General features: G+C 44.1%; 2 protein-coding genes across 2 annotated transcripts; both read left to right on the top strand.

Moving 5' to 3' along the window:
* The first annotated feature begins 11,239 nt into the window (after positions 1–11,239).
* On the top strand, positions 11,240–41,846 carry LOC309524080 (sodium/hydrogen exchanger 2-like). The gene is made up of 12 exons (XM_082208470.1): positions 11,240–11,311; positions 15,460–15,923; positions 18,342–18,592; positions 21,718–21,935; positions 23,180–23,376; positions 27,699–27,788; positions 28,925–28,995; positions 30,116–30,280; positions 31,681–31,792; positions 32,645–32,779; positions 40,421–40,493; positions 41,195–41,846. Exons 1-12 carry the CDS (start codon positions 11,287–11,289, stop codon positions 41,332–41,334), a joined length of 1,941 nt encoding a protein of 646 aa, XP_082064596.1. The 5' UTR covers positions 11,240–11,286; the 3' UTR covers positions 41,335–41,846.
* A 4,249-nt stretch (positions 41,847–46,095) lies between these two features.
* LOC309523855 (transmembrane protein 182-like) lies at positions 46,096–62,068 on the top strand. Its single transcript, XM_082208023.1, has 5 exons — positions 46,096–46,368; positions 47,723–47,837; positions 51,137–51,235; positions 53,141–53,278; positions 61,679–62,068. Exons 1-5 carry the CDS (start codon positions 46,216–46,218, stop codon positions 61,906–61,908), a joined length of 735 nt encoding a protein of 244 aa, XP_082064149.1. The 5' UTR covers positions 46,096–46,215; the 3' UTR covers positions 61,909–62,068.
* Positions 62,069–62,601: the final 533 nt, after the last annotated feature.

Genomic DNA, 62,601 nt, shown 5'->3' with positions numbered 1-62,601 from the left:
GGGCACAGTCCTTCAATGGCTGCTCTTTCTCTCTGGTTGGGGACAGAGGGTGGTGCTTGGGGGGAACTGTCGCCACACCACTCCTTGGTGTGTGGAGTGCCGCAGGGTGCGATACTCTTCCTGATGCTTTTTAACATCTTTATGCGCCCCCTCGCCCAGCTTGTCTGGAGTTTTGAGTTGGGCTGCCATCAGTACGCTGATGACACCCAACTCTATCTGTTGATGGATGGCCATTCTGACTCGGCCCCAGACACACTGATCAGATGTTTGGAAGCTGTGGCTGGATGGTTACATGGGAGCTGGTTGAAGTTAAATCCTTCGAAGACAGAGGTCCTTTGGCTGGGTCGGGACGATATGGGATTGGGGGGGCAACTCCCATCTCTTGCGGAGGTGCAATTAGTGCCAGCACCGTCCGTCAAGAGTTTGGGTGTAATCTTCGACACCTCTCTTTCCATGGGGGCATAGATTGCAGCTATAACAAAGGTGGCATTTTTTCATCACCACCAAGCTAAGTAGTTGGCTCCTTACCTCTCTCACCCTGACCTAGCCACTGTGATCCACATGACAGTCACCTCCAGACTGGATGATTGTAACTCACTCTACGTGGGGCTGACCTTGAGACTGACCCAGAAGCTCCAGCAGGTGCAGAATGCCGCGGTGAGACTCCTTACGGGGTCCTCGCTGTGGGATCACATTTACCCAGTGCTATACCAGCTGCAATGGCTCCCAGTGGAGCACAGAATCAGGTTTAAGGTGCTGGTTTTAACCTTTAAAGCCCTATACGGCCTAGGACCCTCATACCTACGGGACCTTCTCTCCTGGTATGTCCCACGGAGGACCTTATGGTCTTCAAACAAAGACATCTTGGGGGTCCTGGGCCACAGGGAGGTTAGGCTGGCCTCAACCAGAGCCAGGGCTTTTTCGGCTGTGGCTCCTATCTGGTGGAATGCTCTGTCACAAGAGACTAGGGCCCTGTGAGCTTTGACATCTTTCCGCAGGGCCTGCAAGACAGAGCTGTTCCACCAGGCCTTGGCCAAGGCACAGCCTGACCCCCTCCTTTGGTAATCCTCACAGAACTCTTGCCCAATGGTTGCCATTAATTTTATTTGAACTGATTTTATAATGAATTGATTTTAGAATGCTAATTTACTTTACTGTTGTTACCCGCTCTGAGCCCGGGTTCGGCTGCGGAGAGTGGGATATAAATAATAATAATAATAATAATAATAATAATAATAATAATAATAATCAGTTGCTAGTTTAGCCAACCTGCTTATTCAGGTTGCCACTATTTCCCCCCTTAGCACTGAGATTTTCAGAGTATACTCCATGGAAGGGGGAAACTGTGGAACAATCAAAAATATCTATACTTGGCCCTGCCTTGTGGTCTGCAATTTAAAATAAAAATAAAAATTGGAGAACCATCATTCTAAGCACACTCTTGTGAACAACCCCAGTTCTTTTGCAGAAGCAGATGTAGATAGGTAGCCGTGTTGGTCTGCCATAGTCAAAATAAAAAAATTCCTTCCAGTGGCACCTTAAAGACCAACTAAGTTAGTTCTTGGTATGAGCTTTCGTGTGCATGCACACTTCTGCAGATGTGGTTTTGAAACACAAGAGGGCAGCCAACGACAACCCAAAATAAATTCTATCCCCTTTTATTTCAGTGTTTTTTTCTCCCAAAAGGAAGGCAATATACATACCAGCTATGATCTAAATTCCATTAGTTCCAGTCCTGCCCAGAGCTTGGAGAGTTCATTTTAAAAAGGACCTACTTCTAGTCCAAGTCCACTATGTCCAAAAAGGAATTCCGGTACACATTCAGCTATTGATCTGCCCTGAATTTTCCAATACTGTATTCAATTTCATTTGCTGGTCCTGAGTTCTGTCACAAGAGAGAAAAAACCTTCAGTTTCTCCACCACATGCACAAGCTGTTCTGCAACCTCTGAAAGATAGTTTGTGCATGTGATTGTGTGTGTCTTCTAAACAACCAGACCAGAGCACCACGTTGCTGCCAGCAATGTGATTATACAAAGACCCTTCTTCAATCAGTGCAAAGGTCCATCAAATTTCCAACAGTGGCCAGTCAGATACCTCTCTGGGAAGCTCACATACAATGGCACAACAATCTCCTCCATTGTTTGTCCCCAGGTTCTAGCAGCCAGGGTCTGCGTCTGATCCTGGAAGCTCCATTTACCTGTAAGGGCCAATCGCCAGGGTGGGGCAGTGGTTATGAGTGTTGTACAAGGACAGTGTAAGCCCAGGTTTGAAACCCTGCTCAGCCATGAAGCTTACTGGCCGACCTTGAGTCAGTTTCTCAGCCTAACCTGCCTCAAAGCGTTGTTAGAAAGGATGAAATTGTGTGAAGGAGCACAAAAACCATGCTTCAGCTTCTTGGAGCAGTAGGAGGATTTTAAGGGCCACATTCCCTTCTGGACAACCTTCTGGGGGCCACATGCCGCATGTGCTGAAGCTAAAATAGGCAAGGGTCTCTGTCTTCCATTTAGGCAAGCAAGAAGCATGGTCAAAATTCAAGGTCACATTCCAGCAGAGCAAAAGCCAGTGAAATCTGGTGCGGTATTGGACATGGGGCTGGGAGACTAGGGTTCAATCCCAACTTGACAAAGAAGCTCATAGGGTGACCTTGGGTTAGTAACACTGCCTCTCAGAATAACCTACCTCACAGTGTTGTTGTGAGGATTAAACAAGGAGAGGGAGAACCATGTACACCACCTTGAGCTCCTTGGGGAAAAGGGTGGGAAATAAATGTAATAATAAACAAACAGATAAAATTAGTAAATAAAAAGAAGGTGCAAAGCAATGAGGGCTGGGGAGGGTGCATGTGGCCTACAAACAACCCCCAAGGGCAAGATAGAGAGACTTGGTAGACCACATTCAGTGCCTAGGCCTGAGATTCCCCACCCCCCATATCAGATAACAATATTGTTGTTGTTTAGTTGTGTCCGATTCTTCGTGACCCCATGGACCAGAGCACGCCAGGCACTTCTGTCTTCGATAACAATATAGATAATGGTAATAAAAATAATAGCTGTCAATAGACTTGTGCTCCATCAATACGTCTAATTCCTTTCGAAGCTGCCTAAATCAGTGGTCATCTGGTGGCATGGCAGTGATCTCATTTAGATAATTATGTGCTGTGCAACTGACACTGGGACTCTCTTTACAGAGGAGCTCAGGCACATCCTATAAGATGCAAGTGAGGGACTTGTTTGCATACCTAATTGTATTTATATTAAACAGACCGACTGAGTGCACAAACATTGGTAAACAGTGCTGACAATGAGCTCTCTGATTAAAATTACATGGTGCAGTATGGAATGTTTACATTTTCTGTGACAGCACATAACATCCCCGAATAAGTGCCTTGAAGAACGGATGCAAATCAAGCTCTCAGTGTTGTTTGTTACCATCTTAGAGTCAGGAGTGTGTAGGCTGTGGGGAAACCAGACTCAGAGAGAGGAAGCTTGACATCACAGGGAGAAGTCCCTAACCAGAGCTACGCAGTGGGGAAGACAAGGATTTGGCAATCTTCCTTTTAATGATGTGTGTTGGTTTGATTGGCAGTAGCTGAGAATAGAGCATCTGAGCCTGGCTGAGACGAAACACTGCCACTCCAACTAACTGTGTTTACTTTAAACAGCTACGAACATTGAACTGAAGTGTTCCTTCTCCTCTCGCATGCCCGGGTTGAGCAGAGGCTTTCTGGTTTGTTAAATCAGCTTCCTGTGGCATTGATGCTGGGGAACTGTGGTTTAAGCACTGCCCCAATGCCAAGCTTTTAAAGATTAGGTGGGGTGACCTCATTCATGGGACTCTCACACCCTACAAATCTGCTACTCTCACACACGTATACTTCATCTGGGTGGGCACACCTGATCCCACTTGGGCAACAGGTAGCTAGTCAAAGCCCTTCCCCATCCCTCATGAGGCTATGTGCTTTGCAGGTGAGAAGGCCAGCAAATCTGCTTCCTGTGCTTCCTGTGCTCTGGCACCTAGATAGAAGGGAGGACTTCTCCCCTTCATCTCTGGGTGCCTGCCTCCTGGCGCCTCCTTGCATCTGTGGTTGCCAGGTACTGTCGTAGGCAAGGGGTACATGACACCCAGGTCCACCACTGGTTATCTGCTTGAACAGCGTTCTTTTTTTTTGGGGGGGGGGTGCTGTTGTTACGCTGTATGCGTTGCTCTTGATTTTTTGTTTTAGAAGTTTTCATGTTCAAGATCAGTGTTGGCTACCAGGGATGATCTTTGTGCTGGAAAGGTGAAAATGTCAGCTCCTGGTCTGCAGGGCTCGTTGACAAAGTTCCCTCTCATTGACCTCTAGCCACAGGCATCTCTGGCAGCTGTGTGGGGTGGTGGTGACTATTTTATTCACCCCACCCCACCCCAGTGCTCAGAAACGCCTGACATGGCAACACTGTGGAGTACTCTAGGAAATTTGAATAGCCTCCGATTGCTACCAAGTGAGACCACACTGAGGTGCTGAGTCGTGCAGATTTCAGGGCTGATGGCCCATGGCAGGGTGCAGTACACATCTCAATACCAGTTGCTGGGTGGAGTCACAGGTGGAGAGAATTGCTGTTGCTCTCTGATGCTGCTCACAGGTTTCCCAGAAGAGCAGCGCTAGCCCAAGACATTTTGGCACCTGAGGCAAATCACAAAATGGCGCTCCCTGCCAGGTAAAAAGGGGTGAGCAAATATCTACATCAGGAACAATGGGAGAATAAAGATCTACATCAGAAACAAGGGTGGGAAGAGACCAGCAGTGCCTCCTATTTGCCAAGAGGCCGTAGAGGTGGTATGGGGGAGGGCTGCCAAGGCAGCAGCAGATCTGGCCTCTAAGGAGCATGCTGCAGTGGTTGTTGCCACCATGGCAGCAGCAGCAGCAGAGGGTGATGCTTTCCTTGGAGGCTGGATCTCCTGCCCTATGGATCCTGCTGCTTGAGGCGGTCACCTTACTTTTTCTCTTGGCCCTGCAGAAGAGGCATCTTGGTTGGCCACTGCAAGAAGTTGAATTAGACGGGCCTTTGGGCTCTTCATGTGTTCTTATGAGGATTAGACAGATTCTCAAAGGATAAGACTATCCCTAGCAAGTAGCAGGAACGGCTATATTTCTACCTTTGCTGCTGCAGGGAGTATGCCTCTGAATATCAGTTGCTGGGGATCACAAGAGGGGAGAGTGGGGTTACATTTAGGCACTGCTTTTTGGCTTCCCACAGACATCTAGTCTGCTGTTTTGAGATGGGCCTGATCCAGCCGGCTGTTCTGGAGAAAAGGGTGCCAGGTGTGGACACTGGCCTGAAAGGCAGGAAACAAATATGCTGAATAAATAAATAAATGTTACTTGGACTAATGTACTACTTGTGGATTACAGTAGTTTTAATCTGAGCTGTAAACTGTCTCTCCTGTCTCTGTTTCAGTGAAAGGTGGGCTTTTTGCTGCCTTGCATGAGCTGCTGTTGATTTGATTCACTGCATAATGTAATTTTAACATTGTCCTGTTTGAAAGAGAATGTTATGTGGCTGCATACAAATGTCATTTAAAAACAAATAAGATTAAAAAGTGAGGGTTATTTTTGGAAAGGCATCCATATCAATCTGAATAGCAACAGGAGCAACACTAACAATGATCTGTTTGTTACTCCTCTCCTCTGTTTTTCTTTCTCTATTGATAGTATTGTTAATATGATATATTAACGCTAGTTAATATACTATTTCCTTCTCTTTTATTTGCTATTGTTGACAATACACTTTGTAGATGCATTTATAAATAATATAATTACATGTTTAATTAACAACAACACTCCAATATGATAATTCATATTTTGTCCTGGTTTACAGCTTCCCTGTTGTACCCTTTTATGCACCACATTGATCAAATGGCTATTGATTAAAAATAAATGGTTCCAGACCATTACACAGCTTTTCCTTTTAGCCCTCCTTCCTTTTGGAGAATCCAGTTCATCCTTTTGGAGGAAAGGAAAATATGGGAGGAAACATAGCTCACAAATATGTTATACTAGCAGCTGAGCCCTTTCTCACTCCACCCATAGCTGTCAAGTGACCCTTATTTGGCGGGACAGTCCCTTATCCCAGCGCCATGTCCCACTGCTGTCCCTTATTGATGAGGCTTCATTTGACTGCTCCCTGGGCTTTCTGCCTTTGGCTCAGAGGGGCTCAGAAGTCGAACATACCTGTGCCCGGAAAATCCCTTATTTTGGCTGCTGATCCCTTATTTTCAAGGCTGCTGGTCCCTTATTTTCAAATCTGTAAGGTGATAGCTATGCCCCCACCCCTTGCCATTCCCCCCATTAACCCCCAGAGTTTCCCTTCCCACCCCATGCAGCTACTAAGCTTGCTTTCCACTTTCCCAACCCCATTTCCGAAGCCACTTCTCTCTTCTGTTCTGCAGCCCCACTCTGAACCTGTTTTCACCTTCACTGCCATGTCCTTGCCTCTCCTCTCCTTGTGTGCAGCCCCCATGGTTACCTCCTGCACCTTCTTCCTCCCCCCCATTGCATCACAACTATTAAGCTGCCTTTTCACCACCAGCACAATTATGAAGCCCCCACCCCTCCTATTCCTCAGGCCCTTTTATGCATCAGTTTTTATCATCAGTCCCATTCACAAGACTTCTCCTCCCTCCTCTCTTTTTTTTAAACCTCTGCTGCTGAACCCACATTTCCCCCTTCACACCCTTTGCCACTCCTCCCCCACCTTCCTCCTTTTCTCAGCTCTCTGTTGCACAAAGACCATTATCCAGTATCCATCCCTCCTCCTCTCTCTCTCCTTTTCTGCAGCCAATTGAGGTGGCTGCCTCACTCTGCATAACGCTCGGGCCAGCCCAGATAGCCCACCACCACCAGTGTTCATTCAATAAAGAATCGTCTAGGCAAGAGTGCCCATGACTAATGCATCTTTTTATTTTATTTATTTATTTTATTATTTATACCTCGCCCATCTGGCTGAGTTTCCCCAGCCACTCTGGGCGGCTCCCAATCAGTGTTAAAAACAGTACAGCGTTACATATTAAAAACTTCCCTGAACAGGGCTGCCTTAAGATGTCTTCTGAATGTCAGGTAATTATTTATCTCTTTGACATCTGATGGGAGGGCGTTCCACAGGGCGGGCGCCACTACCGAGAAGGCCCTCTGTCTGGTTCCCTGTAGCCTCACTTCTCGCAATGAGGGAACCGCCAGAAGGCCCTCGGCGCTGGATCTCAGTGTCCGGGCTGAACGATGGGGGTGGAGACGCTCCTTCAGGTATACAGGACCGAGGCCATTTAGGGCTTTAAAGGTCAGCACCAACACTTTGAATCGTGCTTGTAAACGTACTGGGAGCCAATGCAGATCTCTCAGAACCGGTGTTATGTGGTCCCGACGGCCACTCCCAGTCACCAGTCTAGCTGCTGCATTCTGGATTAATTGCAGTTTCCGGGTCACCTTCAAAGGTAGCCCCACATAGAGCGCGTTGCAGTAGTCCAAGCGTGAGATAACCAGAGCACGCACCACTCTGGCGAGACAGTTCGCGGGCAGGTAGGGTCTTAGCCTGCGTACCAGGTGGAGCTGGTAGACAGCTGCCCTGGACACAGAGTTAACCTGCGCCTCCATGGACAGCTGTGAGTCCAAAATGACTCCCAGGCTGCGCACCTGGTCCTTCAGGGGCACAGTTACCCCATTCAAGACCAGGGAATCCCCCACACCAACCCGCTCCCTGTCCCCCAAAAACAGTACTTCTGTCTTGTCAGGATTCAACCTCAATCTCTATAAAAAGCTGTAGGGAAAAGGTTGTTTGGCCCTTTGATGGCCAAGGTGCTGCTGAATGTAATACTGTAATCCTTCAGGAGGACTTCTCGTTGCTGCACCCTTGCTGTGTGCTAAAAATGGCATCAGAAAGGGGGTTGTGTTTTTCTGGTGTTGACAAGCAGTTTTGGACCCTCTCCCCTCTCTTGATTTGAATTAGAAGAGAAATAAATAGATCACTAATTTGCCCTTAGTTCAGGTCTGGTGTCATTTAGGAAGCTGGAGCCAAAGTGGGCCATTGATTTTCACCCAGCTGTATTAGCCTTGGGCTTCCACGTTTTAATTAGCAGTGCCCTTTCAAATTCCAGCCATAACATTACTGACTCCAGTGCACCAAGTAGAGCCCTGTGCACTACATAGGGCTTCGCATCATTAATATACCTGATAATATCAGCAATTGTGCTCCCTGCCTCCCAAAATGTGTAGAGTGGCCCTGTGTCCTTTATATAGGGAATTTCTGTATCTGAAGGAACAGGAAAGAGTCTGACAGTACCATATAAAGGCTAGCAAATGGATCATGGTATGAACTTTTGTGGGTCCTTGCCCACTTCATCAGAAGCATGAAGTATTAAACCTGAGTTTCATACACACAGGGCTCATCCAGACTTCCCTCTGTGCTGTGTTTCTAGGCTAAGGCTTTAAAGCGCTGTGTCCAGGCACTTTTTGCTTTGCCCTGGTGCTTTCCCTCTGAAAAGCTGCTTTTTACTGCTGCAAACAGCAATCAGCAGAAAACCCAAATTGTTGTTTGTTCTGATTCAGCATTAAAGAGTTGCTCTTTGTGTGGAAAGTGCTGGGGCAACTGTTATGTACTGAAGTTCTCACCCTGGGCCAGCAGGGGGATACTGTAGATAGTTATGCAAATGAAGGATCGAAAGTGACGTTCAGTGATCGGATAGTTTTAGAAAGTTGCAACAGTTACCTTGTTCTGGAGCTCTATATAAGCAGGCTGATTGAGCTCCTCAGTTCAGTTCTGTTCCAGCTTACAAATAAATAGCTGCTTTGGAAGAATCGCTGTATCGTCTGATATGTTCGCCCACAACCTAACAGCAACAATGACAAAAGCTCTTAGACACAGCGCTTTAAAGCACTGAGAAAGTATGGGACAAAAGGTATGTGTGGATACACCCCCCTACTGCCTTACTTCCTGCTTCTGAGGAAGTGGGCAGTAGTCTACAAAAGCTTATGGCAGGATCAATATTTCAAACAATAACAGATATGAAATCTTGAGGTGCATATGCAGAAGGCTGGAAGATGGGAGGAATGAATGTACCTCGGGTTACATACGCTTCAGGTTACAGACTCCGCTAACCCAGAAATATTACCTCGGGTTAAGAACTTTGCTTCAGGATGAGAACAGAAATTGCTCGGCGGCATGGCAACAGCCGGAGGCACCATTAGCTAAAGTGGTGCTTCAGGTTAAGAACAGTTTCAGGTTAAGAACGGACCTCCGGAACGAATTAAGTATGTAACCAGAGGTACCATTGTACATTGCTTCATTTACTTCAAAGTATAAGCTGGCCTTGTTGCATTTGGGACTCTCTCTGCACACTTCCTTCCCTGATGGTGCCACTGCATGAAAATCAACAGCTTGTTCTCTGCCACCCCAACGAGGGGAGGCTTGTAACATCTCTGGGAGGCTTGTTAATGCCTTTGCTCCCCCGGCACCTTCTGCATCTGCTACCAAGGCCAGGGTCTATGAGAGGCATCAGCAGCCACCCTGGGAGGAAGTGCTTGGCCTGTGTGGGAGGAACACTGAGCTACTCCAATAGTCAGTTCTAGGCCAGGAGACTCAGCTGCACAATGTGTATGGTGGCATATGGTAGGCTCCACCTGCCCACCTGAAAATTTTCATTTGAACTCCTAAGCAGAGAGCCAGACACACATTGATGTCTCAGTTCAGGAATTCAGATACACTTGCTGAGTTACTAAACCTGTGCTTTTGTCAAGGAAGTCCTACTATGACTACATTGCCCCTAAACTGACCCCTTTGCTCAGGAACATATTGCTTTGCTTGGACTATGAGAAGGATTTTATGGGAACACACACACAAATATATATATATATGCAGGTATTTGTGTATGTATAGATAAATATCTTGGATCTGCTGTGATGGCTATTGTCTGATTGTCTATCTCATTGTGTTTTAAATGTATTGTAAGCTGCGTTGAGAACGTTAGGTAGTAGGCAGCATGTATAGATCCTCTTAAATGAACAAACAAATTGACTTCAGTGATAGAAAAGTAGATTTCAATTGAACTTTAGGAAAAATGAATGATTAGTAAGAGCGGTTTCACCATGGAACCAATGTTTTGGAGCCAGGAGCGGACTTTGGTCACCTTTGGTAATATGGTGCTCTCAGTGAGGCCAAAATTGGGCGCCCCAAAATGGTTTTTCTCAGTTATGGATATTTTTGATTGTGCACCCTCTGGGCTCAGCACCCAGTGCAAGGGAACTGCCTGTACTGTCCTAAATCTGGCGTTGCTGGAACTTCCCCTCAGGTGGTTGGGCTAGAAGGTCTATGAGGCCTCCTTCAACTCTTTGACTAGTGATGACTGGTAGGGTGGAAGGCAAGGAGGCCAAGAGTAGGTGTATCCAGAGCCAGTGACAGACAGAGATAGTTAGTTCACATTTTGTCCCCATCCTCCTCTTTCCTGATGAGTTCTGTAAGGGCCACACTAAGAAAGAGGAGGATGAAGCTGACAGGCAACACTACTCACTGAACTGGTTGAAAACAGGAAGATAGACAAGTAGGTAGGAGCTAGCTGAGTGTAGATTGAGGTTAGTGGGACAGTGTCCCATGTGCCCCTAATGGACCACCCTCTATGAATTGGTTCACATCAGGCTGGCCTGCTTTGCAACCTGGGTTTATATGCCTTCTTTGGCTTGTTTTTGTTTTGCAAAGTTAGAAGGATTGCTTAGGTTAGGCAGCATAGTTTAGAATGTCTTGATTTGGCTAAGTGGAAAATGCATTTTCCAAGTGACGTAGGTAGTTGCTGCTGGTTCTCTTTCTCCCCTCACTCCCTGCTCCAGCAGTGGCTCTTCCCCTTGCACACCCATCCATATAATTTACAGCATGCAGCAGGGTGCATTAAGTAGAGCAGCCTCCAGAACGCTCAGGCAGAAGCAGCAAAAGAGCTGGACGCCAGCCAGCCAGCCAGCCAGCCAGCCAGATGCTTGCCAGCCAGCCAGCTTGGCACTTCCCCTGACCGTGAGAACTCCAACTGGCAGATGGAGGCTCTGATCCTTGGACGGGAGGCCATGCCAGGACTTTGGCTTCTGGGATCCTCTGCCTCTGTCCTCCTCTCTCTGCCAGTAGCTGCTGCCTTCCAGAGTTCCACGATGATGGAGTCTCTTGAGGATATGGATTTGGAGACAAGCCAAGCGAATGAGTCTAAAGCCCACCCAGTCTTCTTCTCTCTAGACTATCAGCATGTCCAAGTGCCCTTTGAGATTACCCTGTGGATCATGTTGGCTTCCTTGGCTAAAATAGGTAGGTTTCTCCAGACAGGGGTTGGTGGGCTGGGTAGTAGAGCATCTGCTTCGCGTGCAAAAGTTCCCAGGTTGAGGATACGGATTTAGAAGAAAAGACAAGCAAATGCATCTAAAGCCCATCTAGTCTTCTTCTCTCTGGACTATCATCCAGGTAGGGAAGGGAGAGACTCATACCTGCAACCCTGGAGGGCCACTGGAAGTCAGTGTTGACAATACGAAGCTAGACAGACCATTGGTCTGACTTGGGATAAGGCAGCTTTCTGTGTTAGTCCCAGGGAGTGGGTTGGGATGGTGGATAAATTTGGTATGGTTTGCACCGTAATCTGAACATAACTAATACAAGCTTCCCAAAAGTATATGTGAGTTGAAATGCAGCTGCACTTCAAAATTCGCTGTATTTTGTGACGTGGTTCTTCAGCAAGATAATGTGAACAAACGTGCATAATGTTAGGGGCCAGAAAAACGCACATGATAGTGAAAGTACAAAAATGCATCATATTAGGCATAACTGCTTGCAACAAGCTGTATATTAGGATAAATTCACACTAATATGTTGGTGAGTTTTCATGAGGACTTAAAAAGGTTTGCAAACTGATGCGGAAATGTGGAAAGCTGAATTTAAGATTGGAAAAATGGAAGAATTTTTTTTAGAAAGTCTGATCCATTCATCTCTAGGGGTGAGGTATATTTTACGAGTGTTTATTGGGCACCTTGCCTCTTGCGGGTACCGTTTTGAAATGCATGTGGAGACTTTCGTTTAACAGCAATGCCAAATGCCAAAACTGTACACCAGCGTCCTGTGAAACAATCAAGAAAGTTCAAAGAAATCAGACCACGTCCAAATCTTTATAGAGGCGTATCAATGAGTTATTTTTAGCAATATAAACTGTGACACGACATAATGCATGGTTCAAATTGTAAACAGTGCTTTTTTTCTAGGGGAAAAAGATGCTGCCAGGGAAAAAGCACTGATTGTAACACTTTGAAGCTCTTGTTTTGTCTGTACAGGGGCTCTGCAACAGGCCTCTCTGATTGCTATCTGTCTATAAAAAAAATCCAACCTCCTCCAATCCATTTGTTTCCTTCAAGAACAATAAAACAGCTGAATCTTTCCAATGAGACAGTAAGAACCCCCCCCCCCATTAATGTATTATTCAGATGCACAAATTAGCTGGCTGCATTGTGCAGCAGTATGGATGGAGGGCTTTAGAAGGCTGCATTGATGTTTTCCGTTCATTTGAAGTATGAATGATTCACGTACATTTAAATTGAATTCTCCACAACTAATAAAGCCGTCTCTGATTACAGGCACTCAAAAGCTTTTTGGAACTGCAGACAATAAACCCTGAGTACATTTTTTTAAATAAAAAAGTTAAATGTCTTTCTGAAAGATTATGTTGAGTTGACCACATCATATATTTTGCTTGGAAAAGTATTTAATGAGCAGCTGTTGAAATCTAAATACCTCTAGCTATTTTTAAAGGTATGGCTAGATCCGAAAATTATTGGGATGCAGGATCCTACCCCCCCCCCAATTGTGCGTCCCTTAATTTTGAGGTGGCTAAGGGATGCTTGTGAATGTCCTTTCTTTCATTCTATGCAGCTTGGGCCCAGGTTAGCGGAAAGATCTTATGTCCCTTTACAACCCACCTGAATGCTAAGATTCTTGGGTTAGCACATTCTCTCAGTCCCATCCACCGCACGGTTGGCGGTGCCACAAGAAGAAAGCCTTTTCTCTGGCTGCTCCCGTATTGTGGGATTCCTTCCCAAGAGAGGTTAGACTGGCTCCCCCCCTTGTTGTCTTTCCATCTGCAGGCTAAGACCTTCCTATTCTGTAAGGCATTTGAAAACTAAGGTGCAGACAATGCTGACCACTGGGCTGCTGTCAGAACAAAGCGTAATTTAATTGCTGGCCCTATATGCGTTTTAACCATTGTTTTTAACGACCTTGTTTTTATTACTTTGTATTTTATAATAATGTTTTTCTAAATGTTGTAAGCTGCCTTGAATCCCAGCTTGGGAGAAAGGCAGGATATAAATACATTAAATTATAATGAATACATTCTATAAACTATTTAGTTAATGATCCACACTCTGCAGGACCACCGCCCCCTGCCCCCCCTTTCTGCAATTCAGTTAAAGCTCTGAAGAAGACATCACGAGGTATCTCCTTCTTAGGGGCTTTTTTAGATCAGGAAAAATGGGCAGCTAGGGAGACTGCAGAGCGCTGGAGAAATGCTTACTAGAAAGAAACACCTAGGCAGTGTGTATACACACCTAGAGGTGTAGCAAACCCAGATGGTACACAGCGCGGAATTTTTTTTGTCACTCCCCCCCCCAACAGCTCAGAGTAGGCTTGGGAGTCGTGGGCGAGCACCAAATGTCACCCCCTCAGCAAAGACACCTGGGGTGGTCCGCTCCCCCTTCCTACACCTCTGCTCCCCCATCCCCACGACTCCCAAGTACCCTGAGCCGTCGGGGGAAGGGGGGAGCTATGCCACTTTGCCAGGGTGCTGGCAAAGCGGCACAGCTCGTCCTCTCAGGAGACACAGCTCCCATGCATCCCCCTCCCTTCCTCCGATACGATAATCTTTATTATCATTGTCCCATACAGAACAACGAAATTGAAAAATCTACATAAAACATTAAAAACCCAACAAGCCTGCTATCCCAGATATCCCAACCTGGTTAGCCCCCTAAAAACTCTGATACCCCATTTTTAAATACAATATACTCCCATAGAGACTCCTTACACTGCGTTTAAAACCAAAATCGCATTTGGGTAGAAACCTTTTCTCAGGCGGCCTCCCTCCCAGCCTGGCTCGCTGTAAAGCTGCAAAGCAGGAGCCGCTTACAGCGAGCCAGGAAGGGAGGGAGGCTGGGAGGGGGCCCCCCACTCGCCGTAACTGGCTCCTGCTGGCAGCGGCAGGATCCCACCGCTGTCTGTACAGTGCTCCAGCGGCGCCGGTGGTAAACCGCTATGTACAGCACATGTGCAGCGTCGCAACGCACAGTGCATGCGTGTGACACCGTGCATGCATTGTACATAGCGTTTTCTTGCCGGCGCCATCTGAGCACCATATGGACGGTGGTGGGAACCTCTGCTTGTGGCTGCAGCGGCACCGTAGGGATCCCACCGACGTCCGTATGGTGCTCGGGCAGCGCCAGCAGCAAACCGCTATGTACAGCTCATGTGCGGCGTTGCTACGTACAGCACATGTGTGCGACATCGCGCATACGTTGTACAATATAGTGGTTTGCTGCTGGCGGTGCTCGAACGCCATACAGACAGACGATGGCGGGACCTTCTGCTCACAGCTGCAGCCACGAATGGAGGATCCTCCACATGCGGCTGCGACGGTGTGATGGCTTCTCTCACCGATGAGCCCGGGCCGACGCAGCAGGGCAAGCATCCCCGCTGGGTGCCTTCTTGTCACCTCCCAAGACATGGAACCCGGGGTGCACCGCCCCCCCGCCCCCACCTTGCGACGCCACTGTACACACCTATTTACCCTGCATCCACTGTGCTCCCACTGCTGGTTTGAAAAGAAGTGAGCACATAATTTTAGCCACAGTCCATCTACCATAGACAGCCACACTGCCCCCAGCCACCTTTATGATAAACTAAGCTAAAAAAAAATAATGCACATCCATTGAAATGTAACAAATCAAAAGTCCCTTGAAAACGACACAAAAATCAAAGTCTCTGGATAATCCCTACCAGCATTTTAGTGCACATTTCCCCTAATAATCACATTTTTACTCAAGTGCACCTTTTCTCCCAAGCAATTTTCTCCACTTTACTGTATGTGTTATGTTCAGCGATATCTTCGTTCTTATGCACCCTCTCCCCTAACATGCATTTTGTAAATGTCGTTTGAAGAACTGCATCACAAAATTGGACAAGTGCAAATTTTGAAGGATAGTATTTGGTTTCCCATATTGTTTTGGAAAGTGGGAATTTGATAGGTTCAGCTTTAATGCATACTAGTTCTGACTCCAGCCCACCAGGTGATTAGTTTCTGCTTCCTGACCCACAATTCAGACGATACTTGGTTTGGTGGGGACACAAGACATAAGCTGAAATGACCACAAAGCAACAAATGCTTCTGATTTCCCACTAATGTTGCCTCTTGACCTTTGCAGGTTTCCATTTGTTTGAGAAACTACCTTCTGTTGTCCCCGAAAGCTGCTTATTGATTTTCGTGGGGCTTATCATGGGAGGGATCATTTATGGCTTAAATGACAAATCCCCTCCGGTCATGGACAGTGACATCTTCTTCCTCTACCTCCTGCCACCCATTGTCCTGGATGCTGGCTATTTCATGCCCAGTCGCCCCTTCTTTGAGAACATTGGGACGATCCTCTTATATGCTGTTGTGGGGACAATATGGAACGTCTTTGGAATTGGATTCTCGCTCTATGGTATATGCCAAGTGGACACCTTCCAGCTACGTGATATATCTTTGCTTCACAACCTATTGTTCAGTAGCTTGATTGCAGCTGTTGACCCTGTTGCTGTGCTGTCTGTGTTCGAAGAGATACATGTCAATGAGAAGCTTCACATTTTGGTATTTGGAGAATCTCTTCTCAATGATGCTGTGACAGTTGTAAGTACGTCTTCTTGAGATCTTGATGTGCATGGAAGTGCTGTTTTGAGGGTAGGGATGGGAAACCTCTGGGCCACGTTCCAAATGTGGCCCCCCAGGCCTTTTTATTTGGCCTTCAAGTCTCACCCCTCTCCCCAGTCACATCAATTCTCTACAGGCTACATCCCTCACCAGACCTGCATTGTACCCTCCTTGGACATTTTTGCCGGGCTAGATTGTTTCCTCGAATTCTAATAATGCTTCTTGCTCGCTTGGATGGAATTTTTGTTGGTTGCTAGGAAAAACAGGTATATTAAAGAATAATCCCCTGGATAACAAGATCCAGGTTTGGGGCAAATACTCTTTGATGAGAGGACCCCAGCAGAGATTTAAAATCACAAAATATATAACAAAGTAAAGCGTGAAAATTTGGCTGTTAGACCTTTAAAATATGTCCTTATAAGTACCTTCCAAAGTTCCCCTCTTCCCCAACATAGAAAAACACCACACATTTGGTAAGTTAATTTTTTTATATATACTTACAAATTATTCAAGGGTTAGGTTCATGTGCTTTTCCATATGTCAGTCAGAAAACACAGGCAATAACACTTGAGTTACTGTGATGAAAGTTCTTAAATTATTGGATATAGAAACACAATAAAGGCATATTAGAGCCATGCAGTCTTGAGTTTGGAGCAACCAACTCAGACCTCTTTACATGCTGAGCTTCTCAACAACAGGCCTGATTACCTTCCTCCCAAGGTGAGGGAGAGTGACCTAGCTAAGCTTGGCAGGACAGGTTACTCTATGGTGTTAACCCCATTCATGTATTAATTAGACATGCTGGAAAGCCAGATGGGCAGGGTAGAAATAAGAAATTATTATTATTATTATTATTATTATTATTATTATTATTATTATTATTGAGGCTGGTTATCCCACAATTATGTGTTGGTAGTTCATGTGATGCACCAACCTTATTGAGGGCTGAGAGTCGGAATGGAGTAGTGGTTGCAGTAGAACTTGGGAGGCAAACGTTTGAACCCTTGCTCAGCGATGGAACTCACTGATTGGCCTTGGATCAGTCATTGTGTCTCATCCTAACTGAGTAGTGTGGTGGCAAATACAGAAGTGCAGGGTCACTTCATGATAGTCACAGCCACACACCCCAGAGCCATGCCCCCTTCTAAAATTATACCGCCCCTAAACTTATAAAGTCTTATAATTATACAATAATAATAAGAAGAGATTGCATTGCTGAAATATACTCAGAGTCGAGAGTGGATTTCATGCTCTTTATTCAGCTCATAGTGGTGAGAAGGAATGAAAGTTTCCCCAAAGTATCTGCTTTATATACATTATTTACACAATTGGCTGCACGTGATTGGCTAATTCCAGAATTCTCCTGTAGGCCAATCAGGTTGTGGATTCACTTCCATCTGGAGCTGGGTTGGGTGGCTCCTGCCGACCAATTATACTGCTGCATTGTTCTAGGACCAATCAGACTGCTGCATTTTGGATCCTATTCAACTCAGTACATAACAATTGCAGTGATCAATGCAGATCTCCATGTGTTGTCTTTCAGCCAGACCTACTATTTTCTCTGTACATAGATTGAAGTGCTCCAATATCTTCTTTCAGAATGACTTGTGTTTTCCTTGAAGTTCCATTGCACAAAGTATTTATTGAAACTGAAGCACCTTGTGTTTTCAGTCATTATAAATCCATAGCTTTGAAGCATAGAGAACAACTCTTTGGTGCTCTTCCCACATGCCTTCTCCAGAGTGACCCTGGGAGCCAATCCTCAATGGCTGACTAACTTCATTTTACTCTGATGGACTCCAGGCGGCCCAAAGAGTGAGAAGACTTCTTCCCAGTGGTTAAAAAGCTCCCCTTTAAGCTGATTGGGCAGCTCTAAGATGCTGGAGACAGGGACCCTGTTGAGACCCTGCTGCAGAAATAGCAATGAGTCTTTGATGACCTTCCTCCCACACTGCACAACCCTAGACCACTACACCTCTGTCCTAGCCTACCTCTTAGAGTTGTTGGGAGGATAAAATGGTATGGGGGAAGAACCATATACATGACCCCAAGCTGCTTGGAGGAGGAACAGGATTGGATATGTGGAAATCTGGATATGGTCAATGCCTAGATGGGAAACCTCTGGGAAGGTCTGTATGCTCCATGCTGGGTTCTGCCATGCCAGAAATGCAAAAGATAAATGCAACACGCCTATGGTTTCAGTAATCCTGCTTAGATCAAAGGTGAAAGGACCAGAATAATAAGCAAAAATGGAGAAGATTAATTTGCCACATGTTCCACCACATGGGGATCCCACCTTGTAAAGATATCTCTCTCTCTCTCTCTCTCTCTCTCTCTCTCTCTCTCTCTCTCTCCATTAAAACCTTTCTGTTTTGTTCATTTCTGTCTTCTTCTTAGGTCTTGTATAAGATGTTCAGGTCCTTCTGTGAAATGCCGTCAATTAAAACAGCGGATGTGTTCGCAGGAATTGGGAAGTTTTTTGTGGTTGGAATCGGCGGGGTCCTGGTGGGCCTCCTGTTTGGCATGATAGCTGCCTTTACCACACGATTCACCAAAAATATTCGTGTGATTGAGCCCCTTTTTGTCTTCCTCTACAGTTACCTGTCCTATCTCACAGCAGAAATGTTCCACCTGTCCGGTATTGTGGCGTAAGTAGATTGAGGAACTTCAGAGTATTTCAGGCTTGCATGGCTCAGTGTTGAACCAAACTGGGCCTAAAGTGCAAGCTTTCAGAAGTATCGGCATTGTGGTTAGGATTATGAGGGTGGTGGCAACGGAAATCAGTGTGGTAAACAGAAAGTTATGGGAAATTAGCCCAGGGACAAAAACCTATTTGTTGTAGCTATATGAATAGACAGAGATTGGGATGTGATTTCTTTCAAATGTAGTCTGTCAGGGCTTATCCACACTTACCTTTCCTCTGCGCTTTCCAGCTTGTGCTCTAAAGCTCCATGTCCGAGCACCCCTTTAATTACTCCAGAGCTTACCTTATGAAAACCTGCTCTTTAAAGCTGAACCGAAGAAAATAGCAATCTGTGGAAAACCCAAATAGCTGTTTGCTCTGATTCAGCTTTTCCGGGAAGGCGCCTCTGGCAATGGCTGGATTCCTCTGATCGGGAGGAATCAGCCCCATCGAAATCTGGGTCTGGCCGCCACGGCGAAGGCGGAGACCCGTTAAAAATCACAGGCGGGAGAAGCCTGTGAGCGTGGGATTCGGTGGGCACCTTTTGCACCTCCCCCACTCGCGGGGATCCGGAGCGACACGGGGTGAGTGGCGTGGTGCTTCGAATCATCTGCTTCTTCCACGGAGCGAAGCCGCATAGCTGTTGTCGGAGAGCGCTGACTTTTTCCTGTGGACAATTTGACTCTAAAGTAACTACCCGTGAGTAGAGCTTAATCGGGAAAATTGGATTTTTAAAAAACGTCTAATTTGGCATCGAAACGGGGAAGGTTCAATGCAGGAAGTCTGCCTTCCCCTTTTGTAAATAGACTGAAGCAATTGAGGCTGCAAGCTGAAGTCTTGGAAAGCCTTTTGTAAAGACTAAATTTCCATAAGTAAAGAATATAATCCCCCCTTGGAGGCAGGAGAAGGGGGGGGGGGTTGTGGACTAAGTTTGCCTGCGGAAGAGACCAAGAGAGGCAAAATACTGCAGCTCGGACCCTGGGAACGGGCTGCTAGTAGGTCCAACGTTTGGTGGGATGTTTATTGACAGCGTTTGGATCGTTCATTGACAGCTAGCATAAGAGAAGATACATTGTTTCTACTGTCTCCAGCAGTGAAAGTAACTTTGAAAATAGTTTTGGGTCGTTTCAACTGTGCCTATAAGAGGATATTATGTATCAATACAAATAGAAACTGTTTCCCTCTAGTGGAAGTTCTTGAAACTGGCGGCTACATAAGATCTGGGCTGGAAAATTTCCAGCGGTAAGATAACACCCGTGAGACTGTGAGATTGACCTTGAATCTATTGAGTGTTATGGCAGATGTGAAAGACAGAATGTCGCCAGAAGAGGCCTTAGCGGTTGTATTAGTGAAAATAAATGACTCGCTGGAACAACTTCACAAGAAAATGGACGTGATAAATATGAAAGTGGATGTTGCAAATATCAAAACTGACTTAATGGTAGAAAGTTTAAATAACCTGGGACAAAAGGTGAATACTAATATAGAAACCACCCAGAAATTGATACAGGAATCTATCCTGATACGGCAAACTGCGGATGAAGTTAAGGAGAAAACCCTTGCTGCTGAAGTTAAAGTAATTCAATTGGAGAGAGTCCCATCCATTCAAGGACAACTTTATGAATTCAAGCTGACACTGGTTATGACTGAACTTAAAGAGAAACAGATGAAATTGAGGATCAGAGCCCTACCCGAGGAAAATGTGAATTTATTCAAGGGCAATTGTGAAGGACGTTGGCTTGAAGAGAAGGGGGATTTGGAAACAGGATTAAATTGGAAGTGGTTATTGTTGGGATGAGTTGTTGTGGTGGGGATGAGGGTTGCTGTGATGTTGGGGATGTTGCTTTTGTTTCAGACATTGCAAGCTTTGGATGGGAGGGATTGTTTCAGGAGGTGGCAGAGGGACGTCTCTAGATTTGTTTGGCAGGGCAGGAAGCCCCGAGTAAAACTTAAGATATTAACGGATGCTAAAGAAGGAGGTGGACTTGCCCTGACAGACCCCTAAGTTTTGTTGTGAATCATCTGCTTTTTGCTGGCTGAGAGAATTGGCAGAATCCAAGACCAGGGAGAAGAGCTGGTGGAAGAAGACTGGAAGTTTAAAGACTATTTATAGAAATATTGGAAAATTAATGAATGTTAGAACACAGTTGGAATGAAGTTATATGGCTTTAGCAGAAATGTTATAAGGAATTAAGTATAAATAGATCAATAGAGTATTAAAGGGAACAAAATAAGGTTAGAATGTGTTAAGATAATTATAGGATAGAAAACAGGGGAAGATGGAAAGGAATTGCTGAAATAATTAATTGATGTGGAATACAAAAAGGGAGGTGTGAGGAAGTCGTGAAAATAAGCGAACGAAAGATATGACATTGAAATTGTTTAATATGTTTTAAATGGTCTTTGTTTTGTTTTATTTGTCTTATGTGTTAGTTTTGTAGTGTTTTTGTATTGTATTGTGTTGTTTTCCGTTTGTTTCCCCCCCTCTTTTTTGTTTGTTTGTTTGTTTGTAGTGTTTAAATTTAAATTTTTGGAAACTCAATAAATATTATTTAAAAAAAGAGAGAGCAAGTTTTTGCGGAAACATGTCTGGAGCAAAAATTAAAGGGGCACTCAGACACAGAGCTTTAAAGTGCAGGCCTTAAAATGCCCGAAAAGAGCTGGATAAGCCCTCAGTCCATGTATTGCATTATGATTTGCGGTTTAGAAAGGGAAAGGAATGGGAAGAGCCATTGTTCTGTGGTAGATCATCTGCCTTGCATGCAGAAGACTCCAGGTTCAATTTCCAGCATTTCTAGGTAGGGCTGGAAACCCTTGTATGAAATCAAACCACACAGGCAAAGGCACAGAGCTTTGCAAGGCTCCGTTGATCAGCTGACCGTTGGCCCTTGCAAAGCCCTATGCCTTTGTGAGCGCCAGCACTCATAGCAGAACATGCAAAGGCACAAGACTTTGCAAGTGGCAATTGGCTGATTGTTGGCACTTGTAAAGCCCTCCTGCGTGGTTTGGTGGCTTTCTGTGGGCTGGAGATCCCCCACTGCTGCCTGAAGTGGAAAAGTGTGCGGAACTTTCTTTTATTTTCTCTTTCAGAATTATTGCATGCGCAATGGGCATGAAACGTTATGTGGAGGCCAACATTTCTCTGAAGTCCCACACGACCATTAAATACTTCATGAAGATGTGGAGCAGTGTTAGTGACACCCTCATATTCATCTTCCTAGGAGTCTCCACCATCGGTGACAATCATGAGTGGAGTTGGTCGTACATTTGCTTCACAGTCATTTTCTGTCTCCTTTGGAGAGCACTAGGTATAGAGCCCTTGAAAGATGGTATAAGTTCATGCATGGGTCTGATCACAATTGCACAGTGTTTATATATGCATCCCTGTATCCACCCATCACCAGTGCTATTTGTTCTGCTGGGAAGAAGAATGCAAGCATAGTGCATATATATGTGTTTGTATTTTTAACAGTTATTAGCAGCTTTTGGGGAGATGCTTAGACTGGAGAAGTGGTAGAGGAGGAAAGGATTAAATATCCTCTCCACCAGCCCTGGTGTTCCTTCCCCAGTCAAGCTTTGCAATAAAGAAAAATAATGTCTAGAGGGAGGTCTCTAAGGCCCCTAGACAGGGCCTAGGGGCAGCAGATGACTTCCTCCAGCAAGCACTCAAGTGCCACTGGGCCCTTTCATAGTCATCTCCTGTGGCTCCACTTCCTTTCTGAGAAATGCAGAGCCTTAAAGTTGCAGTCCAGCATGTTGCTGCCTGTCCGAATATTTTTTCACTGGTTATGTTTTCTGTGTCAGCGAGCAAGGTTGGTGGAGTGTGTGGCTTTTAGGAATGAGACTGTTAACCCCCTGATGGATTTGGAGGTCCAGCTTCAGGGCTTTCATGCCTGGGGATTGTCCATTAGTGTTGGGCCTGTACTCTGTGTTGAGTCTTGTGTGTACTGCCTTCTTGGTCTCCATCACTAGCCTCTTGTCCCCTGTGTCACTGCTGGAGTCATTACAGAGCATTGGGATTGGCCTTTACTAGGGATGTTGGAGAATTCCAATGGAAACAGAAGTAGAAACTGCTTATGTTTTCTTATTTGTCCCATGTCCAGAACATAGCTGTCAACTTTCAGATTTGAAAATAAGGGGTCAGCAGTCTCACCTGTCCCGGGGACAGTCTACGGGGTATCTAACAATCCAGGATAGCAGCGGGAAGCAATGCTGGAATAAGAGAATTTCCCGCAATAAAAAAGGGTCCAGAATGGACTGTTGTTGCTTTCAGTCTGCAAACAATATGTACCGTAATTGATTTCCTCCCACCATTTGGATTGTGTTTCCTTTGCATTGAAATTCATGGGATGGAATAATACAATGACAATGCTGTTAATTCCATCAGTTGCATAACTAATGTGATGTAGTTTTTAGCAGAAGACAAACTGCAGTGGAACATAAGCAACTCTACATGTGATGAGTACAGAGTAGATGATGCCTAGACTTCACAATTACCAGCTTAATTTCCTTTCACTCCTGATAACTTGTCAACTTACTTCATCTGTTTTAGGAGTTCTTGTCCTGACTTTCATCATAAACAGATCACATGTCAACACCGTTACACCCAAGGACCAGTTCATTATTGCCTATGGGGGGCTTAGAGGAGCCATTTGTTTCTCCCTGGTTTTCTTGCTCCCTGACTATCCGAGAAAGAAGCTCTTCATTGCAGCAACCACTGTTGTGATCCTCTTCACTGTGTTTGTACAGGTAAAATGAAGGCTGTCACTGTAATTGTCCTCTGAGTAGATTTGTTAACTACTATTGTAGTTTTCTCGTAGACTTGTAAACTACTATTCTGAAGACGTCCTTACATGAAATTTTCACACAGATCTGATTCTGGACACTCTCTCGACATACACGATTATTTATTTAGAGCAATTCAAAAACTGCTTAATGAAAATTAAATCAAATCTCTAAGTGGTGTGCTTAAAATAATGTAAAATAGTAATCAACAAAACAAGCAAAATCAACCAAGTTTAAAACTGAAAACTACCGTATTTTCCGCCCTATAAGACACACCACACCATAAGACGCACCTAGTTTTTGGAGGAGGAAAACAAGAAAAAAAACAACATTCTGGATCTCAGAAAGCAGCGATCCCTCTTGTTGTTCTGGCTTCTGGGATAGCTGTGCAGCCTGCATTCGCCCCATAAGATGCACACACATTTCCCCTTACTTTTTAGGAGGGAAAAAGTGTCTTATAGAGCAAAAAATACGGTAAATTATACCGTATTTTTCGCTCTATAACACGCACCCGACCATAACACGCACGTAGTTTTTAGAGGAGGAAAATCCGTAGGCATGCCACCCGTAGGCATTCCCTCCATAACACGCACAGACATTTCCCCTTAATTTTTGGGAGGAAAAAAGTGAGTGTTATGGTGCAAAAAATACGGTGTCATGTTAGGCTTGCTGGAATAAAAAGGGGACAAATGTTGTGAAGGAGTCAACACTGGAGGCACAGGGCATTTTTAGTCAGAACCATGCACTTGTGTGCTTGCATGGGCTGCTGGCATCAGTTGGCATTGCTACTTCGTCAGCAGCTGTGCATATTATTGTGTGCTACCCCATTCTCCTGCCAGTGAAAGACTCCAGGGGTTCCTATGCTTAGGCAAGGACTGAGGTGCCCCCTGCCTCCATTGCCACTTTCCAAAAGCCAACAGCAAAGGTGGGCTGCTTTTGCCTCTCATCTCAGATGATCCACAGGCGAGGAAATTGACGAGCTTGAGAGAATGCCTGAAAACGTGCAAATGTGTACCAGCTGGAGCACATTTGAAACAATTGCACTCTGCTTCCCCATATTACCTGTGGCTTTTCAAGAGATAGTCTAGGCTTGCCGTATTTCAAAAAGGAAGACCCCAATTATTATTTTTCCCCAAAACCACCAATAAAACATCAATTCTGCCTTTGAAATGTATGGCAGCCCTAGTTTTGCCATTCCTACAGCAGAGGATATTGAGAATTTCACCAGAATTAAATTTCTGGTTGTTGTTGGCAGACAACAGGATTCAATGATTCTAAGAAACTTTGCTCAACTCGTGTCTTATTGTGGCATCATGTGCCCTTAATGGGGTGGAGGGGGTGGGTGGAGGGGGGAACAGCATACAGTATACTGTAAAACAGATATAATATCTATATTTGCCTTGCACTGCCATCTTGTGGCTAAACTACATCCTTAATTATAGCACATCTGGGCCCTAAATATATTTTTAAATATCCATTTTGAAACAGGAAAGTTGGAACTGGGTACTGGATAGTTCCCCCCCCTAATATCTTTATTGGTTTTTAAAAAAATATTTATTTTATTTTATTAAAATACAAAATCAAGTGTAAAGCAAACTAGTAACAGAGAACAGGTATGATATTCTGAAGCAGAAACAAAAAGGGGGCCATAGACATCAGAAATTCATTCCAGACAATGATGCTGTTGCTGTTATATAGACTTGTTATAAATCTATGCAACAACAGCAACAGCACCACCATTAATATGGATATCCCTTATGGGATGAGCTGCATTTCCAGTTAAGCTTAAGTTTGTGAAGCTCTGCACATATTCCTATTTTATTGTACTTTATTCTACTGAGTTTCAATAATGACAGGCAGGTACAGAACAAAGAAATGAAAGGAAAAAATAGGTTTTTAAAATAAATAAATAAATAAATAAGATTAGTTGTCACAGCTGTCAATAAAGAAATAAAGGATGCAACTATGTAATTTTAAACATAGGAATGTGTGGCGTACAATTACAAAGGGTTCCATGGTCTAAAGCAAAACTATTTTAAAAAAGATTCACTTCAAAAAAGAATGCAAAAGCTGTACTAAAACCAGACAGGCACCCAGAGCTGTGGTACCTAATGCTCCTGAGCCAAAGTGTTTGTATAAAATTTAAAATTAAAGCAAATGGTAAAGAAGTGATCTCGAACACTTTGGCCTATGGACACTGAATTTAAGTCAGATTCCTCCCCCCGCCCTCCAAGAAGTGTGATTTGCCAAATCTTGGAATACCAATAGAATGTAGGGTTTCCATTTATTATGTTCACAAGCGAAGAGTCATCACTGTATGGCCCATTTTACAGTGATTTATTACACATGACATTAATGTGAATTCAAATTTAACATGCAGGTTTCAAACAGCATTAGCTTAGGCTGGGGGTGGTAGCCATTGGGATTTCAGCAGGCAGGAATCCACCCAGCACTCATGGGAAATTGTTGCATGATAAAAGTCTGTAATTTTATCAGGACAAGTTATTTGTTATTTACCGTTGTAACAATTGTTTTCTCAAAATTTGCTTTCTCAAAATAAATAAAAACAGTAAAAGAAAAATAGTAGCAGCCCATTTTAACTGATGAGCGTGCAAATTAAGGATAGACGTGTTTATTTTTTTTGAGGCTATTTTAGTTCTGGCATATTAAGCACATCAAAGTGCAAGTAGATAAATAGGTACCGCTCCGCCGGGAAGGTAAACGGTGTTCTGTGCGCTGCTCTGATTTGCCAGAAGCGGCTTAGTCATGCTGGCCACATGACCCGGAAGCTGTACGCCGGCTCCCTCGGCCAATAAAGTGAGATGAGCGCCGCAACCCCAGAGTCAGTCACGACTGGACCTAATAGTCAGGGGTCCCTTTACCTTTACCTTTAAGAAAGCAGGAAGAAAATATGAAGGCTGGCCTTACCTTCTGACTATGAGTGATCAATTTTGTTTGTTAAATATTCTGCCTCCTTCAGCATCTCAAAAGGGCACCTGCGGTTTGTAAAGAAAAAATGTAATTTTGCTCTAATAAATTCATTTTATTATATTGAGAGGAGAACCCCCAAAAGCTCTCCTTCCCTGCTGTGATCCTAGGGGGGGGGACCTCATTCTTTAGCTGGTATTTAGTTGGGTGAGAGCAGGGTTTTCTTCCAAGTGCAAATATCTCCTCATGACTACAGCAGGAGTGAGAAGTCTTAAACCCCATCTCTGTACCTGCTACATTGCCAATAAAGTTCACCATCCCAGATGGTTCAGTTTACATTACTGAATCCTGCATGTTAAATGTAAAGATGCATTCGTGTTGCATCTAGATTTGGCCCACAGTTTCATTCCTTGTTGAACCTCATGACCTCCTTTAGTGGGCAAACCTCCAAAAGATGACTAGAAAGCCATTAAGTGGAGCCTGCAACAAAACGTTGTAGTGTTAAATTCTCCTGCTTGGTGTGCCTGCCAACCAGCCATGCCTCCTTACTGAATGCTCCATTCCAAACCCCCAAACCTCGGGTTTTCTGCCCTCCTTCCCCGAAGTCAGCTGCATTCTATAACCAAGCATGGTCAGCCCTCATTTGTAGGGATGATCGCGGAGTGGGGAGTGGGGCCCGGAGGGAGCGCACTCCCCACCTGCAGGCAGGTGACCTTGGGGTGCGGAGCACTCAGACCCCTCACAGACAAAGCCACAGCTGTCTGAACATTGTTGCCTCTGTGTAACCTTTTGCGGTCTCAGTAGTCTGCGGTGTCCTGTCTGTAACCTTTGTCTCTGATACCTTTTGTCTCTGTCATACACTGTGCAAGGGGAAAATGACGCAGTGGAAACAGGTGCCAAAATAACTTTGTACTACCCCATGATCTCGGGACCGGAAGATGTGTAAAGGTCACAGCCCAAAATGTATCTGCCTGGTTTGCATATTTGTCTCAATAAAAGGAGGCTCCACAGGGCTGGCCAGCAGCTTGCTTTCAGCTCACCTGTGCGCAGCTCACCTGCATTATCAACTCCTGCCTCATGTCCATCACTTCACTCATTTGCCTGCTTTTGTGTTTCTTCCACACCTTAGGACTCCATCCCCACCACAAGATCTTCTATATTACTTGTAAACATTGTAGTTTTCAGAGCCTACTGACAGGTTCCTCTTGTGAATGGTGTCAGTTGGCTCCATAAGCAACAGCACACACACCTGAACATCAAACAGAGAGAATGATTTGCCCTGTGATTGATACAGATTTTGAATGAAATCTGCAAATTCTCTCTCTCTCTCTCTCTCTCATTCTTGTACTCTACGGCAGGGCATGACCATCCGTCCTCTCGTTGACTTGTTAGACGTCACCAGAGAGCAAGAAAGTGCTCCCACCGTGGGAGAACAAATTCATATTCGGGTAAGTTCTCCTCTCTGGGAAAGCAAGGATGTTTGGAAGAGGGCTAGTGGCTACCAGTCATGATAGCTGAGTACTCTCCCCACTCCTGGAGACAGTATGCCTCTGGATATTAATGAATGGGGTGCATAAGTTGGGAAAGAGTGCTGTTGTGCTCGTGTTCCAGGTATCAGGCTTCCACTGTGAGAACCAGAACCTGGACTAAATAGGTGTTTAGTCTGCTCCAGCAAGGCTTTATGTATTTATACCACATTGAGCTCCTTGAAAGAAAGCATAATAGTAAATGTAAGTGTAATAGTAATTTTTATTTATGTATTGCATTTTTATCCCACCCTTTCCCCAGAAGGAGCTCAAGGTGGAGTACATGGTTCTCAGCCTCCTAATTTAATCCTCACATCAACCCTGTGAAATAGGTTAGGCTGAGAGGCAGTGACAGGACCTGCCCAATAGTTCTTGGTGCCTGAGGTGAACCCCAAAATGGTGGGCCTCCCTACCTCCAGGGAAGAAGGGTCGAGTTAATATCTACATGAGAAACAAGGGGTGGAACGGGACTAAAAATCAGCATCAGGATATGCTGCCCCTGTGGATCCTGCCACCTGGGGTGGTTGCCTCACCTGGAGATGCCAGGGATTGAACCTGGGACCTTCTGCATGCATAGCATCTGCTGTTCCACCGGAGCCCATCCCTGGCATTTCCTGAGGGTGGGGTGGGGACCCTGAATACATGGCAGCTGAGTATGTGTCACATTCACAGTAAACTCAGAATCTTAATTCAAGGTCTTAACTGGTGATTATGGTATGACATTCCAGAACAGGATGTTTACAACACTCTAACTGATGTAGTGCTTTTTGTTATGTTTGTTTCCCTCTCCTACCACCAGTTTTTTTATATATTTAATAAGTGCACAAAATTGAGCATTTTAAGGAAAGGCAGTTGAGAAGATATCTACCAGTGGAAGATTAAATGAGAAGCCATATAGACAATTTTCCTTTTTTAAAAATTGCAGTTGTCTCCTTTGCCAAAAATGTGGTGTTGTTTTATCTGTGGGCTGATGTTTTCTTGCTGTTTCTTAGAGTGCATACTTTATGCAACAGCAACACAGTTTATGTAGCAAAATTCTCTCTCTCTCTCTCATTTAGTTCTTGGATCATTTGTTGGCTGGCATAGAAGATATATCAGGACACTGGGGACAGTATTATTGGAAAGACAAGTAAGGATTTGATAACAATACAAGTCTCTACATGTGTAAGTGTAAGAAATAAAACTCACAAGCCTGATTTCTGTTTTCACAAAGTCCCTACTAGGGGTGGCTCAGCGCTGCTTGATGGCTGCACCACAAAATGGGACAGCTTTTCCCTTTTCTTCCTCTTTTTCTTTCAACATGAAACACAAGACTCGATTGTTTGGAAGATAAGTTTCTTTACAAAAGAAAAGAGTTTCCCCATTGCTAGGTGTTGCTCACCCTCTGAGCATTAGAACATTTTTCACAGTGGCACCATCAAAGAGTCAGTAAAGAAGATTCTTCAAAGCCAAGATGGTTATTGCAGATGGGTTTCTGCCACACTTTCAGGATAAAATACCAATTTCCTTCACTGGGTTTAGGAGAACTAATTCCTTTTAAACAAGGGAGGAGGACTGCATGCATGGGGATCAAATATGTCCCTCCAGGTTACTCTCTGTTTGACCCCATGTGAACCTCCCTTGGCCACACCCTATTTTCAGCCACACCCTCTTTCCTAGACCATGCCCCTCACCAGGCCTACTTAATCACAGAATCACAGTTTTATAGAGTTGGAAGGGACCATGAGGGACATCTAGCCCACCCCCCTGCAATGCAGGAATCTTTTGCCTAATGTGAGGCTTGAACCCACAACCCTGAGATTAAGAGCCTGAGCTGTCCTTCAGGTCCACCTCCCTGAGTGTTTTTGCCTGGCTGGGATGTGTCATTGAATTCTGGTAACACTTCTTGCTGGCCTGAATGGAGGGTATAGAGGAATGTATGGACAAAGAAATTAGCCTTCTGCACATAGGTGAAATTCTCATTTTTTGCTCTGTCCACTCTTTGCCTCTGGTCACACCCAACACTGGCATGTGGCCCTTGGAAGGTTGCCCAAAAAGGAATGCAGCTTGCCAGCCTGTGTTGCTCCTTGCCACTTTGGTTTCTTGAGCCTGGGAAGGAGGGAAGGGCTTGAGTTCAAGTTCAAGTTCCTTCATGGTAATCTTCGCTGGGATCATTGTATGGACAGAAATAAAGCTTAATTCTCTCTCTCTCTCTCTCTCTCTCTCTCTCTCCTCTCCCTCTTTCCCTCCCTCCCAAATTCCTTGGACAGATTGGAATACTTCAATAGCAAATATCTCCAGAAATTTTTGCTCCGGGAATATGTGCAGCCCAAATCGAGCATTGTGCTCCTATATGAGAAGCTGGAGAGGAAACATGCCATTGAGCTAGCTGAAGCAGGGCAGCTCATTTGCGGTCCAACCCATAGCTCATTGCTGTAAGTGGATTTTAACAACAACAACAGTCAGTATAGACAAGATGGACCAATGGTCTGACTCAGTATAAGGCAGCTTCCCATGTTCCCATGTCCTGTTTCTGCATTAAAGGGTGATTGAAAATAACTCTGGAGAGAAATTCATATTTAAATGCCTACTTTTCTCTCAAAACACTGCATTAAAAAATGTACTTTGATATGTGTTTTGAGTTGAGAACTGTGCTGCAGTGTTTGGCAAAGTACAAATGCCAATAGACAGCTATGTTGCAACCCACACATGAGTCCCAGAGGTACAAATCAGATTGGCTTGTGTTGAAATTGAGAAAGATCGAATGCCTCAAGCATCCCTTCTGTGTGAAATGTTGGGGAGAGAACACAGTTAGTTTAGATGTAGATAATATGTCTTGTATGTGGATGAGCGGAGGTTCAATCCTGCAGTTAAAAGGAACAAGCAGCTTATTATTTTGTTAGCAGGTGTCATGAGCCCCATGCCCTCTGGACACTTCAGTAGAAGTAACCTGAGTTTTGAAAAAAATACACAGAGCTGAAGAAGGATTGTGAAGGGGTGTTGCTTTTCCAGCTTCCTCCTTCAGCTCTGTGTACTTCTCAAGGGAATAGAAGGCAACCATACATACCACTTCATGATGCGGGGAAAGGAATTCTAGAGGCTTTGTGGGCACCAGAGGAGAACTTCCAGGCATAGCATCACACCCACAGGAGCTACAGTTGGAGACTCACAGGTGCTCAACAACTCTGACTTGGTATAAAGTACCTTCCTGTGCAATGTTTAAAGAAAACCTGTTTCAGTAGCAAGCCTGCATATACACAGCATGCATTTAAATGCAGGCTAAACCACAGAGCCTAGGGCTTGCTGATCAGAAGTTCGGCGGTTTGAATCCCCGCGACGGGGTGAGCTCCCATTGCTCGGTCCCTGCTCCTGCCAACCCAGCAGTTCGAAAGCACGCCAAAGTGCAAGTAGATAAATAGGTACTGCTCCGGTGGGAAGGTAAACAGCGTTTCTGTGCGCTGCTCTGGTTTCGCCAGAAGCAGCTTAGTCATGCTGGCTACACGACCCAGAAGCTGACCCTCGGCCAGTACAGCAAGATGAGCGCTGCAACCCCAGAATCATCCATGACTGGACCTAATGGTCAGGGGCCCCTTTACTTCCCCCAAAGACCCCTGGGAACTGTACTTTAATAAATGGTGTAGTTCCCGCAGTATTCTGTGGGGGAAAAGAATGCAATTTAAATGTAATTTAAAAGGGGTATGTGCAGAAAGACAAGAGTATTTGCTCTCTCCTTCCAGCTTTGATGTCCATTTTGAAGGCCAGTAACTGGTTGCCCTCTTGCCTCATATAAAGCATCTTTATAATATTCTGTTTCTCTCTTCCCCGCCCACTGTAGCAACAATGACAAACACCCCACCACAGTCAATGACTCGGACAGTCTCAATCTAGATGTGGTGGATGATATCCAGAAGATATTGGAAAGGAACCTGTACAAAACAAGGAGAACCGTGAGCTTTTTTTCTTTAGTTGATAACAATAGCTGTGTAAACAAAAATGTGGCTGGGTCTGTCTGAGTCACCAATGCTAATTTCCTACAATTTCCTTAAAGTGGCATTCATTTCCCCCCCAATGTTGCATTGTTTGAGGGAACTGTGAGAAACTTAAATGGCCGTTCAGATAATGCGACCATATGCTAATGACGCCACGGCTGCTGCTGCTGACTTCAGCTCAGTGGTGGTTGGTGCCCATTGGGACTGGTAGGGTAGAATTCAGGGAAGCCAACAGTAGGTGGCACCAGAGCCACTGATAGGTGGAGCCAATGAATTCCAGTTTTCTCCTCATCCTCCTCCCTGCTGAGTTCTCCAAGGTTAACACTGAGACCTAGGAGGAGAAAGGTGTCACAGGCAGTGTTGCCACCCCCTGGAGAGGTTGTAAGTAAGAACGCAGGCAGGTGGGGACTGGTAGAGGGCAAACTAAGGTTTTGGGGGGAGTGCTCCATTCACACTAATGAACCAGCATCTACTGCTGCCACTATCACAAGCACAGTTGCTGTCCACTGTGGTGCACCAGCATAGAATCATAGATCTGGAAGGGAGCACAAGAGTCATTTAGTCCAACCCCCTGCAATGCAGGAATCTTTTGGAACCTCCCTTGGAAGTGACTTGCAGAAAAGGGTCTCTGAAAATAGCCTAAGGGTCCTGACAGCCATGCCTTGAACTTCTTGGAGAGCTAAAGCAGGATATAAATATAACATATAATAAATGGCCCAATTTACAGTGGACAGATGAGTTGGCTCCGCTGGGTAAAGAAGAAAGAAGCATTAACAATTAACATGTCTTGCTTGCATTGTATATTACCAGGTGCCGGCATACAACAGGCATACACTGCCTGGAGAAACAGAACCAGTGGAGCAAGCAAAGGAGATCTTGATCCTCAGACACAAGAGCTGGCAGATCCACATGAACAGAAGTGACTCGGACCGCTTGAGCAAAGAGGTACAAGCCAGGGTGGGCACTGGGGGTGGGTGGAGCATTGAAACAGATTCAAATTAAGGGCAAGATAAGTAAGCTTTTACTCCAGTTACAGTTCTCAGCTTCCTGACCTTATGGCAGGGGTGGGGGGGTGGGGTCACATGCCCTGATGGACAACCTTACAGGGGCTGCATGGCAGTGGTGCACAGCGCCAGAGGCAAAAGTAGCTAGAGTAGCAAGTGTTCGTACTACCTTTGTACATTGCAGCTATGCAAAAGTCAAGAGGTTTCTGCATGTACTCTGTCCTCCACACAGGCAAGCAAAAGCCATTGTTGCAGTTCAGGGACACATTTGAGCTTAGCAAAGGCACTTATGGAGGGCGTGGAGAAGGGCCATTGAGGGGTGCAGACTGGGGGTAGGTTGTGTAGACTGGGAAGAGTCTTGAGGACCACAGAGAGACACAGGCATAAAGCTCTCCAGCAGAGATTTAAAATAGTAGTAACAAAAACATGCGGCGAAGTAAAGCGACTCCCAAAGCATCCCCTTAAAAGATTTCTTTCCAAAGTTTCCCTCTTTCATCAGCATAGGAAAAGACCTCAGGTAAGTTAAAAAAACAGTTTACTTACAAACTTCTCAAAAGGTCAGATTAATATGCTTCAGAAAATTGCACAGGCAGTAAAACTTGGCTTAGTTACAAATTGGTGGTAGTTCCTAATTATTGGTATAGGAACCCAAGAGTGGCTTGTGCGAGCCTTGCGGCAAACCAGCACAAACCACCTCACATGCTGGTGAGGCATTTGCTTGACACAATTAGTACTGAAAAACATGTTCTCTTAGGCACATAAGGATGAATGCTAGGCTAGAAGCCTTTGCCTTGACACCTTCTTTCGTATGTGCAGGGATATATTACTTTTCATAACACGACTATACCGTTATGCTTTTCCCACCCCCTCTTCACCAGTAGTTTGCAGTCATACAAACCAGACACAGGTTTATTCATTTGGTCTCAGGAGAATGTAGCACAATATTTCGGTGTGGCTAACTCTCCATGATAACTCTTCAGTGACAACCAGGCCCTGTTTCACATGGGGTGCTAGTCTTCTTCTCACCACAAGATGGAGCCATTACAATTATTATGTCTACAAGAAGATGAAAAACACACAGAAAGAATCTTGGGAAAACCATAGGGAAATAATTGTAAATTGTGAACTATTAAACATAATGGTTAGGAGGATCATGTGTAGTTTAAAAAAAAAAGTTGGAAGAATGAAATGAAATACCTTATTTTGGTTTGTGTTTGTGAATTATTTATCGTGAATTATTGTGAAGTTGTTATCTTGGTCATTTCTGGCTGTACTGTGATTTTAAATTATTGTAAGCTGCCCTGAATGGTGCATGGACACGGAACAGATAAAGAAACAATACTTATTTTATATAAAAAATTTAAAAGGACTGGCCAACCTATAAAAATGTGTGTGTGTGTGTGTGTGTGTGGACTTAAGCTTAAGGGGGTGGACAGACTTGGTGAAACTACTACATTTTATGGGACCCCTTAAACTTGATTGACTTTGGAAAGAACCAAGGCTTTGGGAGTAGAACATCTGCTTTGCATGCAGGGGGTCTGAAATTCAGTCTCCGGCACCTCCAGGTTGGGCTGGGAGAGACCCCCTTTCTGAAATTATGGGGGGGGGGGCTACTGCCAGTCAGTGTGGACAGTACTGAGGTAGATGGACCAATGTCCTGACTTGATACAAGGCAGCTTCTTGTGTTCCTTGTACACCAGAGTCAGGTTCAAAAGACAGATAGACAGGCAGAAGTAAAGAACAGGGTGCTTCTGTGCACATTTTGAGTCTGGGAATTTGCTGTCGGAGTCTGAAGGGAACTTGCACTCCTTTCTGTCACGTCCACTCCCAGTTACATCAAGTCTTCTAAATTTCACATGTCCCCTCCATACATCATTTTTATTGTCCTGTTGCACACTACCCCAGTCTCTGAGTGGTGGGAGATTCCAGGGGTTCCAGGCATTTAACCAGTGTTCGGCTTCCTCGGAATGAGGGACAGCAGAGACCGCTGTGTCTTTAAGGATATATGACCTATTGACACATATATGCAGTGAGCATATATGTAACCTGCTGGAGGGGCTCACAGCATTAACACTCCAATAAGGAGTGTTCTTCCATAGCCACAGCCTTGAATTAGAACAGGAATCAAGCATCTCTCTCCCTCTCAGGTTTCTGTCTGCCTTCTGCTTCTAGTCCAGCTCTCTCTCACACACTTGAACTCCCACCTTTTTCCTACCAGTTTCCTGCCAACCTAGCAGTTCAAAAGCACATCAAAGTGCAAGTAGATAAATAGGTACCGCTCCAGCGGGAAGGTAAACTGTGTTTCCATGCGCTGCTCTGGTTCACCACAAGCGGCTTCGTCATGCTGGCCACATGACCCGGAAGCTGTACGCCGGCTCCCTCGGCCAATAAAGCGAGATGAGCACCGCAACCCCAGAGTCATCTGTGACTGAACCTAACGGTCAGGGGTCCCTTTACCTTTACCTTACCTACCAGTTGAGGAAGCCCCCCCCCCATTTGACCCCACAGAGCCGGTTCCTTTGTTACCCTATCAACCCATACTTTAGGTCATTACCAAGAAGCTGGCTGGATATTCCAACAATTTAATCTTTGCTGGATCCAGGAATTAGGAGAGTCTCAGGCATGCAGTGTACCCTCCCCTGCCCCCAAACCCACAAATAGTACATTCATGATTATTTGTGCTCATGATACACTTGTAGCAGTTATGCTTTCAGTACTGTACTGTTTTCACCTGCAAAAGTTGTGGGGTGGGGTGCATGGACCACTTTGTACCCATTTAGTGTAAGCCTCATGACTTCCTGCTGAAATACTGTTAACTTTTTATACACTGGTACCTTGGGATGCGAACGGGATCCGTTCTGGAGCCCCGTTCGCATCCAGAAGCAAATGTAACTAGTGACGGCACATCTGCGCACGCACGCACGTGTCGCTTTTTGCCACTTCTGCGCATGCATGGGACATCATTTTGAGCGTCTGTGCATTTGCAAGTGGCGAAACCCGAAAATAACGTGCTCCGTTACTTTCGGGTTGCCACGGAGCGCAACTCGAACGTGCTCAACATGAAGCATATTGAACCCAAGGTATGACTGTACTGCAAATTTTCCATTTATTTATTTTTGGTCCACTTTGGTTGTGCTGTCGTGCAAGAATGCCTTTCCAAACAACAATAATGTTCTCACTTTGGGAAGCATTGCAGAACAACCAGTGCTTTTTTTCTAGAAAAATGTTCAGGGGTACTCTCATTTTGACTCAAATAAAAAACCACAATTTTGTAGTTCAAATTGGGAAAAATAAATACTGTAAATGGACAAAAGTACAAAGATTCACAAAATGTTTAGGGGTATATGTACCCCTGCATCCCCCCAGAAAACAAACACAGAGAACAACCAATAAAGGCCTATGGGAATCCTTATACCAGGACTTAAACCCTTGGTTCATCTAGGTCAGTATTGTCTACACTGACTGGTAGTAGCTCTCCAGGGCTTCAGGTAGGGAACCATTCTCAGCTCTACCTGGAGATGTCAGGGACTGAACCTTCTGCATGCAGAGCAGGTGTTCCACCACTGAACAAAGGCTTCATGTTTCTTTTTTTCCTACTAGGAAAAAATATATATTACGCGCCAAAAAGGTAACTCTATTCCCCCTCCCCAGGAAAGTTTGCAGAAGCCGTGTGGTCTTTAGGTCAGGAAAATGACAGAAAACAATCACTCTCCCAGTGCCACTTCTTTGACCAACACCAGAGTCTCCCTCCTCCTTTAAATTACCGTATATCTATAGAAAACCCTCAACAACAGTAAAGCCCAGGGGATCTAATGACTCACCTTCTGCATTATATCTGCTTTTGGGTTCTAAGTTGAATAATTCATTTTTTTATTGCTAAAACTATTACCACCACACAAAACCAATTCCATCTATACATACAAATTTAATGAAATCATACAAATAACATAGGACAGGTTTATTTGATATCCTATTTCTGATATTCAGAGGAGACTGCTTCTGCTTAGGTTACCAAAGTGGCAGGGTCCATGAACAAAAGGGAGGCATCAGTAGGAGGCTTCAGCGTTTGCTGAAGGACATAAAAAGGTATCTAGGAAGAAGAAGCGGGGGTGGTGTGTGGAACCCAAGTACATATCCTCCAAGCGTCCCGATTTTCCAGCGACAGTCCCGGAATTATGAAAGCAATCCCTGCTTCTGATTTGATCCTGGAATGTCCCTGTTTCCTTTGCCACAGAGCTTGAAGATAAGGATGATATAGTGGAGTAATGTGTGCGTTGTTGTTGTTTTTAAAAAGAATCACATAACCAAGCAAATACCGTATTTTTTTGCACCATAACACTCACTTTTTTCCTCCTAGAAAGTAAGGGGAAATGTCTGTGCGTGTTATGGAGGGAATGCCTACGGGTGGCATGCCTACGGATTTTCCTCCTCTAAAAACTATGTGTGTGTTATGGTCGGGTGCGTGTTATAGAGCGAAAAATACGGTAGTTTGCAGGCCATTAACTATGTCAAACTGCATCAAATGAATCCAAATGCTAGAAATCTCCAACACTGCAAACCAGTTGCTTTTTTTTTTTAAAAAAAATCCAACAAATAAAATACATTTCACCATAAACTTCAGGTTTGATTATTTTGCCCATTGAAAACACAGAGGCATAGGAAGGTCCCCTTACACTAAATCAGACTACTGGTCCATCTAGTATTGTCAACTCTGTAGGGTTTCAGCTCTGCTTGCAGATGCCAGGGATGGAACTTGTGTGCACAGCAATGGTTCTATCACTGAGCTATGGCTGTTTCTCAACAGATCTACACTGGATATATAAAGCTGCTTTTTTTGGGTCCCACCAGTGGCCCTCTAGCTTTGTATTGTCTATGCTGACTAGTAGAGACTCTCCAAGGTTTTGGGCAGGGATCTCTCACAGTCCTGCTAGGAGATGCTGGGGATTGAACATAGCACCTTTTGCATGCAAAACATGCACTCTACCACTGAGCTATGGTCCTTCCCCAAACTGGAGCTTAAAGAAAGAAGGGGGAGAATGACCAATGCTTGAACATCCTTTCTACCCTTGATGACCTTTTCAGCTTGAAGAGACACACGAACACGCATACACAGGGTGTGCTGCTCAGAAACAATCAAAATAGGATTTGGAAGGCTTATGTCCTGCATGGTGCCTTGCGTGTGTTTTATTTTTTGCAATTGTATCTCCATAAAAGTCCTTTTGGGACCTCATTTGGATGACCTTCTCAGGAGTCATTCAACTTCTGTACAACCATGAATCCTATTGTAATTACGATTGCAGAGACATTGAAAAACAATGGGCAAAGAGCACAGGGTCCCTTCTTACAAGTGAAAAGAAACAAAAGCAACATGGGGAAAAAAATGAATTGGGAAGTATCCAGACTTATTTGGCAGCCCTTACTCTGGGGCCTAGCTGCCAGATCACACGTCCATCAGAGGCTTACACTCTGCTTTAGAAACATAGCAGGCATATTCAGGCTTTCAATGTGGGAACAATAGTTCTTGAGGAATGCAGATTAGTGCTTTAGCAAAAGGACATGGCACTCATTTGCACGAGTCTCTTGACTAGCAAGCCCTCCACCGGCTTCTCGTCACAGAGCCAAGGAACACCTCTGCAAAGACAGGCCAAGTTTCTGTTCGATTTTGTGTGGATTGGCAAATCTGCTGCTTTCCAGATTAGGTTGGACAACTGTGTCCAAGGTAGATTGGACTTTGTGCATCACCTTAAAAAATGTATGATCTGTAAACATCACTCCTCGTAAACTGTGAGTCTTGTGTATTTTTAGAAGTCCTTTCCTTATCTTGGCGAAAAAGGGAAATAAATGGAAACAGGCTGGGTGGGAGAGTAACAGATGGCTATTTGTATGATCCAACTTAATGGTAATCTTCAGGCAAATGTAGAATACTGGAATTGGAAGGGGCCTCCAGATGTTTATTGGACTTTGCTCCCATCAGCCCTATGGAGGGACACAGGTTCCCCATCCTTGCCATAGATAATCAAGCTCCCCAACCTACCGGAAGCTGGAACCTAATCCAAAGCCATCCATGTGTACCCTTACTTCCAGCCATGGACATACTTGGCTACTGTATTTTGCTGTTTACGGGGCTGCCTTTGGAAACACACTGAAAGTTCTGATAAGATTCTGGATGGGGCAAAGTGTTTGGATGATGTACCCATGTTGTCATGCCTGACACATTGGCAGAGGCATACCTAGGGTCCCTTGCACTCTTGGCAAGAAGCTGTATTGGCATTACCTCCCCGCCCCCCATCACCTTTGTGTCACGTTTGATCTTGCCACAGTTCGTTGCCACACATTTTTGCCATACACTGTTAGTCTGATAGCTGATTTTTGTGTGTGTCCCCCTTGGCTTGTGTCTCCAGCAGGGGCTGGTTTTGCTAACCCCTAGGTATGCCTCTGCACATTGGCTTTTGGTCCAATGCAGGTTCAGTGACTGAGGTGATTTTCTAGAGTTCTAAAATGTGTGAGGTGCCAGCCTCCATGGGAATAACAGGCCCACTCCTGCGACAGTCCGTGTGTCTTGCATTGAAATTAATAATGCTAAATTTATTGTTGTGGACACCCATCTGTCTCGAGAGACAACAGAGTATGCCTCTGGGGGTGACGTCAAACTGCTGTGTTAGCAACACCAAAGTGACTTCCCTGGGGTGCACGCACATTTAATACATCTAGAAGAGTTTTAACATCACCAGGAAAAGCAGTATCAGCAGAATAAAACAATATACACATAAAGCATATAAAACAAGCAATAAAAAAACAATGTTTTAAAGCCTGCAACAGTAAGTCCCCAGTGTACATTTCAATTAAAAGGTGTTTGGATTTTTTAAAAGGGGTTTCTTTATGCAAATACAGACCTTCCAAGGACCCCTATTTTCCAGGGACAGTCCTGGATTTACAGAAACCATCCTGGTTTCTGATTTGATCCCAGAATGTCCTGCTTTTCCTTCAGACGTCCCTATTTTCATCAGAGAAATGTGGAGGGTATGGAGTTGTGAGACCCCCAAGCCAAGGAGATAAGTAATTATACAACCTTTAGAAGACATCTGAAGGCAGCCCTGTATGGGATTTTTTTTAATGTTTCATGGGTGGTATATGATGATGGTGGTGGTGGTGGTGGTGGTGGAATAGGATGTCCCTATTTTCACTGGAGAAATGTTGATGGGTATGCAAATATGTGTTCTTTCATATTGCTGGCACGTTCCCTTGGAGTCTTCTGTGGGGTATGGTTAAGAGGAAGGCATGAAACTGTATAGGTAGATGCACAACAGACCCATTTAAGCCTATTACACTGGGGATGTGGAATTTGTGGCCCTTCAGATGTTGCCGAACTACACTCCCACCATCCCTTATTATTGGTCACACCAGTTAGGACTGGTGGGAAATGGAGTCCCCTAACACAGGATGAGCTTATCCATCCCTATATTCAGCCTATTCTCTTAAACTTTGAATGTGTTTTCCAATGTTCAGTTCCAATAATTTTGGGTCTATTATTTCTAAATGGTTAAAGGATCAGACTGTGAATTATGTTCTTTCTTCATTGCAGAAAGATGATTCTTATTCATCAGAAGGGGCTGATGGGACTAACCCCAAACCCAAGTTGTGCAGGTCCCTTACTGGTAAGTTGGAAAACTCTGAGCCTAATTATTCCAACACTAGTCCAGTTTGAGCTCCACATGTTTTCTGAGCGAGAAGATTTCAGATTCATTGATAGGCCTTCATGCTGACCCTGACCCTTCTCCTAGCCACCAGATGATTTTTGGTAAGTGACAGGAAAATCGTTCTTGCTGAAAATGAAAAAGGGCAGTTGCTGGAAACTTCAGGTGGGAAGAGTGCTGTTGTTGCTTGGGTCTTACTTGTGGGTTTCCCAAAGGCATCTTGTTGGAGGCTGTGTGAGCTAGATCGCCTTCTTGATCCAGCAGGCCAGTGGCGTAGCGTGGGTTGTCAGCACCCGGGGCAAGGCAAGTAATTTGCGCCCCCTAACCCGTGGATTTGCGCCCCCTAACCCTAACCCCCAGATGTTGTGCCCGGTGCAGCCGGCCCCCCCTGCACCCCCCACGCTATGCCACTGCAGCAGGCCCTTCTCAGGTTCTTATGTTCAGATGCTGGTGTGTGAGTTTGGCAATGCAATGGTGTTTTGATGTTGTTTCACCTCCTTTGCCTAATAACAGTATAATTGCAATAGGTTTTTATACATGTGTAATGGTTTTGTACTACTACTTAGAAGCCTACTTTGGCATTAAGTAGTAGTAGTAGTAGTAGTAGTAGTAGTAGTAGTAATGTTTCTAACCAGGCACATATCTTTCCTTCTTTCCTACAGCCAGGCATTCTAGAAAAGCTCCGAGTGTGAAATCTAACAGATCAAAGTCAGTTGGTTTTATTATACCTCTGCAGCCAAGTACAACCCGCTGGGTTAATGACGAAGAAACTGGGAAAAGGCCAATTTCAGAGGAGAAGTAACACCATGTCTTGGCTTCCCCCCTGCACTCCTTTTGTACCTGTATTCTTTTCCTGACTTTGTAGAAAACAATAGAAAGTGCTTGAAATGCACTCCTGTGTTATCACATTTCCTCTTTCAGTACATTGGAACTGGTTTGTGATTATGTTAAACACTGTATTTATTTAATTAATTTTATTTAGGCAATGTATATACTGCTTAATTACAGTCATCTCTATGCAATGTACAAAGAGTGCACTACATTGGTGGGAGGTGTGGATCAGCTAAAGCTATAAAATCAGTTAAGATGCCTGCTGGAATAAAAAAAAGTTTTCAGGAGGTCCTGGAAGCTTAATAGAGATGGGGCCTGTCTCAAATGGAAGGGAGCTCCATAAAATAAAAGAAGCATGTTCAAACTTATCCAGTTTCATGAGGAATTCTCAGAAATCTTAAAAAGAATCCATATGATCATTTATTTTATTTAACAACATTTAAGATTACAGATTAGGGACGCGGGTGGCGCTGTGGGTTAAACCACAGAGCCTAGGACTTGCCGATCAAAAGCTCGGCAGTTCGAATCCCTGCAACGGGGTGAGCTCCTGTTGTTTGGTCCCTGCTCCTGCCAACCTAGCAGTTTGAAAGCACGTCAAAGTGCAAGTAGATAAATAGGTACCGCTCCGGCGGGAAGGTAAACAGTGTTTCTGTGTGCTGCTCTGGTTCGCCACAAGCGGCTTAGTCATGCTGGCCACATGACCCGGAAGCTGTACGCCGGCTCCCTCGGCCAATAAAGTGAGATGAGTGCCGCAACCCCAGAGTCGATCATGACTGGACCTAATGGTCAGGGGTCCCCTTTACCTTTACTTTTAAGATTACAGATTAAGATAGACACCAATTTTACATGTCTGAGTAGCCTTGCAGAAAGATAAAAGATTTTAGCAGGCACCTCCCCAAAAATTACAGCAAAGACTCCTGGCTGATTTCAATAGGCTATTTATTTTTTTGTTTACCAACCTTTACCAGTCATACAACATGAGTGAATTTTACAGTGATTGCTTGAGACAGTACATTCAGGAAAAAGAAACTGTGTGGCATAACCCTTTCAGAACAATACCCTTTCAGAAGCAGGGGGTAGGTGGGTGGGTTTCCTGCCACAAAAGAGTTCTGTGTTGCAACCCTATGCACGTCTACTTGGAAGTACCTTCTGTTGAGTTCAGTGGGCCTCATTGTCACAGGTGTATGCATAAGGATTGCACCTGTAATCTAGTGTTTTAGTTGCCTATGCCCAGGGAGCTTTCTATGAGATGGACGTCTGATCACACCTCTTGCTTTCTGAAATAGAATGGCCAGAAAATGGCAGAACTGTGTCTGCTTCTTTTCCTGAGCATATAGACTGCCTCTTACAGGCCAGATTCTTTGGAAAAGAGCACTTTAGCAGTGCACTATCTTGACGGCAGCGATCATTTAATGTAAACTCGCTTTAAATGAAAAATATATATTAAACATTTCTGTATTTTGTCTATCTATCTAAGTAGCTATCATCAGAAATAAAAATGCAGTGTGTGTAAGAGAGAAGGTTTGCATCTATGTGGTGTACAATAGTGTTGTCATAATATTTTTACTGTCACTACAATTACTTTCATTACTATTATTCCTTCTGATTAGGATACGTGTGTGTGTGTGTGTGTGTGTGTGTGTATCTATACACCATCCCATTATATTGCTGAGTCCACTGAAGCTGTATATCAGGAATGGGGAACCTATGGTCCTCCAGAGTTCATCAGATTCCAGCTCCCATCAACTCCAGCGAGCACAGGAAATGGCCAGAGATGAGAGGAGCTGTAGTCCACCTATGTAGGGCCACAGGTTCCTTATCTCAGCTGTAGATGATGACCTGTGGGCTGGATGATGCTATGGATAGATTCATAACTTGGTAGAGCAACCATACCCAACATATGCTCATGAAAGGCTCTGTAGAAACCCGGAGAGAGGTCTCAAGTGGAATGGCCCTGTGCAGTTGAACATTTATATAAATAATTTAGATGCTGCTGCAGATGGTTCATCAAATCTGCGGATGGAACAAAAACTGGGCAGAACAGAACACTGGACTGAAACCAACAAGATGAAATTTAGCAGAGATGTAAAGTTCTCCATTTAGGTACTCAAAACAATTGGGGAAAAAAAAAAGGACAGAGGAGGTCTGGTTTGGCAGTAGCATACAAGAAAACAATCTAGGTGACTTAGTAGATCACAATGTGCACATGGGCCAACAGTATGATGCAGCTGCTTTTTTTAAAAAAAGCAAATGCCACCTTAGGCTGCATAAACAGAATCCCAGTGTCCAGAGCACATGGTTCCATCCTCTTCTATACTGGTCAGGGAACATCTGGAATAACTAGGGTTGCCATATGTTCGGAATTTCCTGGGCATAGCTGGGATTCGGTCGTCAGCGACAGCATCCTGGCGGAAATTGCTTAAATGTCTGGGAAACTGTCAGAAGAGTAGATTTTGGTGAATTTCCTTAGAAATAGCTCAAAAGCTATTTCAAAAAGCGTCCAGATTTTCACTTTTTGAAATATGGCAACCCTAGGAATAACATGCCCAGTTCTGGGTGCCATATAACATGTTATATTACATATGTCCATAAGAGGGTGACTCACTGAGGGAACTGGAAACTGATTCCAATGATGAATGCTTGAAGAACTGGGGTATGTTTAGTCCAGGGAAGAGAAGATTAAGGGGAGACATGATTGCCTTCTATTATTATTATTATTATTATTATTATTATTATTATTATTATTGCTGCTGCAATTTATAGACCACCCTCTATCAAAAGGCAGCAGAGGATGGAGCAGGGGAGAAGAGTGTGAGGGGGCACTGTTCAACATGGCAGTCCTTCAGATATTTGAAGACAATTATGTATTCTTGAACGATGATATTGCCTTCTAGTTGACTGGAAGACGTATTTGTGTGCTGTAAAACCTCTGACTTCTGCATGGCTGGAAAGTAGGCTATTGCACTGAGGTAAGAGTCATAGTCACTGACTCACCCACTTTTGCTACTGGCCACTCCTCTTTACCTGTGGCCCCACCCACCACTGGCACGTGACCCACCCACCCCAAAGCAAAATGTCTTGTGCTGGCCCTGAGTTTTGCCCTGCAACTCTGGGTCCCTCACACTGAAAGCATCACTGATTCCATCTCAGAATGATCTCTTTTGATACCCAGCATTTTGAAATCCCACAGTTAAGTGGAAAATGCTTTAAAAGTTGGGATCTCAATGCATGGCAAATTAATTCACTGTGGAGTTTCAGGCTTATGAAAAGTGTTTAAATTCACTGTGTCATTGAGTACTGCATGCCTGTGTGGAAATAAATTGTTGCCATTTGATCCACACACATTTCACTCACACAGCTCTGAAATCCTCTCTCTTATTCTTTCACTGGAATAGCAATGACATCTTTTAGCTGTGTACCTTTTGGCTTTTTTTAAAAAGGGTACACCTAAAAATCTGAAGATTGAATGCAGCATATACATGCTTGCAAATACTTGTGAGGCACATGCATTAGTGGGCTGGGATTGGCTCCAGCTCCCTGTTGAGCACAATTTCCCTGGCATACAGTCGTACCTCAGCTCCCAAATGCCTTGGGAGTCAAATGTTCTGGCTCTCGAACGATCGAAAACTGGAAGGGAGTATTCTGGTTTTCAAATGTTCTTTTGGAAGCCAAACATCCGACAGGGTTTCTGCGGCTTATGATTGGCTGAAGGAGCCAAGCTTTGGAAGTCGAACGTTTCGGAAGTCGAATGGACTTCCAGAACAGATTCTGTTTGACTTCTGAGTAAAGACTGTATGATTCTGTGTAAAGTGGCCCTTCTAGTTGGTTGACTTTTAAAAGCAGAAAATAAATAGGTGTTCACTTAGGGACACTTAATGCAATGGCAGTAAAGTCCTCTTCACCTCTTACTTGTGCAAAGGCCTCTCATGTGTAGAAAGAGAAGCTGTGCTACAAGGACCCCACACCAGCACCATAAAACCAGGTGTGTGTGTGGGGGGGAGGGACAGACGGACCAAAACCTTTCTTCTTCAGTCAGGGTCAACTCTACTTTTAGAAAAACTGTTAGTTATTTAATTCCATTGCCAGTGGGGAGTGGCAAGGAGAGGCCTTTATGGAATCTTTTGCTTTAGGGGATCAAATAGATTTATGAATCTTGGGCACCATGTGATTTGTTTGAGGTAGATTTGGTTGAGATGTGAGGTGTAGGGAGACTGTGAAATGAGATTTACTTTTCCTTGGAGCAGGAGATTTTGAGCCGATGCGTTTTTTGCCCACAGGAGTCCCAGACTTAATTTTGTTTCTGAGTAATTTGGTTCGTGGAAGAGCCATTGCTCAGTACTGGAGCATCTGCCTGCCTGGAACCCTGAATAGGAGAATTCCACACAGCAACATCTTGGACTCCCAACATTTTGTTGCAGGTTCCACTTTCTCTATTTTTATGAGAGAATTTGGTTGCAATATGTGCAGGTGACAGCATGCAGCTCTTTTTCGGACAGAATGTCAGTTACCTTGATGCAGATTGAAAGTTCAGAGTATACATACATGGGTGTGCTTTAATGCCTTAGCTGCTTGGTAGGCCCAAGTCATCAGCTTTTCATAGCTCTCTCCTTAGTGCCCTGTGAAATGAACACCAGTCATGAAATGATGCTGATCTGTGTCTTAAAATAGAACCCCTTCTCTTCATTCTCTACTCCCTGCTCCTCTCTCTCTCTCTCTCTCTCTCTCTCTCTCTCTCTCTCTGTGTGCCTCCCTTCCTCTCTCTCTCCCTTTCCCTCTCCCCAAAACAAGAACACTCTCTTCCTCCTTTGCTGAGTTTTGAGCTGCCCACCCCCTCCTGCTTTGTCTTTCTATCATGAAGATCAAAATAGCTGCCTTTTTAGCAGGGATCATTGGAGTCCTTGGGGTCCTTCTCTTTCTTATAGCCTTTGGGACAGATTATTGGCTCCTGGCGACAGAGACGTGTGGAGGATTCATACCTGAGAACGGCACCTATCACAATGAGGAGGTAAACCTGGAGAAATAGTTTGTGAAGAACCTTCTGTAGCTTTAATGCACCATTACCAGGGGAAAAGAGAATGCTCTTGGAAAGGAGATGAAAATGAAAGAGATTGAGAGTTTTGATCTCAAATAAGAAACTCTCGTGCATGCTCTCTCTTCACCTGGCATATTCAGATTAAATTAATTCTAAACAACCAGACTATCATCAGTGACTGCCATCTGTAAAGAAAATACAATGTTGTCCTTAGAATTATGTGTCCCCCATCCTTACATGCAGATCTAATGGATGAATTAGTGCAGTAAAACTCATATAATGACTTGGCTAATATTTATTTAACCTGGTGTCACCCATGCTAAAAAACAAGGACATATTGTAGCAAATATTCTAGTTCTGGTAACTGGCTAAGCCTAAGGTCCTATTCACCCTTACCTGGGAGTAATCTGATTGTACATACTGGGCCTTACTTTCAAAGTAAATATGCATAATATTAGAGGGCAAAAACCATCCAGGCTTGTAAAATTCTGTAAAATGCCAAATAGCAAACCTTGACTGTGTGAATGTAGGAAATGTCCTTGGGGATTCTTTCAACTCCATCCATTGTGTCTCCAGTTTCTTTGGCATGTTACTCACTCTTCCAAGTGGAGGAGGAAGCAGGGGAGAGGTCTAGTTCAAAACATGCTTTTACCCAGTGTATTTGTTCCAACTGCTGGAATGAGATATTATTAACCCCACACCCAGATTCTTTTAAAACATTGGCTGGGATCCAAAGAACCAGGCTGCTTGTTCTGTGCCCACCAACCAGACTTTTAAGGCTTATGTTTTCCTATGGTTTCCCCCACCTCTCCTTCTGCATGACAATCCACTTTTGAAACTGAAGGACCTTCAGAAACAGTTTGACTTTGTGACAAGTCTTAGGGAAATGGACTGCTGCTTAAAAAAATTAGAAGACAGCACCCACACACCTGCAAAACACACTGTGAATGTTTCCAGTCCTTGGGTGTACATAAAGTAGTCATTTGGGTTTTGGAGAATGATGTCCAAAACTTGCATTTAAGTTAATAAACAACAACACATTGGCTAGCTAGTATGCTCTGTCTTTGTATATATAAGCAGTGATTGGTATATTAGGGATTCAAGCTCAATTTTAATACTATCTGCCTATTAATACCGTGTTTAAAAATATAACCTATCTAACAAGAGTTGTTGTGATGATAAAATGAAGTGGGCAGTACCCCATACAGTATCTTACAGGAAAAGTGGGGTACAAATGTAACTGTAAATGAATAAATGCTTCTGTGCTAAATGGAATGCAATAATTTCCATAGAATTCCTGGATTTTCATTTCATTTTTAAAAAATAGGTTGGGACGGGAAATTGGACAAAAGGAATTCTTACGTTTCACCATGAAGGTTTCTTTTGGCGGTGCTGGTTCTTTGGTGAAGATTACAAGGAGACCATATGGAACTTCTGGTTTAGTGAGTACAAGTGGAATCGGCAACACAGTGTTGCAGTATTTAGTAGCTACCTAACAAGAGTGCTTCTGTTGAGGTTGCAGCCACCCAGAAGAAGGCATTGATTTTCATCCTGCCCTCTATTAATCACATGTGTCACTGTTTCTATTCCACTGCAGTTCACCTTCCACCAAAAATGACATTATTCAACTCACAGTCCACTGTGGCAAAATTATGTAACGTACATTGTGATTACATTATTCTACTCCATTCATTTCACTGCAAAGGAAGCTTAGTACAAATGGTGGGAGATCTGTAATCAATTATGTGTCATTTGCAGACTGAAAGCAGCAGTCGTATTTGTTGGATTGGTTTGCCATCCAGCCTGCAGCTTTGGTTTAAGCATAGTAACCTTGAGACTGCATTATTTAACTGCACTCTATGTGGGGCTGCCCTTGTGCCTGGCCTGGAAGCTCCAGCTGGTGTAGAATGCAATAATTGGTCTGCTGATGGGGGCAGGTGACTGATAGCATCTGCTAAGACACCTGCACTGGTTGTCCATATGCAACCAGCCAGGTTCAAGGCTCTTGTGTTGATATACAAAGCCCTGAATAACTTGGACAAAGCATACTTTGAGCCCTTGAGCCCTTATATCCAGGTTTAATCACCAAGAAAGCTGTTGTCCCCCATGTAACAGAAGCCTGACTGGCCTCAGCTGCAAGTTGGACATTGAGTGTCAATGGTCACATGCTGTGGACCAGCCTTCCAGCAGGGATTATTAGGCAGTCACCCTCAAATCTGTCTTTCAGGTGCCTCTTGAAGTCCTTTTAATTACAGCAGGCCATTGCAGGTGTTTTAATTAGTCAATTGCTTTTATTTGAATTGCTTTTAACTGTGTGTTTTTTATTTTATTATGAATCCCTGACCTGATAGTTTATGGTTTGGGAGTAGATAAATATGTTTATTAAATAAGCATGATAGTTATTCAGGAATTTTGTGTATGTGCTTCCACATTCCTGATTCTAGAAACTCACCAGCATTTTATTCTGACTTCTGATCCCAAGCATATTTACTTGGAAGCAGACCTCACTTGGCCCCACAATGCCAAGTATGTGTGCACAGAACTGCCAACTGAGTCTTCTAATAGCCTTCCTTATATTGTACTTCTAGCGTTCATCGATAAAGTATAGATAATTCTGGATTGCCACGTTAATGTAATAATGGAGGCCATCCAAGCCTAATTATTATAATACGTTGTATAACATGATATTACCTTAAGTCAAATGATCAAATTAAACATCACTTGAAGCCCATTCCCATAGCGCAAGATATTCTTGATAACCAGGAGATCTTTTATTACTTTTTGTGTCTGCATTAATGAGACCGAACGCAGCAAATTCATTTTGCCGCTTTTTGCAGATGCAATAATTAATGCAGTTGAAATTTCATTAGTCACTTAGCACGAACGAATGTCCATTTATTATAAAGTGCCCCCCATTTTGTGGGAAGCATTTTTAAGTAAAGTGGATAATCATTAATTAATTTGTTGAACATTCATCCTATTATCGTTCATCATGATAAGCCTTGGTGACATTAATATTGATGGGACACCTCTGCAGTAATGGCCCCTCTACTTCCTCGGAAGTATGCCATCCTTAGGCACTGCAGCACTCAAAAATGGTAACTATTCCTAGGTCAATTCCCAGGCAGTGCAGGATGAATTCAATCAATAGGTGAACTGCTAACTGAAAGTGGTGGTGGGGAGATCATAATTATGATAGCTTCTACCACATCAAGCTTAGAACAAAGTAGGAAATGCAACAAAGTTCACACCAACGCAATACATTGAAAGCACATTTAACACGCATTTAAAGTATATAAAGGACCCCTGACCATTAAGTCCAGTCGTGGCCGACTCTGGGTTTGCGGCGCTCATCTCGCTTTATTGGCCGAGGGAGCCGGAGTACAGCTTCCGGGTAATGTGGCCAGCATGACTAAGCCACTTCTGGCGAACCAGAGCAGTGCACGGAAATGCCGTTTACCTTCCCGCCAGAGTGGTATCTATTTATCTACTTGCACTTTAACGTGCTTTTGAACTGCTAGGTTGGCAGGAGCAGGGACCGAGCAAGGGGAGCTCACCCTGTCACAGGGATTCAAACCGCCAACCTTCTGATCGGCAAGTCCTAGGCTCTGTGGTTTAACCCACAGCTACTCCCAAAGAATCCTGAGCACTGTAGTTTGTTAAGGGTGCTGGTAGTTGTAGCTTTGTGAGGGGGAAAACTATATTTCCTAAGATTCTATGAGGGAAGCTATATGCTTTAAATGTGCATTGAATGTGCTTTAAATGCTTGGTGCGGATGTGACCCAAAGGTGCAATGTGGAATGCATCTGCTTGGGGTTGAGGACCCTCCATTCCATTCCCACTTCCACCTGATTTTCTATCTCCTCCCATCAGTCAGTATTCTAGGGGCACTGAACATGCTCAATCCTCATTAGGTTGCTTGGGAATCTCCCACGCTGCGCCTCCCCTAAAGATTTTTTGTACTTTTGTAAAAACAGAGATTTTCACAAGCTTGTTGCTACCCTCTACTTGCGTGTGGATGGTGCCATGTTGGCGGCAATGACACAAACAGCCTTGACATTGTAAACAGAGAGAATAATGATTTACTAAAGAAACAGTCATGTAAAAATATATATAGTAACAAGGATTTTCATTGGGATTTCTTCCCACTAAATAGTGCCCTTCACCACTCTAAGAGATACTATTGACAAAAACTCAACCACCCTTGGAGTTACTTTTGTGTTAATGTCAGACAGATAGAATCTGATATTTCCATTGTGCTGTGATGTTAGACTACGTGTTTGCCTAGCTGGTTGTACAATGGACAGTAGAAAAGAATAAGTTCTACAGTGTCTGGCCCCCCAAAATGCAATTTTTGGTTTACCTGTCGAAGATCTAGGACAAACTGCCACCTTCTGGAAATTCCCCCTGGACGTCACTTCCACCTTTGAAATCCTGGTAATGTCTGGGAAATCCCAGATGTACGGCAGCCCTAATTAAAAGCAAGACAGCTCCTGCCTGCAGGCTTACAATCTAAAAAACAAACAAAAAGACTCACAAGGGGGAAAGGGCAGAGTGGGTAGGAAATAAGTAAACTTGGGCACCAATTCTTAAACAGTTGCTCTGATAACAGCCAGCTTGCATATTTTAGATGTTCTTGCATTACAGAGGCATGATTAGAACCCTTGTAGACCTGATTACCGTGACTGTTAAACCACAGAGGCAGCAGACAACTGTCCTGTTTTCTATGTTTTTCTTCCAGCGAGTCAAGCACATCCAAAACATTGCATGCATGGCTACCTGTTTCCTATGCCTATTGCACTTGGACCTCATCCTCACCCCTCCTACGATGCAACTGCAGGTATGCACATGTTAAGAGGTAACCAAATAACACATGTATTAGGCCAGCTGTTGTTGTAGGTGTATGTTGAGCAGTAAAAATGTAGCAAGCAGCAACACCTCTACAACTGTGTTTTAGGGTTGGGGGGTAATGGTGGGGAAACCCCTGTGCCCAGGCCAAATGAAATGGATGGTGCAGGCAGCAGATGTCTGGGATGGCAGCATCCCTCCTATCATTCCCCCTGAGCTGATCTACAGCCCTCAGGTACTGTAAAGTATGTTGTCTCATTGTGTTGAAGTAAGGTTTACCTGCTAGTCCGGCCAGATTACATGCATCAATCAGAGGGAATGGGGAGGCATGTTTTTATTTATTGTCTCTGCCTCTATCACCATAGAGTGGGTGGACAGCAATTTTTCTTGGCAAACTCACTCGCTGGGCCAGCCATTAAAAATTTGACCCCATAGACTATGTCTACTGTTATCCTACCACCTTGGGTGCAGTGGTTAAGAACGGTGGACTCGTAATCAGGTAAACCGGGTTCGCGTCTCCGCTCCTCCACATGCAGCTGCTGGGTGACCTTGGGCTAGTCACACTTCTTTGAAGTCTCTCAACCCCACTCACCTCACAGAGTGTTTGTTGTGGGGGAGGAAGGGAAAGGAGAATGTTAGCCGCTTTGAGACTCCTGAAGGGGAGTGAAAGGCGGGATATCAAGTTCAAATTCCTCCTCCTCCTTCTCCTCCTTCCATTGCATGTATAGACCCAATTTGACTTCTAAGTAAACAGGGAAGGGCTATAGTAGCACAGGGGTAAAGCACATGTTTTGCATGCAAAAGGTTCAAAGCCCCCTTATCTCAAAGGAATGGCTGAGAAAGATTCCTGTGTGAAACCCTGAATTGCTGATCCATTTTTCTGCTGGGAAGAGGGCTTAACCCTTTGCCTTTGCACTGTAATCCTAATGAACAATGGAACACCAGATTATTGGCTCATATCTCAATATTGCCTACACTGACTGGTAGCATCTGTCTAGTGTTGGGACATTTCCAGCCTTACCTGGAGATGATGGGGACTGATCCAGGGACTTTCTGCAATCAAAGTAGATGCTTTTACTACTGAGCTACAGCAGAGGTAGCCAATGCAGTGCCTTCCAGATGTTGTTGGACTACAGTTCCCATTATCCCCAGCCAACATAGCAAGTTGTTAAGGATGATGGGAATTGTAGTCCAACATCACCTGTAGGGTGCCATGGACTCTGGCTGTGGCCCTTTCTCTGCATACCATGGTTGCAATTCCTTCCAGTAGCACCTTAAAGACCAACTAAGTTAGTTCTTGGTATGAGCTTTCATGTGCATGCACACTTCTTCAGATACAGATGTGTATCTGAAGAAGTGTGCATGCACACGAAAGCTCATACCAAGAACTAACTTAGTTGGTCTTTAAGGTGCTACTGGAAGGGATTTTTTTATTTTGACTATGGCAGACCAACACGGCTACCTATCCGTAACTGGAACCATGGTTGCAATTGTAATCACCTCCTCCAACCCCTCCCCCATGAAATATGATCATCCATTTATCATGTTTGTAAACATAGAAGGGACATGGCTATTCAGCACTGGTGTTCTGTGTATAACATGATACCTGCTACATGATGCACCCTGGTTATGCTTGCGAGTTAGGGTGCAGAGATCAGCTGAGTCCATTGCAGCAGCTCCATAAAACTGACAAGAACCTGATTCTGAATTACTGGTGATAATCCTGGGATTTGTTTCATTCTCTCTCCCCCCTTCACTCCGACTTTCCCCAAATTGTTTGCTGGAGAAACTTGAAACTTGGAACAAATTGGTTTGCTACAAGCCTCTCCTGAAAGGAGATCCGATTATGTGAGTTTACTCAGCGTTCCCCTCTACTTTCTTCTTTCCGATTGCTCAGTGTACAGGGGCTTCTGGACAGCGTTCATTGTGCTGGCTGTCACCGCCAGCCTCGTAGGAGGATTTCTCTTGGTGTGTGGTGTGCCTTTTGTCAGTGCACGGTTCTATAAAGTAGGAGGTGGATTCTTCATCACGGCTGGTAAGCTGCCAATTCATGATAATTGGATATATGGGTGCCTGGGATGCTGAGGCTAATTCCCACTTTGTGTAGCCTGTGTGTGTGTGTGTGTGTGTGTGTGTGTGCCTGCATGCGCATGCGCCTAAAAGAGAAAGAGAGAGAGATTGAGAATGAATTTGAATGTGTGCAAAAAAATTAAAAATATCACATGGTGTGCTCATAATAAATTACACAGTATTTCATAAAGAGAAAATGTATTGACCACTAGTTAGTTTCTCTTTCCTTCTTTCTGGCACAGTAGTTGGAGTGTTGGATTTGATAAGAATCATAGATTTGTAGAGTTGGAAGGGACCCTGAGGATCATCTAGTCCAGTCCCCTGCAATGTAGCTGTCCCAAAGGGGGATCGAACCAGCATCCTTGGTATTATCAGTATGTTCCATCCAACTGAGCTATCTAGGATTTGGATCCTGAGACTCAGATTTGAATCCCAGCAGGCCCACAAAACTCACTGAGTCCGCTAATTCCTCCCTCTTGTTTGTGGGTGTGTAATGCTACCTTCGCTGTATAAGGACCACCAGCACTCAGAGAATGAAGGTCATTATGACGTTGTTATGAGTTTTGAGGCAGGTGGAGAATAGGTTGTATGCTGAGGCCCTTCTAACCCCTGGATCCAACAAGTGTTAAAATATAAGCCAGTGTTTCCCAACCGGTGTTCCGCGGCACACGAGTGTGCCGTGAGACGTTGCCTCGTGTGCCGCGAGATGCCTGGAGGGAGGCGGGCGAGTCGGGCGGCGAGAGGCGGGGCGGCGGCGGCGAGGTGAGGCCGCGCCTCCTGCTGCTGCCTGGCGCTCCTCCTCGCAGCCGGCAGCGCTGCCTGGGCGCCTCCGCGCGACTCTGCCTCGCTGGGTTTGGTCTCCCAGCAGAGACGGGTCACACGCGCCCCTCCCTCCCTCCCTCAGCCTGCGCGGAGGGAGAGCCAGAGAGAGGCATCGCTCCTGCGCGGCGGGAGAGGGAGCAGCCGGAGGGCTCCCCCAAACGAACGCATGGGACCGGAGGGGAAATCCTCTCCGAGGAGGATTGAGCGCAGCTGAGAGAAGCCTTTCGAGGAGCTGCCGTGTCCCCTGGAAACCCCCTTCCCAGCTCTGCCTGCCTGCCTGCCCAAAGCTTGGAGGTTCCCCGGCAAGGGGGAGGGAAAAAACTTTCACTTTTGTGCGTCCCTCCCGGCGTGACGCTGCGCGCTGACGTCACGGGGCGGGGCTTTAATGGTGGTGTGCCGCGAGATTTTTTTTTCAGTAAACAGGTGTGCCGTTGCCCAAAAACGTTTGGGAAACACTGATATAAGCCATGCTAGATTCCTGATGAAGTGATTGCCTGGGTAATGAGCCATTAAGGGGAACAAAGGAAATGAGCTGTGTGTGAGACAAACACACAGATAGTTAGAAAGACAAGGCAGAATTGAGAGAAACTGAAATTTACAGATTTGGTTATTCCTACTTCTGAATAATTGGGGTGACATTCACCTATTGCTGTTCATTGCTGTTAATAGATGTGGCCTTCATACATCATTGGACTACAGTTTCCATCATTTTTGACCACTGACTATGCAGGCTGGGGTTGATAGGGGTTGTAGTCCAATGGCAGATGCAACTAGAGCCCCTCTCTCACCAGCCCTAGCCTGCATTGTTAATGGTCAGGAATGATGGGAACTGTAGTTCAACAACATTGGGAGGGCCACAGGTTCCACAGTGCTGATTCCTCATTCCTTTTTAAGGCATCTAAGGTAGTAGACACCACTACATTTAGTGTTAGGATGTTGCAATAAGTTAATTATACACTGTGTGAAAAGTATTTTATTTTGTCTGTTCCAAACCTCTAGCCAATCCATTTCATCTGGAGACTCTTGAATTTTATACACCTATATTTGATTCTCCACATAATGCATATGTGATTTATACCCTGCTCTTTCAATAAAATTCCCAGGGCAGCTAAACATAACTTCCAATCCAATAAAACAAATGTAGGAGTACACAAAATACAATTGTACAAAGTACAATTAATACATCTAGTAAATACTTTAATCCAAACTGGTTCTTATGATTGTTCCAGTAATATTTAGTCAAAGGTCTTCGTATGAGATAATCTGGACCATCATCTGAATCTCTGAATAGAGTTCTGTAATGTTTATCTACACTGGCTGCTGCTTCTGTTGTTATTGTGTATCCTTTGTTAGTCATACTCAGAGCGGATCGATTGAAATTAATGAATGTGGCTAATCTAGGGGACGTTAATTTCAGTGGCTCAATTCTGAGTGGATTTGTAGCTGGATACACACCCAATAATAATTCAGTGTATGAATTGCTTGACAAATAAGGAGTCTCAAGGTGACTTACAAATTTAAAGACATAAAACATCATAAAAACAGGAAAACAAAAATGAATTACAACAGAAGTTATAAAATAAACTATAAAATAGATTGAGCGGGGGGTTATTGGGTTGTTTTTGTTTTTACTTTTATTTTGTGTTTTTGCATTGTGACTTTATGCTGTAACTACCCTGAGACCTGCAGGTATAGGGCGGTATACAAATTTAATAAATAATAATAACTAATAAAATAAGCAGCAGCAAAGGCTCTGACAGCAAGATACACAATCAATGAACTGCAAAATCATTTTATACACCATCCACTCTAAGAATAAAATAAGAATCCATTGCCATCTTATAACATTCAATAACATCAACAGTATTTCTTTCACAGCCTTAGGATTTGGAATGACAACAGAAGGGGGAAACTGTCATTGTCATCTGATATGGATGGCAGATCATCCTTAATTAACTTACGTGTCCCGAAGATCTTTCCTTCGAGAAAAGTGAAAGTGATTGTAATTTATAGGGAGGGGGAATTTGCCTTGGGATTAAGTTCTGAGATGGGAAATCAGGATTCTGCCTACACCCTAAAGTAGAGACTTTCTCTGCTCCTAAATAATAATCTGATTGATTGATTGAAAATACACCATTCTCCAGTTGCCACCCTATTTGCATTTTTTGGGGGGAATAAGGACAGGAAAATTCATGGTGGTGGTGGGAACAAAATCCACTAGCACTATCAGAAGAACTTTCAAATACACGCTAGCCATCTTTCTTTTTTACATAGAAGACCCTGTCATGACAGTATTTCAGGACTGAGGTCACCAACATACTACCTGTAAGCCCTCAGACAACCCCCTTGGGACTTGCCATGGCCCCCTACCCCCTAATTCTGATTTTGCGGGGGTGTTGCCTGAGGTTTTGGTCTGTGTTTTGTTTTGAGGTAGGTATAGGTTGCTTATTACAGATAGGAGGTCTGAGCACTGCCACTATCATGGTGTGCCTGTGACAGTTCCTAAAATTTTCAAGTGTGTCCATAGGCCACAAATGCTTGAAGGGTGTTTTTTAGGTTTTCATTTTAAACAAGTAAACTAAGTGTTGTTGCCCCTAGTTGCTCCACTCACTAACCCTGCAATGTAATGTTAGAATAAACTTGTTAAGTGCTATTGAGGCTTTTCATGTCTCCTGTGCCTTCTCTTTTCAGCTTTTGGCCTATTTTATTGTAGTTCACTGTGGTAGCTGAATTACCACCGAACAGCTTCTTTATTATGTAATGGCCGTGTGTGACAATAGACTCTAGAAGGCTATTGGAAGTTTCTTGCAAGTGGTCTCTCTTTTCATGCATTTAACACCGGAATTGTAAATGCACCTGAAAGTTGGAGGCATCCATCTGCCCTAAGAGACAATGGAGTACACCTCTGGAGGTGAAGTCTAATGGCTGCATTAGCAGCACCTAAGTGACCTCCCTGGGATGCAAGCCTGGACAGTGTTCATAAAGGTCCTGGGCTTCCCAGACCACAAGATTCCCCTCTCAGCCTCGCGGATGTGGAGCAAAGGAAAGCAGAACAATACATTTGTCACCAGCTGGGCTGCAGAAGTTGCTGGAAGGAGGTGTACAAGGCACCATCCAACCATTTCAGGGACTTCACTCCAGATTTGGGTAGGGTTTACTCTTTAGCCTATTCTTCTCCTGAGGATGTCCTGCAAGCCAGCAGAGGTTTAGGATCAGACCTGAAGTGTATGTCTGCATATGGTGATCAGGAAATGACACTGTGTTACACCTCTAGGGACGGGGAAATCCACCAATGTTAGTTTCTCTCAGTTTCTCATTTTTCCCAATCTTAAATACAGTTCTCCACATCTTCACATCATTTTGTGTGTTTAAAAAAACAACCCACCAGCATGTTAGTGCAATTTTCACTTAATGTACTCTATGAACGCAATCTTGCCTAATATACACATTTTTCTAAAGCACTTCCCCTTAATATAATGCACTTTATTGTATGTTGCTTTTGCATTAGGTAGGTTCACAAATAAATGCAAACTGAATCAAATTTCTTCCCTATCCCTAAATGTCCCCCAGTGACTAAAACGTGGGCAAGGTTTAGGGATTTCAAAGCCAGAAGAAGGGGAATGTGTCTAGCAGGATCTCAGGTTCAAAGTGACAGAAGTTGGTAGGACTGCATGCTGTGCCAGCAGAGACCTTTTCCAATTACAAACAGGGCTTCAGTAGGGAAAGATTTGATCATCTCATTGCATTCTTTCTTTCTAAGAATGGCAGGCAATTATTGACCGTGTTTTAGAGCATCTGCCTGGTAACCTGCCAGCTACCTTAACAAAATCTTTCTAGGTGGTTTTTTTCTGGAGGCACCCTTTCAAAATGAACCAGCTCATCTACACTTGTAGGCTGAGAAGATTATTCAGCAGATGGACCTGGAAGCTTTTTGATATTTATTGCTATCTTCTCTTGGAGACCTTTATCCCTACCAAGCTACTGGCTGTGTTGCCAACTGCTTTATAAGATAATGAAACACATTTTCTGTGAGAACTGCTTTGCCATGAGGTGTTCTTAACCATGTTTGACATGTGACAGTTAACTTGAGAGAGGCTTTCTTTGCAAATTCATGTAACAGTTTCCAGTGGGGTAGCCTTGCAGCAGCAAAAACCAACCAAGTATACTTTAAAGACTAACAGATTTATTGGATTAGAGCTGGAATTTAGTCCATGAATATGTATGTCATATCACAGGGGTGGGAAAACTCAAATGTGGTCCTTCAAATCTTCCCAGCTGGCCCCCACAACTCTTCCTGGGCCACACCTCTCATTGACCCTGCTTCACACAGAGAATGTTTTTCTCTGGGTGGAATGTATACTTTAACTACAGTATTTCCTCTCTCTTGGAGACTAGAGTGGGGTGTGTGAATGTGTGTTGAAACTAGCCTACTGTACACAGACAAAAATTATAACAATTGCTCCATCAACCTTCACATCTAGTCCTGCCCAGAACTGGCATGTGGCCCTTGGAAGATTGCTCAGAAGGCAAAGCAGCTCTCAGAGTGGAAAAGATCCCTCTCACCTGCTTAAATCCCCGCTTCTACACAATGTTATGGATGGAGCATGAGTCCTGCCCTCTTTTCCACCTGGACGCTCTACATGCACCTGAAAGACCTCCTATCACATGAAAGGATCAAAAATAAAGCTGCCAATATCAGAATTCCTTTACGCAAATCTATGGTGCAGCAACACTTGGAATACTCTGAACATTCTCCATTCAGAAAAGATATACTGGAGCTAGCAAGGGTGCAGAAAAGTGCAGCCAAAATAATCAAGAGCCTGGAGACACTCCCCAGGCTGTGTGTGGATTGGATAAATTCATGGTGGTTAAGGCTATTAAGTCATGATGATGCCTATGTTCCAATGTCACTGTTAGAGGCCACATGCCTCTGAAAACCAATTAATGGGAACCATTAATTAATGGAAATCAGTAACAGCAATGTGAGGAGAGTTGCCGTTGCAGTCATATTCTGCTGGTGGACTTCCCATAGTCATCTGATTGGCTGCCGTAGAACAAGTTGCCTGACCAGATAGGCCTTTGACTTGATCAGTTGCATCTGATGAGTGTAACAAGTGGCCTGGCTCACAGGGATTCTTCCCAGTCCTTGACGGAGTTCCACCAAACATTTTAAAGAAAGAAAATAATAGAGAGAAAGGGGGGTGGGGAGAGATAGCCAACACTTTATATTCAAAGTTGTTCTCTCAAAGTTAATAGTTCCATATTGTGGCTGCTATAAGCTCCTCATATATCATATGCATTTGCACTTATGAATTGCCAATAAAGATATCAGCATCTCATTATTTTTCCTTAGTTTTTTTGGATGTTTTTGCTAGGCAAGGAGGTGAGAAAAAAGGGGAGTTTGAAAGTTCACTTTCCCTGTAATTAGCAAATTATAGACAGGCTTCAGAAGTTCTAAAGAGAGTCTGGAGTTCATCCACTTGTCTCTACAATTAGCCAACAAGGTTTCACGATGCTATGAAGCGAGAAAGGATGGCACAGAGTTTAGTGAACAATTTACTTGAAATTAAGTTGCTACCATCCTTTGACTGAGGAGGAGGAGTTAGGAAGGCTTGCAGTCAGCCCCTAGACAATTGTTGCAAGAATTTAAAGGCGAAAGGTGTCATAGCACGGTTCAACGCCCTTGCAATTAGCCCCTCCCCAGAAGATACCATTGACCTAAATCAACATTGAAATGGAAACTCTCAATTAATCGCAGGCCCTAATGCGTGGAGGCAGAGAGCGTTTAAAGAAAGGAAGGGATCAGTTCTGTCAATATATGCAGCCAGCCAATGCCACAAAGCAAAGCTGAACAAATGCATACAATTGTGCTATGAGTAAAACTAAAGACTAGATCAGTCCCAACACAGGATTCCAGGAGCTGTTATCTGGCCTGGAAACCAGAAGGTGCCTTCAAAAAAGTGTGTGTGTGTGTGTGTGTGTTTGTGTGTGTGTGAGAGAGAGAGGGAGGGAGGGAGAGAGAGAGAGAGAGAGAGAGAGAGGGTGTGTGTGTGTGTGTGTGTGTGTGTGTGTGTGCTTCCCATCCTTCATATCTTTCCTACTCACTCCCACTATACCTTACTTCTGCCAATGCAAACATCTCCCACCAGTCCTGCCCCATGGAAATAAGCAATTAGAGCAGGGGCGTCTAATCTTTTATTTTGGCTTAAGCCCCATCAAGAATTGGGAAACCCTTCAAGGGCCACATTATGTTAGTTGTGGGCACGGCCAAAGTGGACAAGGGCCATTTCCTTGCATGTGTTCATGCACACACTCACCACATATGCAGCACACATACAGACCTCTCACATACCAGCATTTTAATGCAAATATCCCCTGGTATGTGAATTGTTGTATGCAAATTTCCGTAATATATACATTTTTGCAAGCAATTCCCCCTTAGATGATATGCATTTTTGCATATTATTTCCCTCTCAGATAATGCATTTTCTACCAACAGACACCTTTTGGCACACATTATTTGGTTAGAGAACTGCACTGCAGACAAGTGCAAATTTTGAAGGATAAAAGCATTTTGGTTAGCATATTTTTTCCATGAAATGTGAATTAAATAGTTAAAGAGTTTTGTATTAAAATGCAAACTGAACTGAATGCATCTCCCATCCCTATGTACCTTCAGTTCCTCAGTACCCATCTCCTATGTGGCAAACCGGCCCTTTTAGGCCACCCTGAACTTTCCACCTTATGAGGAAGAGACAGCACAAAACTATATATATATATATATATATATAGTTTTTATAAACTTTTGCTCTTGTTAGGATTGTATAAAAATATTACCCTCCCTGTGTTCTGATCTGGAGAAGTCCAATAAATAAACAGTCTTTCCCCAAACATTGCATGAGGGTATGTAACATAATCACTGCAAAGTGTATCTTGGAAATCTGAAACTAATGGCTAAGAAACAAGTTCAGCAACATGCGGAGGGTGATAATGGCACCTCATGCAAATCTAGGAATTCGTGACTTTTGCAGCTCAAGAGAATAGAAACAAGGTAATCTTTTATGCAATTTGGTCACACTTCCTAGAATTATATCAATATCTTTGCATAGCATGCATAAAACATGTGACAAAACATTGCAACAGATCCTCCCTCCTAAAAGCTTGCTGCTGAAATCCTGTAACTTTCCATACCACAGATGTTCCAGGGGTTTGCTTTGTTTCTTTGTCTTGATTTTGTTGTGCTATAGAGCAATATTGCCCCTCCAGACACCAATAATGTGGTAACATTGGGGAAGCATTGTAGAACAAACTAATAGTGCAGAATGGTGTGTGTATGGTCTAGCATAGGTCCACCACTAATGCATAATTACTGCACCAATGACATGTTGCAGAATACAACCGCAACCCTGCCCTCACAAAACACCTGTCTTCAGGGGCCCTGTTTGTAAGCTACTTTGGGATTCATTCGAGTAGGAAGCACCACAGAAATACAAATAAACACCAATCAAACCAACCAAGCCTCTCTCTTCTTCTTCTCCCTCAGGTGCTTTATTTGCCCTGCTCATATTCATGTTTGCAATGTGGAAGGAATTTGCTGCCGATCTCCCGAAGTACATACTTCTAGAAAGAAGCGAAAGATGCCTCGACGATACTCCTGTGAACGTTTATTACGGGTGGTCATTCATGTTTGCAGCGGCGGGAGTCCCCTTAGTGTTTATTTCTGGAATCCTTTTCTACCTTGTTGGTTACAGTATCCCGAAGGAGCTGGAATAAGGAAGGGCTGGGCCTCTGTGGGAGATGTGCAGGAGGGGAATGATCTGATGCTGTCTTGGCATTGGGGAAAGCGTTTGTAGAAATATTTGTGTCATTTAAGTGTTTGATGGCAAAGCACTCTAAAACAATGGTGGTGGATCACTTTAGCACAGAGGTAGGGAACCTCTGTGAAGGACACCCTTCACAGCCACAGCTCCTTAACTAGCCCTTCTTAGCACCCTTCTTGTGTGCTTTTGTGCCTGGCTGGAAAGTGTCTATGAATTCTGATTGCTTGTGTTACAGAGGATAAAGGTGTGTGTGTGTGTGTGTTTAGAAACTAGATTACTGGACTGGTGAAGTTTATATTTGTTGCTTTGCCCACTTTTGCATCTGGCTCCACCCACCACTGGCATGTGGTTCCTAGAAGGTTGTTCATTGTGGTCCTTGGACAGAAATAGGTTCTCCACCTCTGCCTTAGTGGGAAATATGTCATTTGCTACCTCGGAGGGCATGTCATTTTGGGGGGTGAAACTTAATTTTTGAAAATTTCCTCAGCAAGGGTGTGAGGAATTCAAACAAGCCATTATTTTTGTGACTGGACAACATTTAGCTTGGTAAATCCAGGTTTGATTAAAAAAACTGTTCTTGGAAAACCAAAGAATTTTAATTTTAATTTCTGAAAATGTGGGCAATGCTATAAAAAAGTTAGTTTCT

The sequence above is a fragment of the Podarcis vaucheri genome (genome assembly GCF_965113315.1).
Source record: "Podarcis vaucheri genome assembly, chromosome: Z".
NCBI classification, from domain to species: Eukaryota; Metazoa; Chordata; class Lepidosauria; order Squamata; family Lacertidae; genus Podarcis; species Podarcis vaucheri.
Note: the sequence above shows the minus strand (reverse complement) of the source record. Positions and strands in the feature narration are given on the sequence as shown.

Bases quoted from the DNA above. Each gene is read 5' to 3' on its own strand.
- LOC309524080 (XM_082208470.1), top strand. From the start codon at position 11,287: ATGTTGGCTTCCTTGGCTAAAATAG. The intron at 30,281-31,680 runs GTAAGTGGATTT...CGCCCACTGTAG, and splicing joins CCAACCCATAGCTCATTGCT to CAACAATGACAAACACCCCA. The intron at 40,494-41,194 runs GTAAGTTGGAAA...TCTTTCCTACAG, and splicing joins GTTGTGCAGGTCCCTTACTG to CCAGGCATTCTAGAAAAGCT.
- LOC309523855 (XM_082208023.1), top strand. From the start codon at position 46,216: ATGAAGATCAAAATAGCTGCCTTTTTAGCAGGGATCATTGGAGTCCTT. The intron at 47,838-51,136 runs GTGAGTACAAGT...TTTTTCTTCCAG, and splicing joins CATATGGAACTTCTGGTTTA to CGAGTCAAGCACATCCAAAA. The intron at 53,279-61,678 runs GTAAGCTGCCAA...CTTCTCCCTCAG, and splicing joins TGGATTCTTCATCACGGCTG to GTGCTTTATTTGCCCTGCTC.